Source organism: Ochlerotatus camptorhynchus, unplaced genomic scaffold (genome assembly GCF_037179485.1).
Source record: "Ochlerotatus camptorhynchus isolate MF236.1 unplaced genomic scaffold, CSIRO-AGI_Acam_v1.1 ptg000458l, whole genome shotgun sequence".
Lineage (NCBI taxonomy): Eukaryota > Metazoa > Arthropoda > Insecta > Diptera > Culicidae > Ochlerotatus > Ochlerotatus camptorhynchus.
In genome coordinates, this window is record NW_027040944.1 from 82,348 (window position 1) to 154,436 (window position 72,089).

General features: G+C 38.3%; 3 protein-coding genes across 3 annotated transcripts; all 3 read right to left on the reverse strand.

Annotated features, from left to right (window-relative positions):
- Positions 1 to 2,460: 2,460 nt before the first annotated feature.
- LOC135712137 (cytochrome P450 4c21-like) lies at positions 2,461 to 13,066 on the reverse strand. The gene is made up of 5 exons (XM_065235106.1): positions 12,726 to 13,066; positions 12,400 to 12,655; positions 3,393 to 3,519; positions 3,148 to 3,324; positions 2,461 to 3,081 (listed from the first exon to the last, which is right to left on the reverse strand). The coding sequence occupies exons 1-5, from the start codon at positions 13,057 to 13,059 to the stop codon at positions 2,461 to 2,463; spliced, it is 1,515 nt and encodes a 504-aa protein (XP_065091178.1). The 5' UTR covers positions 13,060 to 13,066.
- A 21,224-nt stretch (positions 13,067 to 34,290) lies between these two features.
- On the reverse strand, positions 34,291 to 41,256 carry LOC135712135 (cytochrome P450 4c21-like). The gene is made up of 5 exons (XM_065235104.1): positions 40,804 to 41,256; positions 40,483 to 40,738; positions 35,421 to 35,547; positions 35,176 to 35,352; positions 34,291 to 35,116 (listed from the first exon to the last, which is right to left on the reverse strand). Exons 1-5 carry the CDS (start codon positions 41,135 to 41,137, stop codon positions 34,493 to 34,495), a joined length of 1,518 nt encoding a protein of 505 aa, XP_065091176.1. The 5' UTR covers positions 41,138 to 41,256; the 3' UTR covers positions 34,291 to 34,492.
- Positions 41,257 to 50,456: 9,200 nt separating this feature from the next.
- LOC135712133 (cytochrome P450 4c21-like) lies at positions 50,457 to 57,418 on the reverse strand. The gene is made up of 6 exons (XM_065235103.1): positions 57,295 to 57,418; positions 54,024 to 54,358; positions 53,684 to 53,948; positions 51,414 to 51,540; positions 51,169 to 51,345; positions 50,457 to 51,101 (listed from the first exon to the last, which is right to left on the reverse strand). Exons 1-6 carry the CDS (start codon positions 57,348 to 57,350, stop codon positions 50,484 to 50,486), a joined length of 1,578 nt encoding a protein of 525 aa, XP_065091175.1. The 5' UTR covers positions 57,351 to 57,418; the 3' UTR covers positions 50,457 to 50,483.
- Positions 57,419 to 72,089: the final 14,671 nt, after the last annotated feature.

Genomic DNA, 72,089 nt, shown 5'->3' on the forward strand with positions numbered 1-72,089 from the left:
TTAAAATCACTGGTACTTGATATCTTTTTCAAATATAGGATCATAGAAATTTGTCTCTCATCCCACTGTTCTGTTTACAGATTTGTATTTGACAAAGCTGCTGTGTTTTAAAAAAGGTCCTGCATTTGGCTTCTAGTTACGGCATAACCTAGTTTTGCAATAAATTATCCTAAGTTCAATATAATGGAGGTTAATTGAATTTTCAACTTTATGCCTAGTGCTGCTTTATATGTTGCAATTGTGGAATACTGAAAACATAGCTTTCTGACTGTCAAATTTTCACGCTTATTGTACATTAAAAAAAAGAAATGTTTCTATATCAGGCTTATGTTCATAGTATATTCTTTTATATTTCAAGTGCCAGTAAAGGTAGGAGATTTACAGAAAGCCAGCATTAATGATTTTAGCAATAAAGGGTGATACGGTCAAAATTTGGTCAATATCAACATGACGTATTTCTTTCAATTTTGCATTTAAAAAACCTGAACACCCCTCATTTTGAATGTGTGTGTGTAGAATGTTGCTCCTATTTTGATTTTGGAATTCACTCTTCAGTTGTCAAAATGCCGTCCAAGCAAGAAGAGCAGCGTACAAAATTTTGCTCGCGCATCGCGAAAATCCGAGCTACTCGCACGCAAAGTTGGCAAAATCGCTAAAAGTTGCCAAATCAACCGTTACAAATGTAATTAAAGTGTTTGGGGAACGTTTGTCGACAGCCAGGAAGTCTGGATCGGGGGGGAAATCGAAAACCGGAAGCCGCTGAGACGACAAAGAGAGTTGCCGGTAGTTTCAAGCGAAACCCTAACCTCTCTCTCCGAGATGCCGCAAATAAGCTGGGTGTATCGTCTACAACCGTGCATCGAGCCAAAAAACGACTTACAAGAAGGTAGTGACTCCAAATCACGATGATAAACAAAATACGACGGCCAAAGCGCGATCCCGGAGGCTGTACACGACGATGCTGACGAAGTTTGACTGCGTGGTAATGGACGACGAAACCTACGTCAAAGCCTACTACAAGCAGCTTCCGGGACAGGAGTTTTATACGGCAAAAGGAAGGGGAAAGGTAGCAGATGTTTTCAAGCACATGAAACTGTCAAAGTTCACAAAGAAATATCTGGTTTGGCAAGCCATCTGTACCTGTGGTTTGAAAAGCAGAATTTTCATAGCTTCCGGGACTGTCAACCAAGAAATTTACGTGAAAGAGTGTTTGAATAAACGTCTGCTGCCTTTCCTGAAGAAACACGGTTGTTCCGTACTGTTTTGGCCGGATTTGGCATCTTGCCATTACGGTAAAAAGGCCATGGAGTGGTACGCCGCCAACAACGTGCAGGTGGTTCCCAAGGACAAGAACCCTCCCAACACGCCAGAGCTCCGCCCAATTGAGAAATACTGGGCTATTGTCAAGCGGAACCTAAAGAAGACCAAAAAAAAACTGCTAAGGGCGAGCAGCAGTTCAAGGCAAACTGGCTTTCTGCGGCGAAGAAGGTGGACAAGGTGGCTGTACAAAATCTGATGGCAGGGGTCAAGCGTAAGGCCAGGCAATTCGGATTTGGAAAAGCGGAAGCCTAACTGAATATTTTTCCTGAATTTTATACTAATTGAACTTGAAAAAGAAATTTAATTTGATTTTTTAAATAAACGATTTCACCGATTTACACGCGTTTTCCCTTGACCAAATTTTGACCGTATCACCCTTTAGCTACATTTCAACGCTGATACTTCTCTTTCATGATTCTCTCTTAAAGTGCCCATTTTATAGCCACATCAATTGTTTATAATAACTCAATGGCTCTTATTATGTTGATGATATCGCAACGATTCCATGAGCTATAAAACGTGAAAATTAAACGGGATCGAATGGTACCGAATCTAAACACAGACACAATTTCAGATGAAAGCCATATTTAACGATTGTTTGAAAGAAGAAAGAAAACAAGGTCATTCTGCAGGTTCATGAAAGGAATAATTAATGGGCCGTTAGATACTGGCAGCACAACAAATCATTTAAATTCAGGGAGATCAAATGTACTTGAATTGTTTATTTATAGAAGTGTTTATGGAAGACCGGTAAAGCTAAACGTCTTGCCTCTCGTCATTTTCACTTCAGTATGCATCAAGTCAGGGAAACAACAGATACCTAAATAATTATGTAAAAGTGGGTGAACGTGGAAATCCTCTATCGTGTCATCGATGAAATCAAAAGTTTATTTAAACACAGATAAACAGACATTAAACGTTGAGTATTTGTCCTTGCTACATTAAATGGAAATGTAACGGCATTCATGAACGATGAACAGTACTCCGTGTGATAAGTCTGTTTTCCTGTATTTAAATGGTATCATTGCAATGTAAATACCTTTTGTTTAACTGGTAAATGCTTAAAATAATACTAATTGGCTGAATTTTATGTAATATTGATCAAATTTGCATAATTCTCCACAGGTCAAACTTAAAGCTCTACGCCGAGACTCCAGCTCCTACTCGTTCCTCTTCGTATAGATTCCTTTTCTCTAGTTGCATCGTATATGGCATTTTGAGCTTCAACGTGATTTGAAATTTGAACTTTAAATCTTTTCGAGTCAATTTGGTGCTCAATCGATACTGTTGTAATAACCGGATTAGAAAGACCTTGAGCGAAATCATAGCATACCGGTTGCCAATACAGACTCTAGGGCCGGCACTGAGCGGAATGAAGGCGTATGGATGTCGGTTCGCGACTCGCTCGGGTAGAAAGTTTTCTGGATTGAATTCAAGCGGATTCGCTCCCCATTGGTCCTTGCGCCGGTGTACTGCACCAATGTTGACGACAAAAGACGTTCCTTTTGGGATATTTACTCCATCCAATTCGAGAGAACTGCTGCTTTGCCGCGCAATTATCGGTACCACCGGATAGAGCCGCATAGTTTCGTTTATTGTCATGTCCAGATATGGAAGATCTTTGAGTGCTTCCGGTGTGACTGCAGAGTCTGGCAGTGGAAATACCGTCTTGATCTCATGGACGACTTTTTCCTGTATCTCCGGATGCATCGCTAACATCATACAAATATTCGTCAGTTGCAAAGCTGTTGTTTCGTAACCCTGAAACGGAACGCAAAGTGTTGTAGTAAATAGTCTAAAATAAATCACTAATAAATCGTATCTCACAGCAACCAACATCGTGTAAGCATGATTGATAATTTCCTCGTCAGTGAAGCTACGCCCTTTATGCTGAATGGTGAGCAATCGTTCGACAAAAGCTTTCGACTTTGATGGGTCCTCTCTGTCGGCTGCGGCGGGTGCACTCTGCTCGCTGAGGATATTCATTCGCATTTGCATGATGCCCTAGAAAACAGATACCAAGCGTAATTGATCTTTCTGGGTCACTGCTGCTTGTCACTTTTGTGCCTTACATCATTCACCGTTTCGTAGCATATCTTTCTGGAGCGCCATTCTTCTCGGTACATTGCACTCATTTTGTACAAAGTTTTCAGAGCGTACACGCCATTCATGATTCGTTTTCCCAACGCATCCAGAATGCTAGAACAAAGCAGTTTAAAAATTCAAACTCAGCCAAACATGTCATTGCACACTGAACTCGGAGGTTTGAAATTCCCCCTCCCCTCCACCACCACTCAATTGAGTATCTACGTGATTTATGGACAGGTTTCTGTGACCTGGAGCAAAGTTAATGTAATCAAAGAAATGCTAAGTTGCTTTTGTGTGTCGGATGATTTTTCAGGCTCACGTGTGTGCCTGAAAACAAGGGTGGAAAGAAGACTCACAATATAAAAAGAACTATTGTGATTCCATAAAATAGCAATAAAATGCAATACAGTAGTAGTATTCACTATGCGCATCGTAAACATACACCCAACCCTTTTTTACGCGGGAATATGTTTTCAATTTTCTTTTTCGGTGGTAAAGTTATAAATTATTTGTAGGTACCATATTTTACTTTGCCGGCGCCGGTGGTATAGTGGTAATCGTGACTGCTTTCTAACACCCCAATGGGTCTGGGTTCAATCCCAGCCGAGGTCGGTGGGATTTTTCTGAGGCTTAAAAATCTGTGGTCACGTCTTCCTTCGGAAGGGAAGTAAAGCCTTTGATCCTGGCCCATGTGTGTTGAATGGGTGAGATATCCTACGCAGGTGTGGAAGCTGCCTTCCTGCACATTTGATTGCCGTCAGTGGATGGCAATCGATGTCCGTCGGTGATTGGCACTAGATTGCGGAACAGAGACCGACGTTAAATAAAGGAATGAAGAAGATATTTTACTTTGATTTTTTGGAACCAGATGCATCAAGCTAGGTAGGGTAGGTGTTCCAGTAATAGTGGTGTACCTATAGTTGCGGTATGGAGGTTGTGCCGGAATAGTGAGGAGCATCCGGATAAGATTATTTTTCATCGGTAGCTATCCTAAAAAAAGCATATTTGCATATTTCAAACTTAAAATTAGCCCAAAAATTACGAAAAATCATTAATTTTCCTTAAGATTTTCACTCCTTTGCACCTATAGTTGCGGTAGTATTCCTATAATAGTGGAACCCATAAGAAACCAACGCATTCCACTATTATAGGAACCAAAGTTAGCAATTACCACAACTACTGGAACAGTGTTCCTATTAATGGAGGATGAGTGTTCTCAAATTGATCAAATCAATTTGATATCCAACATGGCGGCTTCCGGTTAGAGAAAAACTGGGAACCACTGCCAACTACTCCACAATATGGATAATTTTGAAATCGGGGTGCCGTGTATGAACCGAAATTCAATGGCTGACGCTACTTTGAAATCCAAGATAGTGGCTTTCGGTTAGACAAAACCAGGTCCAGATCTATATCCGTTTTCGTTACAAAAATACAGCTCTGTACAAATGTCGCTTGACTAAAAATCACCCCAATGCACTCGGCAGGTTAATGGAAACCTTAATAATAATATTTAATTTATTTATTTGATAAGGCTCAGTCGGATTAAATTTACAGAGCCGAGGATTCTTGTTCATTATACAAAACATCTTTAACTTATTGTCAAAAGATACAACACAATAAACACTTCATCTTGCGCTATCCAATAAGCCCATTCCATCGCAACGGGATCCGCTTGCAGTGGATTTATTGTATGGCAGTATCGCAATAAACGCAAAACGTGGTCATCACTCACACATTTATCATGAAACGGTTGCTTTCCAAAGTTGACGACGCATCAATGGTTGCTGCCGAGTAAGCAGACAATCGCGTGATACACATCGAGAGTGGCCTGCTTCTGTCGATATTTAGTAGAAGTATTTTAGTGAAAATGATAGGTACATTGAAAAGTAAGTACGCAGTTGGTACACTACTTTCCGCAAACAAACACAGATACAAATTCTGAATTTTAATTGTGATGTAACCATTCATCCACGTAAACTTGTATTTCATTTCACACAACTGACCAACTTGTAAACAATGTTGTTTACAAAGATGGGCTTTTGTATACAATATTTGATACATTGCATGAAATGTCCCAGAACTTTATATGATTTATAATGTAAATTTATATTATTACATCACAATTAAAATTCAGAATTTTTATGTGTGTATATGCATTCCAAAAGCCTTTAGAAATTTACCTTATTAGAGATTTGTATCGATTGTTTTCCTTTAGTGTACTTTGATTTTTTAGTTAGGTAGGTTGTGATTCTACGCATTGTAGCAAACTTGAAAAAAAATTATATTGATGCTCAGAATATATGACAGCAATGGTTTTTAATGTCAAATTTTCAAACAAATGTTATCTTTTATTTTGCAGTTACTTATCAGGATCACATATTATGATGTGACTCGTTTATCGTATGTCATTTTTACATTGTAATGAGAGTCCGCGTTGAGAAGCGTCCGAGAACGGTTGTGTGTTTTTGCTCCGCTGCGTGCTTTTTTTTAGAGCTCGGGCTATCTTTGTGCTGCCGTGTAGTTTTTCGGTGCTCGCATTTGAATAGTTTTATGTCCCGGACGCGATAATTCTATTTAGAATGATTTGTGCTGATGTTTTTCCCCTGTTGCTTTGGTGCCTGGTGTGCTCTCGCTCCCTTTGTTGACAGTGTGACTCGACCGCGCTGATCTATTATTAGGTTTTTGCGGTGTGCATTGCTTTTGTGCACAGAGTGACATGAAGAAGAAAAGTGATATTTAGTTATTGTGTGTTTGGATTCGCTGGAGGAGGAATTGTTTAAAAATGACTAGAGAAAATTAAGCATCGAGAATGCGCTCCCGGATGTATTGATTTGGTGAGTACGTTCCAGTTGAAGATTGTTCTCTCTAAATATCCCTTTTTTGAATACGTTTCATCAATCAAACATTATTATATGTTGGGTTTGGGGGGGGGGGCAGCCTAAGGGTTTCAATGGATTTGTAGACTGGACAAGTGTTCGTGGATTTGCCAGTCCCTTGTCACGTGTTGATAGACGTACATCTTGTCGTTTGTCTTCCAAAGGTCTTCAATGAAGTTGATTCACCCAGCTGCAACAAACCATCAGGCAGAACTTTACAACCAGTGAAGTATCTGCAGTCATATGTAATCCTTGCACTGATGGTGGGTTCTATTCACATCACATGTTCCCCTATAAAAATGTGAATTTGTGTCGCATATATTATAATCTCATCTGATTCTGGATTTTACAGTCAGCTTCACAGGTGTCAACCTCCTGCCCAGGAATAAGGAAAACTTCGTTAAAGTCTCTTATTGTGTTTCCCTTCCGACTGGGGGACTTGTAGACTTCGGGGCAAACTTTCTTTGACGGTGGTGGATTATTCCCTTCGTTCGCCTCCGTATCCGAAACTGGCTACATCTGTTCCAATTCTGCTTCAGCCTCCAAGCGAGTCTTGAACTCTCTTTTTTTTCACTCAATTGATACGTTCCCACATTGGGTTTGGCATGGAGAACTCGTCTTGAGAGAGTTTCGCTACCGCGTTTTTTTTTCCGGCCAGTGTAGGATTCCAGCTTCTTTCCAACCAGAAAGAATTACGGTTAGGCATGTTTCGCATCTTTCAATTGTTTGTACCACTTTAAATGGCATTTTTTCCGCACTTGAACTTGGACGACACTAGCTGACTCCCTTCCGAAACATTTTGAACTGTCACTTTTCTCCAGGCAACTTTGTCATCATAAAACTGAACGGTACCAAGTCAAGTCAAAATGGATAATAAATAAACAATAAGGTATTCAAATTTACTTTATAAATGCTATAATAAACCATTGTGCAGCGATGATCGAGACGTTTCCGTCGGATAAGATTATTTTGCGGCCGAGTGTCTAGGAAGCTATGGAAACCGAAATGGCTCTTGATTTTGTTTTATGCCCTTATAGTATAAACCACCATCGCACTTTGTGAGTTGCCCCAATAGAACCCTTGCTTTTGGTTTGAATCAGTACAAATTCGTTCTATTATATAAAAAAAAAAGAAGTATACATATTCATTTTCTTCCGAACTAAATAAACCACCATCACACTTTGTGAGTGGCCCCAACAGTATCCTTGCCGTTGGTCTAAATCGGGTCAAATCGGTTCTAATAATTATTTTATATTCAATCAAGTAAACCACCATCACACTTTGTGAGTGGCCCCAACAGCATCCTTGCTGTTGGTTTAAATCGGTTCAAACCGCTTATAATTAATTATTTTGGTCATTGATAAAATAAAATAAACCATCATCACACTTTGTGAGGGGCCCCAACAGTATCCTTATTGTTGGTTTAAATCGGTATACACACATCTAATAATGATCTACATCTCTAGACAGCCGGCTGTTTAGAGCATAAATCGAAAACACTTATAAATAACTACACAAAACAAAAGATCGCATCACTTATCAAGGTGAATCCTGATCCAACGAACCTAACCCACTAACAAAACCTCCTTCCTGTGACTTTTGTGGGATGCAGAGGTAAACACGGTCCCAAAACAACAAAAGTCACACACTAACATTCCTTCCCTCTCCCACCTGATTGCAAGGACGTGGCCGGTGACGTTATTGATCTTTAAAGGTAGGAGTCACTGGAACATGTACACTGAGAATGGCAGGTTACTACCAAGCCCCATTCAGTTGATTCTTTGTACAATTTCACTGGTTCAGATCAATCACGGAGTGCAACTATCGATACGTGCAGTCAGACTAAGCTAAGCTAAGCTAAGCTAAGCTAAGCTGTCATTTTTACATTGTAATGATATTGTGTTTTCTCTCATAGGGAAAAAAGTAAGCAATCGAGGACTGTATAGAAAATGAGCTGTAAACATTTTTTTACAAATAAAAAAAATATTCTTCAATTATTTATGTCATGTCCTTCTTTAGAAGGAAGCTCCTTAAAAAAACTATTATTTTAAGCAATTTTATGATCATAGATTATGGTTTTTCACAAACTTTTGACAGTGTGACAAAACAGGCTAAACTGGCTTTAACATCCGTGGAAAAGGTTGTGAAGAAAACAAAACAATTTACAATTGTTTTGGCCTAATTTGACATAATTATGAACGTCATTCTTGCAGAAAATGAAAAAATAGAAATCCTGATTTTCGTCTAGAGTGTCCCAATTCTGTGCCCGGCAATTCGGCCGAATGCCGTTTGGCAAAATGCTGTTCAGCCAAATGGGTCGTTTGGCCGAATACTTTAAAATTTTTTTGCAATTTTTGATCACTACTAGATTCCTAAATGGCAGCCCGGTGGATCATTTTTACTTTCCACAATTCTGGTTTTTGATATTATAAATAAATATTTTTTTGTTTAATTCTATATTGTTTAAAACTGAAATTTTATAGTATCGATGCATATATTAATCTATCAAAGATGAGCTTTTCGTAGTGTAATAGGTGTTTTTTTAGCCACCTTTTTTAATATGAGCAGTTCTTTGGAGTTTTGTTGTTCTAGTTATTTTTGCACAGTAAACACAGCTTTTCATAAAATTAAGACAAATCAACAGACAAAAATATGAGATTTTTCGTTCATTTATGAGCACTTCTCTAAAGTTTTGTTGTTCGGCATTCGGCCAAACGGCATTCAGTCAAATGATCCGAAACCCCCAATTCAACTTGTTCGCAATTAAAACCTATTGAATGACGATTGCTGATGCTAAATGGCAATTATTAAGAGCATCTTCAAAAGGATTTTAAGAGTTCTAAGCGATTAGTTAAAAAACAAGAAAATGTTCTGTCCGAAACCTCATAAGAGGAATAAAATCTAACATGATACCAGTTTTGTTTGCTTTTCTTTGTTATGTTTCAAAGAAAGCCATGACACACATAATCTAAGTTTTTTATTTTTTTTTATTTCAAAAGTATTTTGTACGGAATTGGACAGTCCTTATCATAGCTACTGTACCAGTGTTGCTATTAATGGAGAACGAGTTTTGCAAACAAACAAAAAACATTAGGGGAAATGGATGTAATGTCGGACTTAATGGCCCTAATTTGGGCCCATACATAAATTCAACTATCGACTAAATTGTCAAAAGCAACCAAAAATATCCATTAGTACCGTCCCAATGACACGTTCATCTTGATAAAATTGATAAATAGCAGATTTTTAGCGATATGCCCAATCTTAGATCCATAGGCCAACATTAGAGCCATATCCCCTATTTCAAAATTGAAGTGTTGGGGGTGACCCCGGCGTAGTGGTTAGCATCCATACCTCTCACGCTAAAGTCACGAGTTCAAATTTCATCCCCGGACAAGTCACGAATGACCCAACAGCGTTAAAGTGGCTATAATAATAAAAATAAAAAATAAAAAAAATTGAAGAGTAAAGCTATGAGGAATAAGAATAAAATGTCTTAGTTGTCCACAATGGGTTCACTTACACAAGTATGTTCCTTTTCATCACAAATTTAAAAAAAAAAAACAAAGTTTAATCTCCGAGTTTTTCTTTAAATACTATAATATTCAATTGATTTGATGCGCATTGCTAGTTCATCATAATTGACGATACAACCATTTTTGACATTTTTGAGCGACTAGAGTTTCTAGGCAAATTTAGCCAGAACATCTTAAAATTTAAAATTCCAAAACCTACGGAGCCTTCATAGCTTACAAATCATTCATATCAGAGATCAGGGTACTTTTGGGATACTCTGAAGGGATTTGGAAGCATTGTAGTCTTTAATGTCTAAAATTCTTGGAGTCCCGGCAGTTTCAGATGTTGCGGGTATGGCAGACAGATTATAGTATAAATAAGTGTACTACAGTGGAGTTTCTCTGGAGATTTTACACACTATAAATAATCCCAAGAATGAATGTTTATAAGTTCCTCTGGTCTCTAGGTTTCGGAAGTTCCGGTAGCCCTGGGATATTTATGAGTTCTCAAAAAGTAAGATGGGTGAATCTTCCATTCAACTTTTAATAAACGTTGGAACAAGCAAAAAGTAGTCACACCAAATTAAGTGTAGAAAAATAATGTTAATAAATTGATCATATATTTTATTTTTGGCAGCTTACTCTCACATGAATCCCTGATATTGTTTAATTCACTCAATGCTTTGCGAAATACGAATTCATGAACTTCACGGTTGACCCCTTCCATTTAGTTTTGCACTACATTTGATACTGTATGCCATTTTGTTTTAATTTTTTTCACGTAGCAACTTGCTCTGGATCCTTCTTAAGGTTTCTCTTGATGATTGTTAAATATTTTAAAAATGGCCGAAGTATAATGAAATGGGCGGGTTCAAGTTTTTGGCTTCAACTGCAACATTGTTGGCCAAGGGTATCAATGGTTTCTATTAAAAGGCAATACATAGTTTTCCAAACATTCACTCACGTAAATATTATGGATGATGCTGTCTACTATCAGCCTTCACAAAGAGTGATTTGAATTTAACGAATGCGTGTTCAGAATTTCAAAATGCTGGTTCTATTGTTTGGTAGCCATCTTAAAAACAGAATGCAAAATTCAAAAGTCAAAAATGGCATGAGATTTCGTAGACACACTTTCGAAAATCAACGATTGTTATTTTTAAAGTGCATGCTAAACAGAAATGCATTATATTTGAGTTGACTACTTTTTGTCCGTTCCACTCTTTCAAGTTCAATTAATTAATCCTGCAACCAATTCTCTTTCTTAAATCAGCGGAGTAAGTTAGGTGAGATCTGTTCTTATATCGAGAAATAAAAATCTACTAAATTCATTTTGAAACATTTCTAAACATTAACTTCTACTTAATTCACAATATCAATCAGAATTTTGCTGAATGACAAACTTTAATAGTTGGTATGACCACATAAAATGATAAATTGATAGTTGAAAAATCCAATCATAACAATATTTTAATTTTCCTGATAACTTCACTTTCCGCAAAATACGTGCCACAGATTTAATAAAACGAGCGAAATCCACGCCAATTGCTAATTTCGTCCGATCTGCAAAAACCCTGAAGTTATAAACGAAAGAGGAAGTCCATGAAGGTAATTGTTCAATGCAGAGAGGCCCTAAGGGGATGTTCATAATATACGTAGACCGTTATCGGGAGATTTTAGACAGTCCTCTACCATCCCTCACGAAGACAGTAGTCCACACAAATTTGTGGAAATTTGTATGGATCATAGACTTCCGCCAAACTCCTCCTTCATCCCGAAAGTATCTTCGTGGTTCATAATCTGCCCCTAATTAATTGTGCATCAAGATTGAAATGCTGCACAGTGTGAAATTACTTTTCACTGTGCTGTCAAAGCGTTACCATCTTCATAGATTCATTGATTAATGACACAATATGTTAGTCTTTTGATAAGCAATACCAGAGTAGCATACTTTCATCACAATAAGTTATAGTAACTTGTTTATGACTGAAATAAGTCGTACATAAGTTCCTACAATTGATTTTTGACAAGCGTTGTTCTACGGTAATGTATTAAGTTGACGTTATTAATATTAAACATGGTTTCATGTTTTCAAATTCAAATTTCATAAAAAAAAAGTGGGATCTATAATAATAGGGGCCCTGGGGCCATTGCCACTTTCTTCTCTCTCTCTCTCTGTTGAATCCGAGCCTGAATTCAAGATAGGCCCTTCTGACAGACTTCTCCTGAATTGAACAAGTAGCAAATATGAATGTAGTACTACTGTAGGAGATTTGTTTTGTAGTGTGAGGGACATGCACCTTGATTGGTTATTTGTTTTAGGCGTTTTCGTCGCTACGCCAAAATAATAAGTGGTTTCTGATATACGAAAATGCACGATATTATGAAATCCAAAATGGCGGGATTCTGGTAATATTTTAAATCCATATTACCAAAATTCCGCCATTTTGGATTTAATAATATCCTTCATTTTCGTATTTGCACGTAAATCGCAAAACGCATAAAACCTCCTTGCAGTAAGGCTAATCTAAGATGGCGAATTAAGTCAATAAATTTTGATTAACCACACAAAGCGCTGCCTCATGACGTAAACTTACATCTCCAAATTCGTAATCAGCGAGCTATAGATTTCCTCCGGCACATGTTCAATGTTCACCATCGTACCATGAACCATCTGGGCACTGCAGTGACTGGTATACTTTAACAGATCAACATCTCGTCCATCGGATACTTGTTCTAGCCGCTTCACAATCTCGGTGGTTGCTCTTTCGAATACAGGAATGAAGCTGTTTAGTATTCTGGAGTTGAAAAGTGGACTTAACGTTTTCCGATGCTCTCGCCATACGCTGCTGTCTAGTAAAACAAAACAATAGGTACATAACAAAACTGCACTGATTGATAACGTCACGTTCGCTGCACTCACATCGTTGAGCTATTAATCCCGTGCCCAGTTCCATAAAATCGTACGCGAATGGTTTATCGAGACATTCGGTCAACACTTTCTGCACCAGCTCCGGATGCTGCACGTTGATGAGCGGCACGGGGCCCAACCATATTTTCGACACGCGATGCTCGGTTCGATATATTTTCATGAAAGAATTCCCTTTCTTCAAAAACAGCGGTATATTTCCAAGGAAGGGATAATCGGGCTCGACACCGGGAATGGCCCTGATGCTCCTGTATTTCCATTTATGAGCAAGATACGCAATCACTACTAAACCCACTACAGTCCACGAAAGCACTTGGGTGATCTCCATTCTGGAACACTCAGTTCAGAACTGATTGAGAATCGCGTCGATATTCCCTGGGTTACAATTTAACTACGGTTAGAGGTCGTGACGTCTGTTTGCGACAGATTTTACATTTTTCCCCAAAAACTGGTTCTCGAATTAAAAAAATATATGTGGATACCACGCATGCAATAGCGGTATGCTAATTGAAAATGTTCTGAGTCGAAAACCAGTTCTAAATGATCATAAAATGACTAAAGTGTTTTCCACTCGGAACCGGCGTATTCTTATTTTAATTCTACGGCACAGTTTTGGTATCTATTTTTAAACTTTTAGTTTTTAAATTGAATTTTAATTCGCAGTGGCGACCACAGCCTGAGGGTTCGTTGATATTGGAATTAGATATTCGGTTGAAAGTATTATTTTTGCGCGCCAATATATTTTTTATATTTGAGCGGTTCACAGCGCTATCGAGCAAGACACAAAAAGCAGCAATTAATTAGTACAGATGTGTGATATTAAGAACATGGTTCACGGGAGCCTTTTCTTCTACTACTAGTTTCATAATTTTGCATTTTCGTGGGCACTCAATCCATGATTTACATTCTGTCCCATGCTTAAAACACTACTCAGTATTTGCTGTAAAAAAGCAAACAGCCACTTGCATTTTCATATTTGGGTGGCTTCTGGATGATGAGGTTTGTGCTCCTGAAAGCAAGGAATGGCTCGGAGTGTGAGGCTTTGCTGAACTTTATCCTTAACCGTTGTCTTTTGAAGCAACTATACATAACAGAAGAATGAGATGATAAGCAAGGTTGCGAACGTTCGTCAAACCAACAAGAGTTATGCAGTGTTGTCCTTCGTAGAATGAAAAATATTGAAATATTTTTAAAACTCCGCACACGATGCTTCCGGAAAGTGTGCAACAGCAAGTTTGTAATGACGTAGATTGGGCCCATCTCTAAACATCTGCTTTTTATCAATTTTATCTAGATGAACGCATAATTGGGACGGTATTTGCTGTAAAAAAGCAAACAGCCACTTGCATTTTCATATTTGGGTGGCTTCTGGATGATGAGGTTTGTGCTCCTGAAAGCAAGGAATGGCTCGGAGTGTGAGGCTTTGCTGAACTTTATCCTTAACCGTTGTCTTTTGAAGCAACTATACATAACAGAAGAATGAGATGATAAGCAAGGTTGCGAACGTTCGTCAAACCAACAAGAGTTATGCAGTGTTGTCCTTCGTAGAATGAAAAATATTGAAATATTTTTAAAACTCCGCACACGATGCTTCCGGAAAGTGTGCAACAGCAAGTTTGTAATGACGTAGATTGGGCCCATCTCTAAACATCTGCTTTTTATCAATTTTATCTAGATGAACGCATAATTGGGACGGTACTAATGGATATTTGTGGTCGCTATTGAAATTTAGTCGATTGCTGAATTTATGTATGTGCCCAAATTAGGAGCATTTTAACCGACATTGCATTCATTTCCCCTACCACTTAAATTAATAAAGTTTCAAGATTAAGATCTATAATTTTGATTAATGAACACAAATGTTAGCCAAAATACAGTCAGGTTGCCAGAATATGAACCCTGGAGATAACGGAACGGACCTCGGGAAGATGCGGAACATCCGTAAAGGAACTGTGATATAAGTTAAAATTTGGGGTCTTGACATAAACATGGACCTGGTTGGCCGTGGGATCGTACTTTGGAAGATACAGATCATCCCCAAAAACACTTGGAACTGTGATATTAGAAAGAATTTGGGTCCATAAGATCCTGAGCATCCGTAAAAGTGGTCAGTCCCTGAAACTGATTCTAGAACTCCGTGGTTTTTTTTTCTAAAACGTCTGTAACCAGGCAGGAAAAAAAATTTACATTCATTTCGTACATGCATTTACACACTTAGAAATACCCAATCCTACACGTGACGAAATCCATCTTTGGCGTTTGTTTGAGATGAATTTCACGTCTATTATGACTCAATTTTATTCCCTGACCTTGTCTACCAAGGGCGCATGCCATTTCAAATTTTACATATTTTACATTTGTCTCTGATTATTTTTTTCAGGGGCGTTAACCATTCCATATTTAACATATTTTTATTAACTTTTTCACTAACTACCAGGGCGCTAGCCATTTGACTTTCTTTCTTCTTTGAACGTGTATTTCGATTTCGATCACTTTTCCGCTGTAGATGTTTACCGAGCGCAAGCCATTTAAAATTTTACCCATTTTAAATTTTTCCAGGGATGCTAGCCATTTAAAATTTAAAAAACTTCTATTAATTTTCCCTGAACATGTATCCGCTTCAAATTAAACGATTTCAATCATGTTTTACCTGAACATGTTTACCAGGGGTATAGCTATTTAAAATATAACATTTTTTTTTTTTTCCCGAACGTGTTTACAGGAGCGCAAGCCATTTAAAATAGAATATATTTTTTAAGTTTCTTCTGAACGTGTATATAAGGGGCGCGTGCCATTTAAAATTTTAAGATTTTGATCAATTTTTCCCTTATCATGTTTACTAGGGGCACAACATTTTTTTCAATTTGTTCGAGAACTTGTCTAACAGCCATTGCAATTTTTTCCCTGATCAAGTTCACCAGAGGCGCAAGCCACTTCAAATTTTACGATTTTGATCAACTTTTACCCGAACATGTTTACCAGAGACGCAAGCCATTTTCAATTTAATTTTTTTTCCCTGATTTAAGATTTTTATCAATTTTAACCTGATTTTGTCTACCAGTGTTGCTAGCCATTTTGAATGCAACATTTTTTTTAATGTTTCCCTGATCATGTCTACCAAGGGTGCATGCCATTTCAAATTAAGCATTTTTTACATTTTTCCGTGACCGTAGATAAGGGGGTGAAAACCATTTTAAATATTCATTTTTTTATGATTTTTTATCAATTCCAACCTGAAAAGGTTTACCAGAAGCGTAATTAGTTTTTAAATTAAATATTTTTTCAATTTTTTCCTGTGCTGGTCATTTAAATTTTTGTTTAATTTTTCCTTGATTTTGTTTGCCAGGGTCGCAAACTATTTTATTCTATTTTTCCCCCAATTCGTCAGCTTGAATTTCTACATTTCTTTTCAGTATTCTCAGAACTGGTCTGCCAGGAGCGCAAGCCATTTCATACATAACTTTTTTTTTATTTTTTTGTTCCAGAACGTGTTTATCAGGGGCGCAAGTCATTTCAAATTGAATTTAATATTTAATATGATAATTTTTCACCTGAATATGTTTATAGGGGCGCAAGCCATCTCATTTTTATTTTGCAATTTATCCCTGATTTTCTCTACCATGGGCGCTAGCCATTTGAAATTTAACGATTTTTCTCTCATTTAAACGTGTATAAATCATTTTTTCCCATATTGGATTGCTGTATTTTACCTATTTTGGAAACATTTATTTCGGTTTGGAGCTAAGTAGTCGTCGACTACCCGCGACTACCCACAACCCCAGCACTGGTCATCAAGGTATTTTATCTTTATCTTATCTTATCTTTCTTTATTAAAGAGACTTTCAGGGGCCATTCAGGTCAATGTTTGTGTCACGACCCTAAATGTATTCTTATTTCACAGTTCCTAATGTTTTTGAAAAAAAAAAACTGCTGTGCTCTTGAATCAGTTTCATGGACTGACCACTTTTAAGGATGATCCGGAGCTTCCAGAAGACGTTTGCATGGAAATTCGGGTCCATGTTTATGTCGTGATCCTAAATTCATTATAGGTATTTAAAAAAACACGGAGTTCTATGAGTTTTAAGATTGACCACTTTTACGAATAATCCGGATCTTCCGGAGGTCGGTCACATGCCCATGCAAGCCATGTTTTTGTCACGATCGCAAATTGTTTGTTTTTATATCACAGTTCTAAGTGTTTTCGAAAAAAAAAAACGCGGAGCTCTAGAATCAGTTTCGTGGATTGACCACTTTTACGGATCTTCTGGACTTTCACGACCCAAAATTCTTTGGAATATCACAGTTCCTAATGCTAAAAAAGTAAGAGGTTGTATCCAAGACACGACTGTAACATTGACGGAATACGTGCTCGAATATTCGGCGATTTTGTTAAGGAAACCACATTTTCCCGTCACGGAAACGCCTAGTTATCTGATGACAAAATTACGCATTTTCGTGCACAAAAATTCAATAGATATCAAAACAGCGAAAATTGATTGAAGGAATTTCTTGCTAAAATTTTAGAATCGTGAGATATTCGCACTCAATCATATAAATTCAAGATTTTGACGTAGGACTACGTCTGTGATATCTATATGGGGGTACACTGGAAAAATGGAACATGTAACGAAATTATGAAAGATTTTGAACGTTAATTATTCAGCTTACCCTGGACCAATTTCAATAATTTTATCACCAATCGATCAGAAATATTTCTGCGCATCGATAACAATGCTTTCAGCTGTTGATTTTTTTTAAACAAGAAACTGTTTAAAAAGTGGTAAATGTCAAGCATTGTCCAAAAGCGTTTAATTAACTAACAAATCCACCAATTACATGCATATGCTTCCCCAACACTGCCATCAGAGAGTCGTTAGTAGACGAAACAAGTCAAAATGGCATTCGCCTCCGATCTTTGGGCGTGTGCGAATAGGGAGGATGCAATTGTGTAACATTTTGGACACTCATCGCCATATTCAGATCCACACGCCCCCAACGACCACACAAAATGCTCCGCTCTGTTGTTATCTTGTAACCAAACATGGAAGCAGAGGTGCAAGTGATTTTGATCGATTCTCTTCATCGACTTTCTGTTTTGTTAATAACTCGACGGCAAACACATTCATTGATACGTTTGTTGTTCTGGATGATAGAAGGACATAGCAGAAATAGTGCAAAATAGGTTAGTGAAGCCATGGTCACCAAAAGAGAGAATCGACATTTTCGAAGGTCCACCAAAAAACGCTATTTTCTACCCGAGCAGGATAAAATAACTTATTAATACCAAATTCAGGTATGAAAATAGCATAACTGGCAACCTAAATATGGTATTAGTGAGGCTAATATAAGAGGTAAAATACCAAAAAAATCTACCAAAAAAAATTCTACGAATAACAAACTAATAAATAATTTAGTTATTACAATAACAAACAGACAATAGACGCTTTTTTCGATGCCAAATACCATATTTTGATATTTTGAAGGTTTTCTAATACCGATTCAATAAATCTTTTAGGTGTTATTGTCTTAAAACTCACAGATCACAATTTGTTTTTTTTTGCTTTATTATAGAGACTTTCAGCCTTTAGCTGGTTCGTCTCTTAACACATTTTGTTATTTTGGTATTCATTTGATATTTAACACCTTATCTTATCTTATCTTTCTTTATTAAAGCGACTTTCAGCCATCGGCTGGTTCATATCTAAAATATTTTTCAAAATATTTCGATAACTGAATACTATCAAAACAAGGTTTTATACCACGATTAGCTATCGGTTCCTGCTCGGGTAGGGATGCCTAAAAGTCCAATTATTCCATTAACGATTAATCGTAAAGATTTTTCCAGCTATTCGATTAAATTTTATCGATTTTTCAATTATTCGAGCGTTTTACCAACTTGTTGAGAAAAAGAGTTTAAAGAGAAAAGTTTTAAAGGGAGGAGCTTTAGCTGGATGGACACTAGGGTAATTGATGATGGTTGGACCTATCCAAAAACTGATGATGGTTGGACCTATTTTTTCAATCGCTAGTTTAGTGAATCTTCGCTAAGTTTTTATTTTCAAAGATCACTTCACCATCATAAAAACTCTTTTTCTTCAATTTGCATCGGTGTTTTATTGAAAAAAAAAACTTCAAAACAATTGAGTTTCAATGTGTTTTCAAAACAGTTCACTTTTCACGCATTAGATCGTCATGCCTTACTTTCAAACATACAAAAAGGGAATATTTTTCACATTTTTCATGCAGTAAAATACTGCTTTAAGGTGTAAACAACACGTTAGTACGCCATTTATCCATTGATTTCACTAAAATGTTTGAATAATTGACGAAATTCGAATAGATAAATATGATCATGGTTGGACCTACGCATGATGATGGTTGGACCTATGTGTTTCCTAAGACGGCCGCTAGGTGCGCTTCGGTTTGTCTACATCCTTCATGCGCAGCTGATTTGAAATTCGATTTCGTTTTTTCCGAGTGATCAGTTTCTTCGATTGGAAAAATGGCTAAAGAAAAGAGTTATACGGTCGAAAATCTTCAAGAGGCTTTTCTTTTAGTAAGAAATAAATCACTTACCACGTATCAGGCACAAAAAAGGTACAATATTCCGAAAACGACGCAAAAATTAAGGGAAGCCACGGCAAGAAATGTGGAAAGGAAATAGTGTTGAGTGTTGATTTGGAGAACCAGTTAGCGGATTGGGTTTGTATGTGCGCTGATTCTGGCAGTCCCAAGACGGCCAAAAAGATCTTGGAAGCTGCTAAAGACCTTGCGTCACTAGTTGGGCGTAAATTTAAAGGAGTAATTCCATCGTCAGGTTGGTTGAAAGAGTAACCACCGATATCCGAACTACCACGGAAGCGCCGAAAGAATCTATTAATATGAATTTACATTAAGCATTTCACATACACCTTCTGTGTGTGAATTAACTTGAAATAAAATGTTAACAAACTAAAAATTGCTAACTGAAACTTATTTCCGAAAAAAAAACTATAAAACCGGAATTAAGTTCTGATATTATGTCATTTTAAGCCCCTAAATTCCCCGGGGGCACCCAGAACAGGCTCGGAAGTGGCCAATGTGGTCCAAGGCACTCAATTTTGTTATTGATCTTGTTATCGAATTTGGAAGTAATGTAAAGTGTCGCATGAAAGGTTTTATTCCTACCATTTCAAAATTAGGTCCATGTTCCATATACCCTGGAATTTGTTCCGGCCATATCTCTGGAACCAGTTGACCGATTCCAAAAATATTCAATAGCTTACAATGGGACCACAATACCTATAGTTTGACGTTTCCAAATCGGGTCAATGATTCCCGAGAAAATGAGCCCTGATGAATAGCTAATGCGTGGAAAGTGAACTTTTTTTTAAAAACGAAGTTAAACTCAAATTTCTTGATTTTTTTAAATAGCAAATTCATAAAAACTGTATAAAAAGAGTTTTTTCATGATACCAATAAGCTCTAAACATCATCATTTTTTAGGTCCAACCAAGATCAGTATAGGTCCAACCAACATCATAATTCTGTGCTGAATAAAAACGTTTTATAAAATCAATTGTTCATAATATTTAACTTTTTATGTTATTATTAGAAACAAGAAAGGTAGATCTTTCCCCTAATCACGCATTTTTCATAATTATATGTTGAATTCATAAAAAAATACGACATGAATATTGACGTCGTGTGAAACCGGCCTAAATAGGTCCAACCATCATCAGTTACCCTAATATTCTGTGCACACTTGCAACCTGTCGGAGACTGAGATTGGGCGGTCTTTGGTAAAAGATCGATATTGGAGGGCGCAACTAGAATCGATCCATCGATTTAATCGGTACAACATAATCGATCTTTGCAGGATCGACCTTTTCATCATAATGCTGATTAACCGTAATTCACCGAATACCGAACGCCCGGTAAACCCGGACATTTAAATAATAAATAAATATTACGTCAACTCTGCAAGATAATTAATATGTATGTTTCAGATCGAGACTAAAAGTACGTTCAGACTGCAGAGTTATAACATGTTAAGCGCTATCTTGATGGTGGTTTCTGTGTTGCAATTATTTGACAACCGTTATAACATGTTATAACTCTCCAGTCTGAACAAGGCATAAAACACTATGATAAAACTTGGGTGCTTTTTTGAGCATAGTAGGCAGTGATAATAAACGTTGAAATCAGCTTGGTGTACAATCATATAGATTAATCAAAATTTTATTTTCGTTATTCAAACTATAGTAAAGTGCCTGGGAAGGCAGAGTTACAGACTCTCAACAAACCGTCTCCCGTCACAACGAAAACAACATGTGACGAGAGAGAAAGAGACACGCGAGAATAAGATACGAGCGAGAAACAAATGCGACACCCAAAAATCCTGGCGTGCGCGAGGCTCGCGCTGATCTCATGTGCCTCATCTCATGTGCTACGATTAATGCTAGAACACAAGAGCTCTAAGTTCTGGAAGGTGTAGGTAAACGAAATACAGGCTGTTGAAACTTGGTTGCTTTGACCGACATTTCATATGCGTTATCACAAACCATTCCTATTTTAGAGGAAAGATAGCATATAATTGCAGTGCTTGAATTCTTGAAATCCTCTAACAGCCAAAGACATTAATTTGCCGGTCAATTAGAATATTCTTTGTTTATTTTTTCGGGTTCAACACTTAAATGCACTTGCATGACTAACATCTTTTGACACGTTATTTTCAAAATATGTAATGGACAAAAATTCTACAAAAAGTGTATCGGTATTGTTTAGTACGGGGATTTGACCGTGGCAAGACGTTCACAAATTTTCAACGTAATTTAACCATTCATCGGCAACACAACTAGTATGCATTGTTAGAAGGGATGTTACGTATTTTGAATAGATTATATCGGAATGCTACGAATGCAGCAATGTAATGATAAGTCAATGGGTCGAAGAATTTTATGCAGAACAGCCATCGCTACAACCTGCATTAAATAAACCAATCAAATCCAAGGGGGGGGGGGGAGGTGGCTGTCAAATACGAACAATCGTCGCTTACCTCGCATAACTGATTCCAAACGTAAACAAGCCATAAGAAACCTACAGGGTTTATTTACGTTTGGAACCAATTTCATACAAGAATGATCAGTTAGTTGATTTGACAACACGTCTCCCCCCAGATCAAATCACCATGTTTCCACCAGCATCGGCGCAGCACCGGAATATGATTCAAAATCTCGTCGCATCCGCTCGCTGGATTTCCAGATTGTATGGTTAAATTTGGAAAATACCGTGTTGAAAGTTGATTTATCCATTTCAAACAATATGATATTCAAAAACTTAAGCACATTCTTAAGTCATCCTTTTTTGAGCAACTCTCTAATTCAGATCAGAAGAATATCAGCCAATGCTGGTATTTTTATACTTCCTGGCTGTCTAGAGAGCATATCTGAAAGAATATCTTGTTACTTATGCATCAATAAAACAGCAAAAAAAAAAGTACTCATCCCATAGGTAAAAAAGTCAAGATCACAGGTATAACTTTTTTACCTATGGGATGAGTACTTAAGGGATTAGATTTTGATAAGTTCTTTAGTGGGAATGACACTGATGAAGACTACACATTGTAGTCGAAATACGTATCTGTCATTGATACCAAAATTAATTAAGTGGAATTAAATGGAAGGATAACCTTTTTTTTTGCTGTTTTATTTAAGCATTCCGCTAACAACCCTATTTCATTACTTCATTACTTATGCATCGTTTCCTGAACATCTACAAAATTTCCATAGGTTTTAGAAAATTTACTAAAATTTCAAAGTTCCTTGAAATAAAACAATGGTCCATAATCTTCATCTTCAGGAAAACTTCATCAAAGTTTGCTGCACGTCTACGTTTTTCGTTGATTTTCCGCAAAGTTCGACGCACGAAATTTCCTGAATTTGTGCGAAATTCTCTGAACTATTTCAAGTCCATGAGATTTCATCAAAGTGCTCCGAAGTTATAAAAAAGTCTCTGAAAAATAAAGAGGTTCCCTGACATTAAACAATTAACTTCAACGGAGATCCCTAAACTAGCAGAAAGTTCCCACTTCTACGAAGTTTTCTGAACTTTTCCATGACCTCAGAACTTCAAATAATTTCACTAAATTTTGCTACAGCTTGAAAGGCTGAAATAACAGCTGAATGAAGTCACACACAAGTCAATTTCAACAGCGAAGACATTTTTTTAAAGGGCTTTCTGAACTATTGGTTCTCTTCCAGCGGGAAAGTACCTATTATATTATGATGGTTTCAATTTGATCAACCAAGCTCAATTGGTTCCAAATCAGGCTGATCAATCTCCCAAAAATTGAGCTGATTTGATGGCGAACTCATTCTGCACTGGCTTATATGGGAATTGCTATAAGAAGTGTACTTTTGTCCTCATCGTTCTAGCCCTACACCATAATGATTTACGTAAAAAGTTGTCCATCGGAACCCCCCCCCCCACCCTTCCATACGTGAAATTTTCCCAGCAACCACTTTGTTGAAAACCACGATTTAATTGAATGTCTAGAAAATTAGTTATTAATTTATTTCTAAGTTGATAACTTTCTGGTAGGATTAATCATCTGCTTTCAGGGCAACACTGCATGTTGCCCTTATGACATAATAGCCTGGATTGTTTTTCCTATTATTCCAACTTGTCTGCTGAGAAGTAAATGGAGCATGTCAGAAGTACATCATCTTCCTAATCAATTAATAACTAATTATCCTAACGTTCTATTTTTCAATTCCCACATAAACTTTAAAGGGCCAAGTGCAGTATGAGCTCACATCCTAATGAGAATAAATTTGATGAGAATGAATAGGAGCTGATTTTAAATCGTTTGAACTTGGTCGAGCAAAATCATGAACCATGAAAATTCCATGCGCATGGATCGGTAACAAATAACCCCGCCGGTAATTGATTTGTAATCGTTTAACTCATCTTCCGCTTGAAATACTTCTATAAAACCACAATCTCTCAAAGCTCAAAAACTGAATACCATCTGGTTCAAATCAATCAGCTGTACCAGCAACACTAGAGTGTGACAGGACTACTCGATCAACAGTTCTCCGTTGTTTTCTTTATCACCAACCAGCCACTTTTAGCATGCACGCAGGACGTAGGTACGCTGCCGATCTCCCTGGAGCTCGCCGAGCTTAGCTCATGAGACACAGCACATGTGACACGAATGAGGCACGTAGGAATAAAAAAAAGACGCGAAATAATTCGTCTCGAAATGTACCAGGCACCTACGATCTGATTGAAAGCGTGTCTCTATCACGCGGGATGGATGCACGTGTACATTAACTCTGTGGGAAGGTTTCCTAGTTATCTAAGAAAATTATGTTTATAATATTTTTCTCCAGCTTCTGAAGCAAAGTGTAGATTACATTAACCAGTTGATTTATTTTAATGGTGCTGTAAACCTAAGTTCCATAAATATTAGTAAAAACATGTTTTTAAAAATGTTCACAGGTAAACAAAACTTTGAACACACACACTATAATATAAATAGATGAGGATTACAAGCGATCTGTAGCCATACATACGGAGTATATTGAGATCATAGCCAAGTGTTCTCCCAATAGCTACGTTACATTTACATATTTTAAGATATTTTACCCAAATTTATGTGTTGGAACAATGTCACCCCTTATGAGGAATAATATTGGTCTATTTTTTTTTTAATTTAATTTCGGTAAAACGAGATATCAATTTTAATCAACCATTTCTATGACAGTCGTAAATATACCATTGATTAATATATTCAAATTCTTGAAATTGTTTTCCTTGCTAGCATATGAAGAGTGGTACAATGCATCGTTTATTGGGGGAACTATTTCAAAAGTACTATTTTCAACTACTCAATGAAATACTGACCAAATTATCTTATTAAAAAAATCATGGAAAAGGATTGTTAAGAAACGAAAATTGAACGATGCAGTGACCGACTTCACCCCGTTAATGTCAATGACAGCCGACGATTTTTTTTTATTTATCCTTAACCCTCCGTTACACGCGCTGTTGTACTTTGTACAACACACATGAGTTTTCCATTGCCATTTTGTTACTGAGTTATCAATCGATCTGAAACCAACGAGTATTCCTCAAAAAACTTGTTTTGATCTAAACAAGCTAAACTTTATTTTTACAGTAAACACCTAAAAAATGCGGATAATAGGGAAAAAGTAAATGGAAACCGCGAAAACCGTGACCATACTACGTGGGATTTGACTTAATTGATTACAACATGGAATATATCGAGATCCTGACCAGATAGAAAGTTACTGTCTCTGACAAAGTTGTTCAGGAGATCATAGCTTTGTCGCTGGCGGACAGTAGTTCAGAATTTTCTCACTACGTAGCGCTAGTATACATGTGGAATTTTCACATGTGATATATCTCGAGATCCTGACCAGACAGATAGTTCTTGTCTTTCACAAAGTTTTTCAGGAGATCAAAGCCTATTGCTTGGTGATCAATAGTTCAGAATTTGCTCACTACGCGATGCTAGTATACACGTGAAATTCTCATATAAAATATCTCGAGTTCCCAACTAGATAGAAAGGTACCGTCTTCGACATAGTTGTTCAAGAGGTCAAGGCTTTTTCGCAGGTGGACAGTAGTTCAGAGTTTTCTCAGTTTGCGGTGCTACTATAGATGTGAAACTCTTGCATATAAAATATCTCTAGATCCTGACCAGATTGAAAGTAAATGTATTCGGCAAAGTTTTTCAGGAAGTCAAGATCATTTTTTTGGGTGACAATAGTTCAGAATTTTTTCACTATGCGGTGCTAGTATATACGTGTCTTTCAATAGCTCGAGATCTTGATCAGCTAAAAAGTTGCTGTCTTCGGCAAAGTTGTTTAAGGGGTCAAGACTTTTTGACTGGTAAACAGTAGTTAAGAATTTCCTCACCACGTCGCGTTAGTATACATGTACATTTCTCGCATATGCTATACCTCGAGATCCTGATCAGATAGAAAATTACTGTCCACCAGCCAAAAATACTTGACCCCCTGAACAAGTTTGCCGTAGACAGTAACTTTCTATCTGCTCAGGATCTCGAGCTATTGTATATGCGAAAATTGCACGTATATACTGGCGCCACGTAGTGAGAATTTTCTGAACTACTCCACCGACGAAAAGATCTTGACTTCCTGAAAAACTTTGCCGAAGACAGTAACTTCTTATATGGTAAGGATCAAGAGATATTTTATATATGCGAGAATTTTACATATATCCTAGCGCCGCGAAGTGAGAAACTCTAAACTACTGTCCATCAACGAAAAGGCCTCGACCTTCTGAACAGCTTTGTCGGCGACAATAACTTTCTATCTGGTCATGATCTCGAGATATATCACATGCGATAATTTCACATGTATTCTAGCGCTACGTAGTGGAAAAATTCTGAACTACTCTCCACCAGCGAAAAGATTATGATCTCTAGAACAACTTTGCCGAAGACAGTAACTTTCTATCTGGTCAGGATCTCGAGATTATCCATGTTGTAACCAATTAAGTCAAATCCCACGTAGTACGGACACCGTTTACGCGGTTTCCATTCACATTTTCTCAATTATCCGCATTTTTTGGGGGTTAATTGTGATAAAAATTTAGCTTGTTTAGTTAAAAACAAGTTTTTCAAACAAGTTGGTTTCATATCGATTGGTAGCTCGGCTGCAAAATTGCAATGGAAAACTCACGCTGTTGTACAAAGTACAACGCGCGAGTACTCGTGTTACAAAAGTGGGCGCGAGTAACGGAGGGTTAAAAACAATCCACTGTTTCTAATTCTACTAACCTACTAACTTGATGAAACCCCTTCCAACCCCTTGAACAAAATATCTGTTTCCGTTTGCTTTACTATTCACCAGGCTCCTCCTCCATGTCGTTCATTTATATATAAAAAAACATAATGCTCTAGCCCCTTGGAGCAACGAGGAGCAAGCCGGGACCCATGCATTTGAAAAGTAGAGATGATTTCCCATAGAATCTATAGCATGTAATCTTTTCGAACTGTTTCAGCAGATTGTACAGTATACATTTACGTAAAGAATTATGGTTTTTCGTACCACTAATCATGCATTATAAACATTTCTTCATAGTTTAGAGCAATTTAGACAAATTTATCCAAATCCAAAAATATGTGCATCCTTATTCCCCTTCAAAATGCAACCTGTTGTGCTCAAATTTGTTCATAATTTGATGCGTAACGGGCATTTTAAGTGGGCCTTAAATTGTTGGATTTCGAACATATAGATCCACAAAATCAGCTGGCTAAGCAGCGTTCAAAGTTCTGTCAAAATCTAAATCTTATCAAAAAATCAAGACATTTTGAGATAAATTTAGGGACTGTTCATAAACTACGTTGACAGTTTAGGGGGGGGGGTTGACAATTATCCACGGCACATACAAATTTTAAAAACTTTGAATGGACAATTGTCTGCGCAGGGGGGAGGGGTGTCAATCCCAAAAAACTGTCTACTTAGTTAATGAACAGCGCTGTATTTACTGTTTCGGAAATACAATGTACATTAATAATATTTCTTACGATTAAACTTAGTAGAACGGAGGTCGGTGCACATAAATGGAGCGTCACATATCATATAAGTTTACATTTTATATCATGTAAAATTCTGAGACATTTCATGCAGTGTAGCAAATATTGTAGACAAAAGCCCATTGTTGTAAACAACATTGTTTACAAGTTGATCGGTTGCGCGAAATGAAATAGAAGTTTACGTGAATGAATGTTTACATCACAATTAAAATTCAGAATTTTTATTTGTGTATTGTTCCCAAGCAAATTGATTAAAGTACCCCATTCTAGTCAAAAATCTAGTACTACACAATGTTGATTTGGATTGATTGAAAGTTTGACAGATAAAATGAGGAGTTAGTTGATTTTCCTATGTTTCGAGGGGTGAATCGATTAGCTTGGGACCTAAGATAGTACCAGAGCTGAGCCAAAAAGTTGAGCACGACCTACTAGTCTTAGAGTTACCTCTATGGTTTAACTGCTAGATAACTGTTAAAATGAAGCATATTCTAATCATTATACCCTGTAAATCTCCAGAACCGGAAGTCAGATCGGTATGATTTTTTTTCCTCACATGTGGATATAGATGAGGTCTACTGTTAAAAAAAATCATGTTGATGAAGTGTACCGTTGATTTAAAAAAAATCATTAACTTAAATCATTCTGCCCTATATATCTCCGGAACCGGAAGTAAGATCGAGAAAAAAGAGAGATATCAACCATATTGATCGGATAAGCCATCTCAAAAAAAGCTTGCGTAGATGAAACGCGTCCACAGACGCACATACAGACATCAGCAAATTTCATCTTGCCGGGTCGATTTTTCATGTTCAATTTGATTCTACGATGTCGCAATCAAACTTTCGAGCCAGATCGAGCCGAGCTATATCGATTGGGAATGTTTTATACAGGTGAGATAGCTTGTGTGGATGGCTAAATCGTGTGAAAATCGATTCTAATACCTATGTTACGGTACTAACAAAAGTAAAACAGTTTTGGAAAGTCAGAGCTTTTGATATTAATACACATGTTTTTTTTTTATTAAAATTGATTTTTATAAAAAAAAAAAGTTCAGGGTTGTGCCCAAAGCACGACAACATTGTTGACGTAGAACTTCGAGATTATTTTGCTATTCCATTCAATAATATATAAATGACAAAATAAATGGTTTTGAAATTTAATTGAAAATTCGATACCCTTGATATTTTTCACGGATGTCCCTTGGAACTTTTATTAGAATTCTCTTGAAATTATCAATACACAGTTCAGCTTCGAACCTGTTCGGATACGGTTGTGTATAAGTTTATTTCTGTTTTGTGCGTGCGTTCGCTGATTTTGCCAGATTAGCGCTGGCACTCTGCCTCCCGGACGGTTATACGTGTGTGATTGGTGGTTTTCTCGCATTCCGAGAAGTTTTGGAATCGAAAAAGAAAACGTGATGCATCATGTTTGCAGGCATCAGAAGAAATGTCGCTATCTGCGTTGTTTGTTTTTTTCTTCGCTTGTGCTCCCGGTACAGAAATTTGTGGCGTCGCGTTTTTGATTTCAGTTTGTTTACGCGTTGTATGATTTTGTGAGCGGTCGCTTCGTGTTCGCGTCATGGAGCAATCGACTACATTCGACCAGAGGATTGATCCCCGTAGGGCGGGTCTATGATCGGAGCTACTACACCAAGCGTGACATAGCTGCTTGCAAGGGATTCAGTTGGACTGATTTGGTGAGATTGTTCCATTTTTCTACTTTTGTCTATGTGTGGAGGCGAACCAGCCTAAGGCTGAAAGCCTCCTAAATAAAGCTAAATAATAATAATAATACTTTTGTCTATTTAAACTTAATTTCTATGAATGCGTATCGTTTGGAATCATTTGATTCGGATGAGACTCTTAACTTTTATTTGTTTACATTGTGTTTCAATTGGTATTCTTAAGAACTTCACAAAATAAGGTTTCAATATTTAAATTGAGCACCTCGATTAGCCAGGTGGCTGCCGCTTTTGCTTACTGAGTAGAAGACCGTCGGGGATCCACATTGTAAAGATTCCCTATTTTCAGCTTTTTTACAGGCTGGAGTTGTTGTTTGAACCATTTAGTTTATCAATTTAATTTATCTGTATAACAATTATTCACAAGCATTCTTCCAGGTCAATTCAAGAATAGTTTGATGATGATAAATCTTCCTAATATTCACAATACAGTTATGACCCGATCCTGTCAATCTCTCCGCGCATCAGACTGTTATTTTTCAATAATTCCACATAATTGTAATTTCATACCTTCCTCCTTCAAGATGAATGTTTAAGATACACATACTTTGCTAGCTGACAAAATGGGGTCATTGCTGTATAATTATTCTCTTTTTGCAGCCTTCATTCAGACTGGATCTATTGATTTAAATTATTTAAGTTTTCTTCCAGCTCTTTGATGACGGAACATCACTAAATTTATACTGTAATGATTCACTCTTACAGCTTTCAACCTGGTTTTGTCTGTTGATTTGATTTGTTTGAATTGGTTTTCAGCTCTTTGGTGTTGGCAGTCACGGGCGATCAATTTTGCTCATGCTCATGCTCTAAGTTCATTTTCAGCATTTCGATGATGGAACGTCTTCAGATTTATATTATAATGGGGCTTATTACGGTTGTCACATCACGGTGAAAAGTTGTCACTTGTCGTCACGGTGAAGTGATTTCCATTTGATTTGTACGGTAATCACGGCTCTTATTCTGAGTATCACTTTCTTATCACCGTGTAGTGACACCCGTAATAAGGCCCAATGATACACCATTTGGCATATGATTTATCGCGTATTTCTGTTGTTCATTACATACCAGGTGAGGGCTTAATCATGTTTTGCCATCTAGTGTTTTGGTTTTGAGATGCTCGATAACCTTAGAGGGACCGGTTTTGCTTAATGAGCAGAACATCATGAGTTTAATCCCAAGCTCTCCCACAACATAACACAACACAAACATATCAAGTATCATTCTAGCTAAAAATATTTATTTGCATAATATAACCTGGAAATTTCAGGGTTACATCTTCCTTATTGGGAGCTGAGGAGACATAGAGCTGCATCATATTGTATGTAAAATAATTATTATTTTCATTGCGGAATACCAGTTTTTTTTATCCATATAAATGTATTTTCATTATTACGTATTTTAATGTTCTGATATATTTCATTTCTCCATTACATATGTTTACTATATATATAAATAAATACTGGGTTGGGAGGGAGCATCAGGGTATCATTTGACATGGAACTGGACGATTGGAGTGGTATGACAACCGGAGTCTAGGAGGGAATAAACACTATCATTTTCTTTATCCTACCGATTCGATTGTGATGGTGTGAATTCTACTCCAACAGTTTCATGGAGATTGACGCGCCCTTCTTAACAAACCATCCTGTAGGAAGCTTAATAAGTATTGCGAATTGCGTTATTCGATTTGTTGGATCGTATCGTTGGAAGGAGATTCTTAAATTCCCGTGGATTTCGCGTAAGTGTCTCTGCTTACGGGTCCACCCCACCGTTTTTGGCCCTTCATACAGCGATATTGTGAATTCAGATCGGTAGCTCAAATTGATCTTGCTATTAAGTGGAGCTGCATACAAGACAAGATCTTCGAAGGGATGGTGGCTACCTTACATACATACATACATACATACATTCTCTTGAAATTATCAATACACTCGGAATTTCTTTGAAAGTCGCATAAGAACTCTCTTTACATTCTTCTCGGAATTTATTTAGAATATTCATTAGAAATTAACCTGTAATCCTCGTAACAATCGTCAAGTAATTGCACACAGAACCAGGGCTCTACATTTTCGAAGCTCTAAAATGAACTCGAGATTTGTTTCTCTCATACAAACGTGTTCATTTCTATAACGTCTAGCTAGACTATCAGCAAGAAATGATAATGAAAAAGAAGCACGCTTAGAAGGAAACGCTGGCTGTGGATCTTCTCGTCGTTGCTTTGCTCATCGGTTTCAATGTGAGTAACGTCGATTTTCTAGTTAAACGAAACCTCATTATGGCTTTCAATCCCCTTTCACGAACACTCTATCACCGCTCTTTCAATTTGTTTAAAATGCGTTATGTCCCGTTTTCGTTAATTTTTTTTTTTAGATAAATATGTGGATGGAAGATAAATTAAACATATTACGTGTAATCTTCAAGTATTTTCACGTGAGAAATGCTTTAAATATGTAATTTCATTTTCCGTCATATACGTCATAATACTTCTGTTGATGTGTTTCATGAAAGAGAAAACTATCACAATCGAGCGCTTTTTCGCTCATCCGGTTCACCGAACCTTGAAAGGAAGACCAATGGAGAGACGGGAGAAAGGGATACAAGCGATTGAATATTTGTTTGTGCACGCCGACTGAGGTTCTAGATGCTGCGAAGCTGTTCGACTTTAACAAAAAAAGAAAGCCAGCAGTCTCTTCGTCGCATCGATTTGGTCGATTGAAGCTGATATTGTGACGCACAGAACCACCTAATAATTCCACTTTGATCTTAAGCAATTGACTTGGCGTTGTCGTCAAAAATCATAACGTAACAGGTATAACTGTAAGGGAAAAAATATTTTTTTTTTATTTAATTGTAGCTTGTTTAAAAATTATTTCCGAGAAAAAAATTAACGACAATGTCCCTGACTAATTTATTTAGGATTCCGTTCACTTTTTTGACCTGAATTTGCACCGAAAGCAAATTATTACCACTTCTATATAGCGGCGCCGGTGGTGTAGTGGTAAGCGTGATTACCTCTCACCCCAGCAGGCCTGGGTTCAATCCCAGTCGGCGTCGCCGAGATGTTCTGAGGCATAACATCTCTGATCACGCCTTCCTTCGGAAGGAAAGTAAAGCCGTTGGTCCCCGGTTCATGAGTTGATGGGTCGACAGGTAGAGTCCAGGTGTGGAAGCTGCCTTCCTGGCGTCGGTAGCATTGGTGCTCAGCACGGAAAACAAGATCGACGGAAAACAAACCAAAGGAAAAAAAAAATCTATATGGAGATTTTTATCGCTTCCTACCAGAGGATCAGCGCCATCTCTGTGGAAAAGGCCAGTTGAAATGATTAATTAGTTTTCTTGCATACTTTCTGCTTCCGAGTTGTTAGTGCATTCACTTTTGTTACCCAATTAAAACCTCGATCGCACAAGATCTGCGGTTCAGTTGGCTGATATGTGTTTAAGGGAAAAAAATCGGCGAGGCTCGGCAGTTTGATACACGGGTTGAGAGTGCCAGTCACGCAAAATTGGTTGAGAAATTGGTTAGTGTTCGATGTAATTGTGACTTGCAATTAATAGCGCGCAGTGGTAGGAGTTGATCCCTTGTAGTAAGGCCGGCACTGTTTTCCCACTGACAGGCACTGTGGTAATAAAAGTAAATTACTGTGGAGTGAGGGAGGAGACGGTGTTGTATGTACGCTTGTATACATATGGTATTCTGAAATAGAGCTACTTTTGTGAGTTTCGGTTGGTGGCGATATGCTACCAAATAGCATTTAGGGAAAGTTTTGTGGTTGGTATGATGTGGCGTGATTATTCGGGCCTTTATCGGGTCGTGTCTATGGGTTAATGGTGAGAGGGAAGCGTGGTGCATGGTATTGGTGAAACAGCAATAAAATAGATCCGAAAACATGAAATGGCAGGCTTGTTGCAGATCATTTAAGGGAGACCATTCCTTTTTTTAATTTAATTATATTTCCATTAGTTTTCATATGAGCTTTACCTTAATCTGTATTGCCGAACAAAGTTTCCTCATCATATTCCCTGCCCCTTCCTTAGTTGATGTTGTTCTAATTTCCCTGCGATTGTAGATAGGTTCCCAGGTGTATAATACGATGCATGATTTGATTTGTTGTTATGCGAGGAAATATCACTGATCCCAAGTGATACTAAGCGGCAAGACACTTGATTATCTGCTTAATGTATTTGATGACCATTAGAGTAATGTAGGGCAAACATTGTAGTGGGGAGAAAGTTCATTTTGAGGTTTTCGACGCCTGTGCAACATAAAACTCATTGTTTTGGTACTTGTTTGGAAGGTATATTAGAGCCAGACTTTTCCCCAAAAAAACAACAAAAATTGGAGACGTTTTCGAAGAATTATAGGCAAACGTGTGCTTCGGGATGATACATTATACATTTTTACCAAATTGCGAACTTACTGTATTAATTGTGAAAAAAAAACACTATCACCAAGTACTGGCAATATCTGCGCACAAACATGTGGTTTCTTTATATCCTTCACACCATCATGGGGTATTTAAAGATTTGTAGTGCAAACTTCTCTAAAACTGTCGTTAAGTTTGCGAACTTTTACTTCATTGCAATGCGGTCCGAAACATCCATTTAGTGAAAAATAGTTATTTACTCCGTTTCCTTTAATTTTACATGGTTAGTGTTACGTATCGCATAACTTGCTGCCTTTTGTAAAAACTTAAGCTGATACTTGATCTAGAAGTCTTTCTTACGCAACTTTTGTTAAACAAAAAACTTAGAATCAAAAAAAAAACTTGTGTTACTCCATGCGTGAAGTTAACGACTTACTTAGTTGAACATGCTTAACGTCAAATATCAGACTTAAAGTTGTCATTTTATACGATAGCAGAGGAGATGAAGGTATAGAGTAAATAGTGCTGTTAGAAAACGGCAGTGCGAAGATTGTATATAGAGAGTAGAAAGCGAGCAAAGACCAATTTTGAGGAAGGCACAAATCAGAGAAAACATTATTTTTTTTAGATACACCCTCATAAAAACCGAAAAGTGATCAAATCAGGCACTAGACATATGGTTTATGAGCAAATTTGCTTGAAATTTTTTTTTAGTTCGTTTTGAACACTCTTCCGAAAAAAATCGTTCTAGCTACGAATGTACTAAAAACTCGTCAACATGTTGCAAGAGAAAGTTGTAAACCATGAAATGCGATTAGTTTGATTTCAAATGCTTGGAGTTTTGAGAAATTTAATTGTTTCAACTAAGGTTGAACATTTCCGAACCTAATATTAACAGTCATAATCGATTATGAAATCCATGCCATGTGATAGATCTCTTTGACTAACTTTCAATGGTTCATTTCAATGCAAATAATTGGAATAAAAAAATGCAGTGGTGAAAACAAACCCTATTAAGCTGAATTTTATGTCTGTTTTATTGCCAAATTTGCTAAATCCTCCAACAGCTTAAATGACAATCATATCAAAATAACGCCGAGGCTCCAGCTCCTGCTCGTTCCTCGTATAGATTCCTACTCTCTATTTGTATCGTATACGGTATTTTGAGCTTCAAAGTGACTTGAAATTTGAACTTTAAATCTTTTCGAGTCAATTTGGTGCTCAATCGATACTGTTGTAATAGGCGGATTAGAACGACCTTCAGCGAAATCATAGCGTACCGGTAGCCAAGACAGCTTCTAGGACCGGCACTGAGCGGAATGAAGGCGTACGGATGTCGGTTCACGGCTCGCTCGGGTAGAAAGTTTTCTGGATTGAATTCAAGCGGATTCGCTCCCCAGACCTCCTTCCGCCTGTGAATTGCACCAATGTTCACGATGAAGCACGTTCCCTTGGGAATATGCACTCCATCCAATTCGAGAGAACTGGAGCTTTGTCGTGCAATTAGCGGTACCACCGGATAGAGCCGCATAGTTTCATTTATTGTCATGTCCAGATATGGAAGATCTTTGAGCGCTTCCGGTGTGACTGCAGAGTCTGGTTTTGGAAACACCGTCTTGATCTCATGGACGATTTTTTCCTGTATTTCCGGATGCATCGCTAACATCATACAGGTATTCGCCAGTTGCAAAGCTGATGTTTCGTAACCCTGAAACGGAACACAGTGGTAAAAAGTTGAAACTAAATCACTAATCAATCGTATCTCACAGCAACCAACATCGTGTAAGCATGATTGATAATTTCCTCGTCAGTGAAGCTACGCCCTTTATGCTGAATGGTGAGCAATCGTTCGACGAAGGCTTTCGACTTTGATGGGTCCTCTCTGTCAGCTGCAGCGGGTGCACTCTGCTCGCTGAGGATATTCATTCGGATTTGCATGATGCCCTAGAAAACAGATACCGAGCGTAATTGATCTTTCTGGGTCACTGCTGCTTGTCACTTTGGTGCCTTACATCATTCACCGTTTCGTAGCATATCTTTCTGGAGCGCCATTCTTCTCGGTATAGTGCACTCATTTTGTACAAAGTTTTCAGAGCATACACACCATTCATGATTCGTTTCCCCACCGCACCCAGAATGCTGGAACAAAGCAGTTTACAAAATTACGCACTTATTAAATGGAAATCGTTGATTTGGTATCCAAAAACTTCTTTTCCATGGCATTACAAATAATGTCTGACTTTTAGTAGTTTGATTTTGTTATAAAACCAAAACCGGAAGATCTAAATCAACCACAACAGTTCATAGGGAAAGTTAACCCTCCGTTACTCGCGCCAACTTTTGTAACACGAGTTCTCGCGCGTTGTACTTTGTACTACAGTGTGAGTTTTCCACTGCCATTTTGCAGCCGAGCTACCAATTGATTTGAAGCCAACGGGTATTCCTTAAAAAACTTGTTTTTAACTAAACATGTTAAACTTTTACCACAGTTAACCAACAAAAAATGCGGATAATCGAGAAAATGTGAATGGAAACCGCGTAAACGGTGTCCGTACTACGTGGGATTTGACTTGGAAAATCTCGAGATCCTGACCAGATAGAAAGTTACTGTCTTCGGCAAAGTTGTTCTAGAGATCATAACCTTTTTGCTGGTGGAGAGTTGTTCAAAAAATTCTCACTACGTGGCGCTAGTATATACGTGCAATTTACGCATATACAATAGCTCGAGATCCTGAGCAGATAGAAAGTTACTGTCTTCGGCAAACTTGTTCAGGTAGTCAAGACTTTTTGGCTGGTGGACAGTAGTTCAGAATTTTCTCACTACGTGGCGGTAGTTTACACGTGAAATTCTCATATTTAATATCTCTATCCTGACCAGATAGAAAATTACTGTCTTCGGCAAAGCTGTTCAGAAGATCATAAACTTTTCGCTGGTGAACAGTATTTCAGAATCTTCTCACTAGGTAGCGCTTGTATACATGTTAAGTTCTCGCATGTGATACATAACTAGATCCTGACCGAATAGAGAGTAAATGTCTTTGGCAAAGTTGTTCAGGAAGTCAAGATCTTTTCGTTCGTAGGCAGTTGTTTAGAATTTTCTCACTACGCGGTGCTAGTATACACATACAATTCTCGCATATACAATAGCTCGATATCCTGAGCAGATAGAAAGTTACTGTTTTCCGGCAAACTTGTTCAGGGGGTCAAGACTTTCCGCTGGTGGACAGTAGCCCAGAATTTTCTCACCACGTGGCGATAGTAAACGTGTACAATTCTCGCGTATTTATGCTGTAGCTCGAGATCCTGAACAGGTAGAAAATTACTGTCTTCGAAAAAGTTGTTCATGAGGTCAATGCCTATTGCTTGGTGCACAATAGTTCAGAATTTTCACACTACGTGGCTTTAGTATACACGCGAAATGCTCGCATGTAAAATATCTCGAGATTCTGCTCAGATAAAAAGTTACTGTCGTCGACAAAGTTGTTCAAGAGGTCATAACTTTTTCGCTAGTGAAAAGTAGTTCAAAATTTTCTCACTATGTAGCTCTAGTATACACGTGAAATTCTCACATGTGGTTTGTTTCGAGATCCTGACCAGGTAGAAAGTTACTGTCTTGGGAAAAGTTGTTCAGGGAGCCAAGGCCTTTTGCCTGGTGGACAGAAATTCATTTTTTTTCACATCATTCCGCTTGTATACACGTGCAATTCTAACATTAGATATATTTCGAGACCTGCTAAACAGTCATCGGCAAAGTTGTTCAGCAGATCAAAACTTTTTCGTTGGTCGACAGTACAGAATTTTCTCACTACGCGGCGCTAGGATATACGTGAAATCTTCGCATAAATAATATGTCGAGATCCTGAACAGCTAGATATTTACTGTTTTTGGCAAAGCTGTTAAGGAGATAAAGATCTTTTGGCTGATGAAAAGTAGTTCAGAAATTTCTCAAAACTTGGTGGGCAATTCTCGCATATCAAATACCATAAAATAAAAATACAATTTTCATCAGCCTTAGTGGGATAAGACAAATGTATTCTGGATTTCTTTTACTGGTGATGATTTTCATGCAGATTTGTGGATACATAAATTGGGGTGAGTCGTTCCACTTGTATACCTCTTATAAATTAGTGGTAACACGTATCTCAGATGGAAAACATTATCTTAAAAGATCAATATCGCTGAAACTTCCACCAAATGAATGTTTAGAGTCTCCCTTTCATTTTAGGCTAATTTCAAAATGTCTTATCGAGGGGTCTAGAACAAAAAAAAAATCCCTGTATTTACGTGTGCAGGGAAAACGAGACTAACTCAGAGAGTGAGGCACTTTTGCTCAGTTGAATGGAGAAATCGATAAAACCGTACACTCCCGATTATAAGTTTAAGGACACCCCAAAAACATGCAAATGTGTTATGTTATGTTATGTACCATTCATACCATTCAAATAACCTAAGGAGATCAAAAATTGGACCTAAAATGAGAGAGCTTGAACAAAACACATTTGCATGTATTTTGGGGATGTATTTAAGCTTATGATCGGGAGTGTAGGTTACTCAGCGCTGAATGATCTACGCTTTTGGAAATTTCTCCAGACAACTGAGTAAAGCAATCTCACGACTGAGATAGTTCTATGACTCGACTGGCTAACTCGTGTGTATATATTTTATACATTTTACATTACATTACACATTTTAGACGAACTGAGTAGATTCTTCTCGTTTAGATTTAGGATAAGTTGTATGTAACCATAAATTCGACGTCACACTCCTAGCTGCGTAGGAATAGCGGTATAATGAAAGGGATGATAATTTCATATTATCAGGCCTTTTTGTTTATGACTTTGGATGTACCTACACACTTAGATTTTTTTTGCCGAGATGGGCACCACCAAGCAGGTCGGAATTTTATTTTGCTGGATCTCAGCGAAAAAATTGCCACGTGGTGAGAAAATTCTTAACTACTGTCTACACGCCAAAAAGTCTTGACCCCCTAAACAACTTTGCCGAAGACAGCAACTTTCTAGCTGATCAAGATCTCGAGCTGAATATGCGAGAAAGGCACGTATATACTAGCGCCGCATAGTGAGCAAATTCTGAACTATTGTCACCCAACAGAAAGATCTTGACTTCCTGAAGAACTTTGCCCAATACATTTACTTTCTATCTGGTTAGGATCTAGATATATTTTATATGCGAGAACTTTACATGTATAGTAGCGCCATGAAGTAAGAAAACTCTGAAATACTGTCCACCTGCGAAAAGGCCTTGACCTCCTGAACAACTATGAAAAAAGAGAGTACCTTTCTATCTGGTCGGGAACTCGTGATATTTTATGAGAATTTCACGTGTAGACTAGCGTCGCGTAGTGAGCAAATTCTGAACTATTGAGCACCAAGCAATAGGCTTTGACCTCCTGAAAAACTTTGTGAAAGACAGTATCTTTCTATCTGAATATATCACATGCAAGAATTTCACATGTATACTAGCGCTACGTAGTGGAACAATTATGAACTACTGTCCACCAGCGACGTGGCTATGATCTCCTGAACAACTTTGTTGGAGACAGTAACTTTCTATCTGGTCAGGATCTCGATACATTCCATGTTGTAATAAATTAAGTCAAATCCCACGTAGTATGGTCACAGTTTACGCGGTTTCCATTTACATTTTCCCTATTATCCGCATTTTTAGGTGTTTACTGTAATCAAAGTTTAGCTTGTTTAGATCAAAATCAGTTTTTTGAGGAATACTCGTTGGTTTCAGATCGATTAGTAGCTCAGCAACAAAATGGCAATGGAAAACTCATGTGTGTTGTACAAAGTACAACAGCGCGAGTAACGGAGGGTTAAACTACCTGAGCTTGTCTATTCCAAACATAAGCTCAGATTTGTGATAGTTGTTTTCAGAAAAGGAACCTTAGATCTGGGTAGATAAAGAAGAAGAGGAGTTCAACCGTGGACGGAGTAAGATAGCCACCTTAAGCCTTAAGTACAATTCAACCAAATCCATACAAAATTGCAGCAATAGGTATAATATATCAATATTGATCTTTAGAGCGTTCCATTATTATACTGAACTTAGGAATATTTAATTTTAATAAGATAATATTTTATGATGAAACAAAATAAGTACAAGCTAATCAAGTGGTAAGATGATCACATGGAATATGTCATGCTTTTGGCCACAAAGAATGTAACTGTCTTCGGCAAAGTTGTACAGTGGGTAAACAGCAGTTCAGAATTTCTCACCACGGTGTTAATGTGCTAGTCAGTTTCCTGTATAATCTATATCTTAAAATCTTGATCACATAGGAAGTTTCCGTCTTCGCGATAGTTATTCAGCTACCCAAGACCTTCTAAATGGTGTGCTCGTGAACCACGTGTATGAGCTAAATATTGATATCTTGATAATCTATAAAGTTGCTGTCTTGTGAAAAGTAGTTCAGGTGATTGAAACCTTCCGATCACAATTTTGGCACTGCATGGTACTAGTATGTCTATCTTTGGGAAACCGTTAGAGTCCTGAACAACTTTGCCTACTACGGAAGCTTTTTAGAAGGCCAGGTTAGCGAGCAGCCTATTTGATATGCCCCATCACCATTCTTGTGAGAAAGATGATTGTGGCCACTGGATCCGGTATCCGGAACATCCATCCTAAGTGAGTTATTGATTTTACTATTTTGATGCATTTTGACCCATTTCCTAACTTACGATATTTGATAAGCGACCAACATATCGCAGCTGTGGCCAATACTGACTTAATTTTGCATCGATGCCTAGTCGTTAATTGTATTAAAATCGGTTATACTTACCAGAAAGTCAATATCAGACTCTGGCAAACTATTTCAATATAAAAAAAAAAAACTTATAGGTTTGATTACGAAAGATTTGTCCAAATTCAGTCTAAATTATGGGTCAATATGACCCTTTAACACCTTATTCGCCACACAATATTAACGCGTAAAGAAGGTTAAGACCTCACATAAGTGCAATAGATAAGGTAATTTAAGAAGAAAAAGGGTGTTGGAAATACAAGACTTCACATAACATACCTAAATTCCTAAAATTGACAACTTACATCTCCAAATTCCTAGTCACCGAGTGATATTTCTCCTCCGACACATCTTCATTCTTCACCATCGTGCCGTATACCATCTGGGCAGTGCAGTAACTGGTATACTCTAACACATCAAAATCTCTTCCATCAGATACCTTTTCCAGCCGCTTCAGAATGTCGTTGGTCGCCCTTTCAAATACGGGGATGAAGCTGTTTAGAATTTTGGAGTTAAAAAGAGGACTTAACGTTTTCCGATGCTCCCGCCATACGTTGCTATCTAAAAATAATAAAGCAACACAATAATAAATTGTTGAATAAAAAAATACCGATCGTTTCACTCACTTCGTTGAGATAGCAATCCAAATTTGAGCTCCAGAAAATCGTACGGGAATGGTTTATCGAGACATTCGGTCAACACTTTCTGCACCAGCTCTGGGTGTTGCACGTTGATGAGCGGCACGGGGCCCAACCATATTTTTGACATGCGATACTCGGTTTGGAAAATTTTCTGGTAGGCATTCTCCTTCTTCCATAGCAGCGGTATATTTCCCAGCAAAGGATAATCGGGCTCGGCACCGGGAATGGCTCTGATGTTTCTGTATTTCCATTTATGAGCAAGATACACAACCACAGTCAAACCAACTACTATGCACGAAAGCACCTGGGTGATCTCCATTCTGGAAAAGTCACTTAAGAACCGATTGAGAATTGAGTTGAAATCCACAATATTAGGGTTACAATTCAGTTACTGAGCTGACGTCTGCTTGCGAAAGATTTATAATTTTCCCCACATTATCTGTTTCTCGCACAAGAAACGACGATGCGTAAGTAGTATTGTTAATGAGATTTGTCAATGGACCAACAAGTGGTTATTTAAGGAAATAACTATCAACCAAATCGTTTATTAACACTAAAATATAGATTTTTCTCAACTTAAGTAAACCCATACAGCCAATATGCACTTGAAAACGTTACTGTAAACTGCACTGACAAAATGACGACTACAGTTTTTACCGGATATTGATGAGTAGGACACATTTCGATCACATCGTGAACATTAAAATTCAATTATACATATTTCAATGGTGAAGACTTGATTACTATCTGCAAGAAATCAGCCACCGCTGTTATTACGAGGAATACTGAAGCACCACTTACCTCCGAGAACGCTGATGGTCAAAAATCGGAATGCAATCGCGGTTCTCATGATCCATGCGTTTCCAGTGTAAAAATTATACTCACAGTGTCATTAAGGCCTTAACGGGGCGATTTCACCCACCTCTCGACACATGCAACTCACACAATAATCAAACGAATTTCAAAACATACAGTCGTTTAGTTCGCTGAAGAAAAGCAATAGCAAAACATAATGCGTCAGCTTCTCAGCGAAACCTATATACAGTAGCCCCTCCATACATGTGCATACATACACCACCCAGGTGACGTCCACCCTCCGCTTTTTCTCGGCTGTCCTTCAAATAATCACGCTGATTAGTATCAACCATAAACTAGTTATCTACAGAAAATCAGCTCAATTGGTTCAAAACAGTCGATAAAATCGGTGGGTGGACGGTACCACCCACCACATATATGGAAGGGTTACTGTAGTTCATTCTGCCACCACAGCAATCTTTAACTACACACGCTGGCTGGTACGCTAGCTACGGTGGTATCAATGAGCAAATAGAGTACAGAACTACTTCGGCATAAGTGCCCATTTTGGGCCTATCAAGCAGAAAACATCAAATAAATCAATTTCGGTGTTAACAGGTAAATTTTGCGTTTGGTACAATACTTTAGTTCAAATGCAACCGAACGAAGTCAATAAGAACGCGTGATATGAATTTTTGCACCCAATATTCTCAAATACAAATGAAGCGCTCTAACCAAATCAATCTTTATCTTCATCCGATCGGCCGAAGTGAATTCATGGCACACCGGGGCAGGAATGCAATCTAGCGGTATCTTCGGCAAAGCTCCTCATCATAATAAGAACCATCTATTGTATGAATGGGGCTTGGGACTAGCAATCCATTCTCAGTGTACAAAATCCGGAGAATCCATATTTTTGATGTCAATAACGGCGCCGGACACGTCCTTATGGTCATCGGGGCAAGGGAAACGATAGTTATTTCAACAACCGTTGCTACTAGAGACCGAGTAAACCTCTGCATCTCCACAGTTGTCACGGGAAGGACGGTTTTGTTAGTGAGAAGGGTAAATTAGATCTCGATTCACATTGGGAAGTGATGCGATCTTTTAAAGGCTGTTAAGCAAATGACGCGACCCTATCAACTCAGTAACTTAAAGGAGCTTGGATTCTAACTCGCGATCTTCTGCTCCACTGTGCCCCTTACATTACAACAAGCTACGACCGACGATCGTTCAATATCGGTTACAAGAAGCCATTACAATGAAATTAAATCCTCCAAAGTAGTTAACAATGTCTTCCGAACCGAATCAGGCGTACATCGCATTGGTCTAAATATACTTATTATTCTTCTGAATCGTTCCTCGAATTTCTGTTATTAACAATTTTCTACAATAGTGGCCTGGATGATAGATTAACTCAGTAATGTAATGAGACTTGGGTTTTAACCCATGATCTTTTACTCAATAAGCAAAAATGGTTGCTCTATAGCCACCGTGTCCCTTACATTACCACAATCTACGAGCGACTTAACAAAAAGCTATTCAAATGAATCGACGTCTCTGAAAACAGCTAACAATGTCTTCCAAACTAGATCACGCATACACCTTTTCCGAAACTCATAGTTTAAACAATTCAACTATTGGTTATTAACTGCGCTTTATACTCTCGGAATCCAACGCTGGTGGTTTATTCTGTTGTGGAAGAGCTTGGGATTAAACCCATGAAATTCTGCTCATTATGCTCATTCCTCTAGTGTTTTTTTTTTTTTTTTCCTTTGGTTTGTTTACCGTCGATCTTGTTTTCCGTGCTGAGCACCAATGCTACCGACGCGCCAGGAAGGCAGCTCCCACACCTGGACCCTACCTATCGACCCATCAACTCATGAACCGGGGACCAACGGCTTTACTTCCCTTCCGAAGGAAGGCGTGATCAGAGATGTTATGCCTCAGAACATCCCGGCGGCGCCGACTGGGATTGAACCCAGGCCTGCTGGGGTGAGAAGTAATCACGCTTACCACTACACCACCGGCGCCGTTGTTCCTCTAGGGTTATCGAGCATCTCAAAATCTCAACACTACACGGCAACATATGATTAAGTTTACATTTGGTATGTAATGAATAACTAACAAAATATACTAACGGTACTGCCTACGGCGACTACGACAGCGCCTACGACGGTGCCTACGACGACGATAGCAGCGAATTTGTAACTTACCATTTGTATAGGATATAACACATTTGCCCGGCACCTCCACTTGAGCTTCCTGTCTGCTATCTGTCACTGTTTGCAAAAATATCTAATAGCAATTACCTTTTTTGTAATAATTCCTTCAACGAAAACAAGTTTTCTTGCATTGCCATCTGGTCATCTGGGAAGAGGTTCGCGTCTAGTGCTTTTCCCAGGAACCGTTCACGGCCACCAGCTACCGCCCGTTTAGTCTTGGGCGTATCCAGCGAGGCATCCTTTAGTTTGCTCACAATCTTCGACACTTGCAAGAGACTAGCAGACGAGCACTTTTTCAAGCCGTAAACTTGCTGATTCACGGCGACGTCGGCCACCATACCACCACCAAAACTCGCGACGGACATATTTTTTCAGCAAAAAGTCATTTGCGTATTTCCTTAGATACAGCATTTTGAAGCAAAAAATGCAAAAATTTATGAGAAACACTATTCTTTTCAATAGTATTTCCGCCTGCTCTTCTAAGTAGAAAACCTAATTTTTCTCGCCAACTGTTTCAAATATTTTTTGAAGCAAGAAAACATCCAGAAGATCGTAACCTGACATTTTTAGCAAAAAATAAACAATACTCTAAAAACAAATTTTCAAAATTTGAGAGAAGTACACTTCGGTGTTTTTGAGATTTCTTCATTTTAGTGGAATATGTTTTTTTTCTAAAGTTTTTTTAATGCATTGAAATGGCGTTTTGAAGACTTGACGTCTTTGGCAAGGTTTTTATCTTGATAAAATACAACAACTCTTTTAAAGACGTCAAAACTCCACAGCCTACTGTTTCCGACTTAAATAGAATTTAAGAAAAAAAATGTTGTGGAAATGTCGGCCGTTGGCCTATAGATCTAAGATTGGGCCCATCGCCCATTTTATCTAGATGAACGCGTCATTGGGGTACTAATGCATATTTTTGGTCGCTATTGAAATATTTGTCGATTGCTGAATTTATGTATGGGCCCGAATTAGAGGCATTTAGGCCGACATTATATCCATTTCCCCTATATGTTGAGTTGAAATGCACGAAAAATTAGCAGCAGCCTCCCTAACTTGCATGAAGTATGCCATGAAAATCAATGCATAATGATGTAGGTTGTTCAATTTTGTAATATTTTATAATTTAAACATTTTGACGCATATGAATAACTATAGAAAATCTTTCAGAACGTGCGATCTTTTGTCGGGAGTTTGTCGATCTGACTTTAGACGGAAAAAAACGTGGGTCAAACGTTAATTGCTTTAAAACAGAAGTTCCGAAGCGAAGGCGATAACAAAGATATTCCTCCAGTACTCAGAACTCTTGCCAATGACATTGAAAGGAAATCGTTATTCTTCAAAAATTTTCGACGTGGATCAACTCTCGCATAACATTTAAAATATCATCAAATCAATCGACACCCTTTGGCCGTCCCAAGGAGAAGTTTGAAGATACGGAAATGTTTCATTTCGGAGTTATTAATTTTGCTCCGCTAGATTGCATCCCTGGCCCAGTGTGCATTCAACCTGGTATATACAAGGTGTGGAATTGTAGGCCTAAATGTATTGGTGCACTTCGTTTTTCACTCGGCTTTCATTTCGTTTCGCACGATTCGTTTCTATCGTTCACTCATTCACCCTTGTAGTGACGTCGTAACGTTTGTTGCGATCGGCGCTTGCATAAGAAATTTAATATGGATTATAGAAGTTATGTATGGTACCAAAATTTTTGAATGGTTTGCCCTAAAGGTAGATTTAATTTATTGATTATTGAATTATCACACTGTATACCATGAAAAGCAGCCTGTTTGTGAGTTTTTGCCTCTTTTCAAGTAAGGAGTTATCATAAAAATATAAATCGCCAGCTGATATTTCCCGGCGACTTCCCAAGGAATACAATCAAGCAAAATCATCATGCAAAAATAACTAGGATTTGTTTTACTTCTTAATTCGCAAATTTTCACCATCGTCTCCCGCAAAGTTTACATTTTTCCCCCTTCCAACACAAACGTCAGGGAAAGATCTCCACACCTTGTATAGACCAGGTTGGTGTGCATTGGCGTTTCAATGGCATTTCAATGCGTTAGGCCGAGTTTAGAATCCGTAGGGCGAGTTTGGCGTCAAGAAGCAGTGTTACAATTTTAACAATATCTCAACGATTGGTTTGTCTTTATCAAATCTTACGTACGTTCGGACAGGTAAATAAATTTGGAAGCCATCACAATAACATTCTGTTTGGTGCTAAACTGCGCTAGATTAAGAAAGCCTAAGTGCGGGTTGGGCTTAGTAGGCCGGAAATGGGATAGTTAACCCTATCTACATAACATTGATTTTAGTCGATAACTTATCACGCTTTCTTCGGATGGGAAGTAAAGCCGTTGGTCCCCGGTTCATGAGTTGATGGGTCGATAGGTAGGGTCCAGGTGTGCGAGCTGCCTCTCTGGCGTCGCTAGCATTGGTGCTTAACACGGAAAACAAGATCGACGGAAAACAAATCAAGGAAAAAAAGTTTATCGATAACTCAGATGCACCTTAATCTAAAATTATTCCGGAGTTGGCAACTGACAGATTAAAAACATACAGTTTAACCGGTCAGCACTCATGTTTTTTCAGTTACCGTGGGAAAGTAATTTTTGATTAACCCAGTCACTTTCAAGTTGTTATTTGTTCATTATTTATGAACGGCCCTTCTATTTTAAAAGATGTTTCACATTCATCTAGTGGTGTCCGATTTTTATTCGAATAATCGATTAATCGATTAACGAACAGAAAAATCAACTGTTTTTAATCGGTTACATGAGCGTGACTGACAACCCGAATTGCCAGATTAGTTGTAATTACACAGAGAACTTATAGACGGTGCTTGGAACTAGCATTCATCCTAAATGTGTAAAGTGGTGATTTAAAATTAGGCAATACAAGCGCAGGCCATGTCCAAATGCTAGTCAAGAAGGGAATGGGTATGAAAATGTTGACGTAATAATCGCTTTAATGAAAGCCGAGAACACCTCTGCACTTCCACGAGAAATCACTGGAATGTTGGATAAAAGGATTGGGATTGCAGCAGGATTCGTTTTGGTAAACGATATGCTGAATTAATGTCCTAAAGATTCCATAGCATCACAGAACAGAACAAATGCAAATAAATCTGTGGATCAAAAAGTGGTGCGTTTTTCTTCTTTTCACGGGCTTTCTATGCGCACTCACACTATCATAGCTTGCTGCCTGTCTTAACTGCAGGCATAAGATGCCTTCTACCGCTAGGTGCACTAGTGTTCGCCAATGAATAGTGGAGCCACTTTCTGATTTGAAGTTCCACTTCTATTCTGTGATAGCATAGTATCATTGGTACTCAGTACGGAAAACAAGATCGACGGAAAACAAACCAAGTAAAAAAAACTAACTTAAATTTGAATGGGTGGTGTAAAAATCAACTGTGGTAGGAAAACCGGAGGAGGATGATCGAGTACAGATGGGTGGTGACCGACGAAAAAGTGAGTTAGAAATTGGAAGTTAAGATTGAAGTAAATCTATTGTAGAACTTAAAACAGTGTACCAATTTGGATTTCTACTATACAAATTCATTCAGGACCTTTTATAAAGGGTGTACCTTTTAATATCCGCACACACTCAAATTGCTCTAACTTTTGATCCGTTGGGTAAAATTAATTGACATTTTGCGTAGACATAATTTAATGTGTATTGTTTACACTCTGTGAGTTGATTTCATCAGGTGCGTAAAATTTTTCAAAATGGCGACGAAAGAACAGTGCGTGCGTGAAAAAGTTTTGCACGAGTACTTTGAGAAAAAGGATCTGTCGCATCTTGCCATCGGCAAAAAGCTGGGAATCGTGAATTCCACGGTATCTGGTATCATAAAACGGTTCGAAATACGTCTGACTGTTGATTGGAAGTGAAGATCTGAAAAAGAATCCGTCAGTGGTTGGGGCCTTTAAACGGAAACCGAATGCCTCAGTTCGCGATGTGGCTAAAAAGTTACATGTGAGCAAGACGTTCGCGCAGAACACCAAAACTCTAGTTGTACTACGTACGTTTAAGGTTCAAAAGTTCCCAAACCGTGACGAGAAACAGAATACGGTCGCAAAAAGCCGTATCTGGAAGTTGTACGACCAGAAGTTAACGAAACCACACTGCTGCGTAATGGATGACGAGACATATGTGAGGCGACTTTAACCAGATTCCAGGAAACCTATATGTTACTGCCAAGGATAAGTGTGATGTTCCCGAGAACTTCCGGACGCAGAAGATATCGAAGTTCACCAAGAAGTTCTTAATTTGGCAAGTGATTTGTACTCGCGGAAAGCGGAGTACGCCTTTCGTTACCGCAAGCACCATGAATGGACAGGTGTATTTGGAAGAGTGTCTCCAAAATCGGTTTCTCCCTCTCCTGAAGGCTCACGACGGTCCGACGATCTTCTGGTCGGATTTGGCATCGAATCGTCGAAGGACGTGCTAGAGTGGTGTAAGGCGAATGATGTCGATTTCGTGCCGAAAGATCGGAACCCCCAAACACTCCGGAACAGCGCAATAGAAAAATACTGGGCTATTATGAAGGAGCACCTAAAGTGGTGAAGAATGTAAATGAAATGAAGAAAGCATGGGTTAGTATGCAAAAAAAACTGTTGATTCTGAGGTTGTGCAGAGCCTTATGGCTGGGGTTAGTGCCAAGATTTGTGCATTTGGATATAAAGGCGAAGTAAATTAAATTAATGATGTCAAAACTAACTTTAAGTGTTTCCCTGAAAATTTGGTGATAATCGGATAAAAACACGAATTTTGATTTGGTGTATGGGAATTTTAATCGGTACACCCTTTACTTCTGTACTTTTGAGCATGTTGTGCCTTTGTGCTCAATTCGCACTTCCACGCGAGTCGGTTTAAATTGGGAAACTGGTTTAAGACACAGTCAAGGACATCATCTCTAATCACCATTCAAAGACCTTTTTGGGCAGGGTTACCGCGGGCATTGGACCCTAAGGAGTGATGCACATATTATGTCACGTTCTAAGGGGGAGGGAGGGTGTATAATTTTGTGACAAGCAATACATTAGGTATAACCGCCAAAGAGGATCCTTCTCGGCGTGGCCAATACGGTGTCGTTAGTGGTCCTTTGCGTCAAACAAGGGCGACGCCGATAGCTAAAGCTACGATCAATCTAGTGGCTGAATCGCAGTCGAAACGTCATTCCACGTGCCCCAACAACCAGTAATCCGCCATTGTGCCGTCGCGATTGTCAAGATAACCGAACCGCCACGCGGTCATTACCATACGCGAGCACTTGCCGTCGTTCGACACCGAATCTAAGGAACTCCGCAATTTCCGCCCATCTTGCTCCACGTGCCCCTCCGAATGACCCAGTAGCATACCAGCCCTGTGACTCAGTTCAGTAGTCTCGCACTACTGGGTGCCTTGCTTGAGTCAAAGTAAGTCTCTTTTAGTCTCAGTATGTGTTTGACATATAAAACCTGTCAATTTGGTTGTCAAAAAGTCACAGTTCGGCTGATTTGTTGTGGACATTATGCAAAGCAGTTAATCAACACGAGTCTAAGCAAATAATTCACTGGACTTCAAAACAGGGTTGGTATTAAAAGGTAATCTGGGTTGTAGCTGATTGCCAATACAGATCAGGTCTGTTCCCGAATCTACTTTTTTGCTCTTGTTGTTGGTTGCTGCAGTTTGTTAAAAGTTCCTAGGCCTCATAGCCTAGTCAGTAAAGGCACGGTATTACCAAGCCGAAGGCGGCGGGTTTGATTCTCGGTCCGGTCGAGGGAATCTTTCGGGTTGGAAATTTTCTCGACTTCCCTGGGCATAGAGTATCATTGTGCTTGACACACAATATACAAATTCATGCATTGGTATTGGCATCGAAAGCTCTCAATTAATAACTGTGGAAGTGCACTAAGTTGAGAGCACGCAATAAGCTAATATGCGCTAAGCAATAAGCTTGAAATGCGAATAAGAAGAAGAAAGAAGAAAATCATTTGCTACAGAAAGTACGGGAACTTGCTTTTAGGTTTTTTTTAACAGAATCTAACAAAAATGCAAGTACGGTAACAGACCCATTGTTTCTTCTAGACCAATGCGACAAGTTGTCAACACTAGGGTCATTAATCACACAAGTTCGTAATATAAATGGCTCATTGGTTTATTTATCTTTAACATTAGCTAAACATCGTTCTTCGAATCATTTTCATTCCAGTTTTCATCAAGTCAAGAAGACAACTTCAGAATCCTATATAGTTTATATCAGTGAGTGAACGGAGCAATCCTTTAACGTGTCATCGATGGAATTGACAGCTGGTTCAATCACAAACAAAAACACTTAACTTAATTTTATTTAAATGTTCATGCCAGCAGGCCTGGGTTCAATTCTAGTCGGCGCTGCCAGAATGTTCTAAGGCATAACATCTCTGATCACGCCTTCCTTTGGAAGGGAAGTAAAGCCGTTGGTCCCCGGTTCATAAGTCGATGGGTCGATAGGTAGGGTCCAGGTGTGGGAGCTGCCTCCCTGGCGTCGGTAGCATTTGTGCTCAGCACGGAAAACAAGTTCGACGGAAAACAAATCAAGGAAAAAAGTCATCACTAAAAGTAATAGTTTGAATTTCATGTTTTATTGATTAAATATGCGTGGTTCTCAGAAGCTCATATGTTTAATCCAGCTCCTGCTCGCTCCTCATATAGATTCCGCTTTTCTATTTGCACCGTATATGGTATTTTGAGCTTCAAAGTGACTTGAAATTTGAACTTCAAATCTTTTCGAGTTAATTTGGTGCTCAATCGATACTGCTGCAATAACCGGATCAGAAAGATCTTGAGTGAAATCATAGCATAACGGTAGCCGATACAGTTTCTGGGACCAGCACTGAGCGGAATGAAGGCGTACGGATGTCGGTTCGCGACTCGCTCGGGTAGAAAATTTTCTGGGTTGAATTCAAGCGGATCCGCTCCCCAGACATCCTTCCGCCGGTGAACTTCACCAATGTTCACGATGAAGCACGTTCCCTTGGGAATATTCACTCCATCCAATTCGAGAGAACTGGAGCTTTGCCGCGCAATAAGCGTTGCTACTGGATAGAGCCGCATAGTTTCGTTTATTGTCATGTCCAGATATGGAAGATCTTTGAGCGTTTCAGGTGTGACTGCAGAGTCTGGCGTTGGAAATACCGCCTTTATCTCATGGACAATTTTTTCTTGTATCTCCGGATGCATTGCTAGCATCATACAGATATTCGTCAGCTGCAAAGCTGATGTTTCATAGCCCTGAAATGGAACACAATTTGTTGTACTTAAACAGTCGAAAATAAATCACTTTTAAATCGTATCTCACAGCAACCAACATCGTGTAAGCATGATTGATAATTTCCTCGTCAGTGAAGCTACGCCCTTTATGTTGAATGGTAAGCAATCGTTCGACAAAGGCTTTCGACTTCGATTGGTCGTTTGTGTCGGCTGCATCGGGTGCGCTCGGCTTGTTGAGTATATTCATTCGCATTATCATGATGGCCTAGAAAATAGATACCGAGCATAATTGATCTTTTTGGGACACTATTGCTTGTCATTTTGGTGTCTTACATAATTCACCGTATCGTAGCATATCGCTCTGGCGCGCCATTCCTCTCGGTAAATTGCACTCATTTGATACAAAATTTTCAGAGCGTACACACCATTCATGATTCGTTTTGCTATAGAATGAAGAATGCTGGAATAAAGCAGTATCTTCTTATTATTAGATTTAACAAGACATTAACCCCTCTTAATAATTATGGGATTTTTTTCTTATGATCATACCACAAAATGCTTAATTTTTACCAATATTACATTATACCGATCTCAAGATTGAGCTGATATCTTGTTTCCGATTTCTAAATTGACCACTCTTCCCAATTAGCACAATTATGTCCCAAAAAGTTGCAGCAACTTGTTTATAACTGAAATAAGTCGTATATAAGTTTCCAAGACCAATTTATAACAAGGGTGCTACTAGGGTTCACTTCCGCCATGATTGTAAGTTTTTTCTTCATATATACTTAGTTGAATGGCATTCAGCTTTAATTTCTACCATCTTTATCTACCTATTTATTTAACGTCCGAAAGCTGGTTTAATTGGCTCATCTCAATTGGATAGCAGTTTAAAATTAGCATTCAACCAGTATGTATCATTTGTAGATCATCTTTTAAGAAGCTTCCGAAAAGTATTCCTGCAGTGCATGGCGAATTTTGCACCATACTTGACTCTTGCGCTAATAATAATCCCTTAGAGTTTTTATCGCAAAGGCCTGTAAAAATAGAAAATGCCCATGACTGTATTAAAACGCTTCATTTAACAATAGAATATTAAACCGACATATCTATGGTAATTGAACTTTTAAAATTAATGCACACTTAGAAATTACTATTTTAACACGAGACGTAATTCATCTTTGACGTAAATCATGGAACGTAAACAAACATGGCATGTAAAATTAAGTGTCCTGAAACTGAAACATATGTAACTCGACGAAAAGTGCGTTTGATTGAATTTATTTTCTCGTCCTTTTCAACTGATTCTTATGTCAAAAGGGCCGCTTGCATGTGTCGGTCTCAGGGTACTGAAATTTACATGTCCTTTTCGTAGTGTGTGGTTACTATTTTTTCTGGCCTTAACGAAACAAAAATTAGAGGGATAATTTTTCGCTGAGAAAACTAATACGGTCTGAAATGCATAAAAGTGATAATATCGATATTACCAGGTCAATATTATCGATGAGATCTTTGATAGGTACAACAACGGACAAAAGTATATCATTTCGCATTTTTCTCTCTTTTAAAAAGTTCAAAGAGCAGTTACTCTGCTGGATATACACCAAGTTTTATTTTATCTTGATTGCTGGTTTTTTTAAGTATCAAAAAATTATAATATTGACAGAATTTGCATAAAGTTGAAGCAATTTTAGTAAAACGCCTCGTTTTGGTATATCCTTTATGATGCTGAAATGTCTTGAAGTACAGTAAATTAAATGAGCTTACATCACAGTCATAACATGGATGTTATTAATTTTCGTAAAATCTATTCAGCACGGAATAAGTTACATGCTTTTAATTTGATTCATCATCTGAAAAATGGCATGATCCGCAAAGTGAAAAGGCAGGTCAAGTAACACAGAATCATATAATTATGTTGCTATACAACCACAAATAGTCATACAAAAAGAAAATAAAACAGATGTCACTTATTCGTGCTGAATTTAACCAACAAAAATCGAAAGCATATACAATATCCATACTTTGAACACAATTGAGCAAAATTATTACTAATTTGATTTATTGTACGTTAAGAAATTCTAAATTTAAAAGGATATACGAAAAATAACCTTTTTTGGAGAGCAAAAATAAATTGTGTGGTGCTATAATTATGTTCTGTATCAATATCTGCCATTGAATTCAAAAGAAAATAAACTGTTATCTGCTTTCCAATCCTCATACCTAGTTTTTAACGATGCATCATTTAAAGTGATATGGTCCAAAGTCCAAAATCATCGGCAGAATGGCTGACTTGCACTGCCACTTCGAATTTGCTAGAGAGTCAATCTCGCTCACTATTACGATTTAAGGCATGACATTTGCTTCTCCATATTTGCTGCATTGCAAATGCAGTTTTGTTATTGTTTGATTTCCAATAGCTGATAATTATACTCCGAAAAATACGAAGTGAAATTAGGGCAAGAGTCTCCAGATCAAATCACGTTAAGATTAAATAAAACCGTTTTCTTTGCATTTGTCCTGCTTTTTTTACTTTAAAAGCTGGAAATAGCTCCATTTATAGAAAATATCTCAAATAACAAATTTGATAAGCAACAACTTACATCTCCAAATTCGCAATTAACTCATATATGATGTGCTGGACTTCCTCCGAATCATGTTCAATGTTCACCATTGTACCATAAACCATCTGGGCAATGCAATGACTGGTATACTTAAACATATCGATATCTCTTCTATCAGATACCTTTTCCAGCCTCTCCATAATGTCGTTGGTCGCTCTTTCAAATACAGGGATGAAGCTGTTCAGAATTTTTAAGTTGAAAAGAGGACTTAACGTTTTCCGATGCTCTCGCCATACGCTGCTACCTAAAAGTAATAAATTAACAAAACAATAACACAATAAGAAAATGTTGAATCAAACAATAAGATAGCAGCACTCACGTCGTTGCGATAACAATCCAAATTTGAGCTCCATAAAATCGTACGGGAATGGTTTATCCAGACATTCGGTCAACACTTTCTGCACCAGCTCAGGATGTTGCACGTTGATGACCGGCACTGGGCCCAACCATATTTTCGACATGCGGTATTCGGTTCGGAAAATGTTCTTGTAGACATTCTTTTTTTTCCATAACAACGGTATATTTCCCAGCAAGAGGTAATCGGGCTTGGCACCGGGAATAACCCTGATGCTCCTGTATTTCCATTTATGAGCAAGATACGCGACCACAGCCAAACCAACTACTATCCACAAAAGCAGTAGGGTGATCTCCATTCTGGAACAGTCAGTACAAAATCAGTTGAGAATCGAGTTAAACTCCCCAATATTAGGAATTAAATTCACTAAATGTGAGAGGTCGCGAGGTCGTTTTCCCCAACATCTAGATCTCGAACAAAAAATGAGGATACATTACGTAAGTAGCATGCAAGTTGGATTTATGAATGGACCATCAATGTGGAATGTACCAAGTGAACATAAAAAAAAGTCAACCAAATCGTTTGATATGTTTTAAATCTGGGTATTTCCTTCGGCCAACGATCTATTTACTGATTTTATAATTTTCCACAAGAAATACCAAAAAAATATAATAATGTGTTTTAACAATAATCATACACACTATCCGGATCTCTGCACTGACTTAGCAGAATAATCTGACAACACAGAACTTAATGAATGTTCTCAACACTATATGTAAGGTTCTTCTATTCACCACCAGAGGCTGATTCGATTGCTCAGCTACAACTATGCGTAATTGTGTGTTATGGGTAATGTTCACATTTTTACTAAAACTCGGTACTGAATTAGTATCTTATAAAATTTGCATAATGTCGTCCTTGAAATTAAAAAAAAATAAAATGTACAATGTTCAAAACCATTGGACAGTTTACAACTGACAAAAATTGTACAACAAAATATTAACGTTTATCTTAAACCTAGTCGCCATAATCTAGTACCATTTGGTTGCACATCGTTGTTTTTTAACCTGTTAAAGGGCTGTCCATAAACTACGTAGACAGTTTAGGGGGGGGGGGGGGTTTGGCAATTATCCACGGCCTATACAAATTTTAATAATTTTGTATGGACAATTGTCTACGCAGGGGGAGGGGGGGGGTCAAGAATCCCAAAAAAAACTGTCTACGTAGTTTATGAACAGGCCCTTACACTTTTTTTTAATTTTAGATTTTAAGCCTGTATTAGCTGTTTTGCTGCTTAAATTCAGTGTAAGATATACCTGTGATATCAAATGACGATCAGATTACTTGTGTAGGGCCAAACACGGAGGAATGCAATTGTCAGTAGATACATTTACACAAAACTCGTGGGAACAAATAATCTCCTTCCACCTGCAACATCTTGTCATGTGGCATAATATTTATCAATATTGGTATACCTCGATGTAACGTAACTGTCACTTTTGGCTTCCATTGCCGATATCTCTAAATTGGCAATTCAATCATACAAATCACTATTATCAATAGATGAAGGATTGTCTCATCTGGCCGATGTTGTTATTCTTTTGCTTGATTGAAAGATCGATTGCGAGAAATCGGCGATGGAAGTAAAAAATGACAGTTACGTTATATTGAGGTATACCTGTACCAGGCTTGAAAATGATCATTACAGCTAAAATGTTACTTTTTGAAATTAAGGATCTATGAGATATTATAATAATATTTTTTTTTATATTTATGATGCAAAAAAAGGAGGTGAAGTTTGTGAATAACACATAAAACCTGTTAATTTTGCTTTTAGATGGTAACAATTAGCTAGTTTTACTGTAACGAGTAATCGCGATGAGTGAGTACTATTCGTTATAGCTAATCGCTAATTGTGACACTCTGGAAGCGAAATTGACAGGTTTTATGTAGCATATACAAACTTTACTTCTTCTTCAAATTATTATTATAATATCACACAATTTCATGATTTCTTAGAGTAGCATTTTAGCTGTAAGGAGCATGTACAAGCCTGATCAATACACATTTTGATTTCTATCTGATATAGCTGAAGATGCTAATTTCAAATAACAGACTGTAGTGGTAATTTTTATACGATAGATGGAGTAGATGAAAGCATAGAGTTGATAGTTCCGGAACTATCAACTCTATGCTTTCATCTACTCCATCTATCGTATAAAAATTACCACTACAGTCTGTTATTTGAAATTAGCATCTTCAACTATGTAAATCGTTGACTTCACGTAGAAGTAATACTAAAACATATAGTCAAAGTTCTATCTGATAGTTTTTTAAAGAATGGAAACTGTACGGAATTATCAAACCTCACTTTCAAGATGTTAATGTTAATTCATATTGTGAACAGCGATTTTGTCACTTGTGACAAATTTCCACAAGATAATTTCCTCCATGCTTCAATCCTGCTTATTTTTAGAGAAAAAAAAAACACTCATATCGAGATATCCATACACAAAAGTTAAAGTCCACGTAAGTAAGCTCTCTGAAATGTTAAATTTGTATTATTGGCTTCATTGCGCATTGATTTATTTTAATTGTTAAATATTAGAGCCATTTGCTCACACCATACGACATGCATATTGCCAATTCAGAAAACATTTGCATTTGACGTCAGATTATCAGCTTTAACAGCATGCTGTGGCTGTCAGTTGCGTCGAATGATTTTCCCTGAAACAAGTACACCATATTCACTGCCACGACACCATGATTCTAATGCCACGGAATATGAAAACCCACATTCTTTTGACAAATATTAATCATAATTAATCAATCAACTCGTTGAAAACTCTGTTCAGTTGGATTGATTAAGAACTATAACTTTCAATTTGCGCGCATTTTTCCGCGCGCTCACACATTAGTACCATTTCTGATCACACTATCATTGGAAAATTTTGCCAAATTTATCTAATAGCAAAATTGTGTATTATCGAGGTTGGAACCAATTCCAACGCAGTATTACACCAAGTTTTTTGTCAGTGCGAACTCCAACCTGAGGTAGGTTTAAACATCAAACGATCAAACTGATTTTTGTCAGAAAACAAAAAGAGCCGATCTTGATACCCGATCCAGGTTGGAAGTGAATAATGTACAAATTCGCTATAAGTCCGAACCGTAAACACAAGGTTCGCTACCTGTCAAGCACTTAGACATTGTTTGCGTAGACTTGAAGATAACTATTAGAAAGGAATCAAATCACCGTTGCTGATACAATAAGGAATACTGAACCACCTCTTACCTCGAAGAACGCTGATGGCCGAAAAGCGGAATGCAATGGGCGTTTGGATGGTCCATGATTTTTCTATGTAGAGCTATCACTCACACTCTCATTATGCCCTTTACCGGGCGATTTCATTCGGTTTGCAACACACGCAATAATCAAACGTATTACATTGTTTACTTTACGTAAGAAAAACAGCAGCAAAATCTAAACACGTCAGCATTGTAGCGCGACTTACCTACTTTAATCTGCCTCCACAGCACTCTTCAACTGCATATAGTATGTTGGTATGCTGAAAATGAGTTAACTACGGTGGCATCAATAAGCAAATGCCACCAATAAGCATTGTTTGTAGTCGATAGTAGTTGTCACTTGAAATCCTGAATGTATCCACCTCTGGTGAGATATCACCCTTCTTACTTAAATAAATACCGACAAAATCGGTCAAGTCCGCACGTAGGGAAGAGTAATAAGATAATTTCTGAATGATAGGGTAGAGCGCTACTTCATCGTAATCGTCTATTTCCGTTCTATCGAGCAGAAAACATCAGTATAATCAATGATTTGACCGTGCACAAATTTGTAATACGTTTGTGTTGATGCGTTAGTTCACAAGCTACAACACAAAACCTATTAGAGCGCATTGGGTGAATATTTACACTCATTGTTCTCAAAACAAAGGAAGCGCTCCAAACAAATTCGCTTTTTCTCCCCTCATCCGTAGGACGAAGAAAATCCACTGCACAGTGGTCCAGAAGGGTGTTTTTCAGGTAAAAACTAAAAAAGTGCATAAAGATGCAGTTTAATCAAGTTGGTGTCTTCAGACAAGTTTAGATTTGAAAAAAAGGCGCATCTGATAAAGGGGTCGTCCATAATTTAAATCCCTTAGGACAAAAAATAAAATTTCTAACTTTTCTTTTATGCGGTTAAGAAAAATAAAATGTTCCACAAAGTTTTAGATCTTATCATTTCCACAAACTTTGCTGAACACATCAATGGTTTAAATCGTCGTTTTCATTGATATATCAAGTATTTTTTAAGGAAGGTCCCTTCAAATCGTTTTTTCAACCATAACTTTTTTATTTGATTTTTGCATGGCATACTATGTTTGAAAGAGTTTTTTTTTCTTTACCAACACAAGCAACTTTCTAGAATACTTCAACACGCTACCTCACAAACGCAACATGTTAAGAGCGTTTATGTGTTCAAAACATACGATATTCTGGTGGATATTTTACAAATTGGGGCAACCAGTTTTTTAAACTAATTACGTTATAAAATTAAACATGCTTTAATGAATATTTTCATGTAATAATATTAGGGGGGAAGTTATTTTTCATTACAGGACAGCTAATTTAAAATAATGGTTTTTACCTCAATTTTACCTAAAATTGGCTCTTTTATGAACTCACTTCTTTTATTTCAAAGTTTAATCATCTCTTTCGTTAAAAATGTAATTTTTGTAGAAAGCCACACAGCTTGAAAGATAAATATCACCCTTCAATATTATGATTCTGCTAATTTTAAGAGATGTGTGCCATATTATGTTATTGACATTATCGAAGTCATTAAAAAAATATAGGGTTTGTGTACAGCGCAAAACTGCTTTATTGACGTAGGACTACACGATTATTGTTGTTGTTCCATTCAATTATATTCACTAGATTAATAACACATAAACTTAATTCCCAAATCAACAATTTTTCAATTTTTTTTGTTAATTACTTTATTTGTACAGGCTCATTCGAATAAACTTTACAGAGCCAAGTTATCATTTTCTTTATACATTATAAATGTCTTAAATCTAAAATTAAAGGATTGGAACCGATTACTCGCGGTCTTCTCGAGGTTAGTGGATGACAATTGTTTGGATCGGGAGAGGGAAAAGGAGATTTGGAATATGATTTATGATTCAAAAATTTCACTATTTCTAAAACAAATACTTAATCCTATCGACGTTATATCAACTCTGTAATTATACAATTATTACAGAAACAAATCTACAAAAAAAAATACACACACACATACAAAACACAAACTAAACACAAGGTTAATCAAACTTACAATCTATGGTTAATATTCTTCAAGAAAACATATATGAGTTGCATAAACTCCAGATCGCGTCTAGCCAAAATATCCCGAACTGGAACATTAGGTTGTCTACCTCGAGCCCGAAGGGAATCGTACAACTCGGATCTGACTCCACGGTGCTCAGCACATGACCAAATAATGTAATCTGCGTCCTGGTAACCTTGTCCACATTCACAGAGATTGCTGTCCCCCAGCCCAACACGGAACAAGTGAGTGCTTAGTGAATAGTGATTGGACATGAGGCGAGACATCACACGAATGAAGTCTCGACCCACCTCCAAACCTTTGAACCAAGGACACTTCGACACCTTAGGGATAATTGAATACAACCATCGTCCCAAACTCCCTTCACTCCATTTATTTTGCCAGCTGGCGAGTGACTGTTGACGATAAATGAAGAAAAATTCGTCGTAGGCGATTTGTCGATCGTAAATATCGCCTTCCATAGCGCCCACCTTTGCAAGCGAGTCCGCCTTCTCATTGCCCGCAATCGAGCAATGAGATGGGACCCATGCAAAGGTGATGACAAAAGATCTTAAAGATAAAGCACTTAGAAGCTCTCGTATTTTCATGAGAAAATACGAGGAGTGCTTTACCGGCCTCATGGAGCGAATAGCCTCGACAGAACTGAGACTATCCGTAAAAATAAAATAATGATCTGGTGCAAGTGAGGCGATCGTTTCTATCGTATAATGTATTGCCGCCAGTTCAGCAACATATACGGAACAAGGAGCATGAAGCATTCGAGAGGCGCTATGAAATTCGTTATAAATACCAAAACCAGCGGACGCCTCTATTAGTGATCCATCTGTGAAGAACGATCTTGCGGAATCAACTTGGCCAAACCTTGCAGCGAAAATTGACGGAGCAATCATGGAACGATGATGCTCTGGGATTCCGCGAATCTCTTGCGTCATTGATAAATCGAAATGAACAGAACTGTCGAAGTCGGAGAAGCAAACACGATAGGGATTATGCTGCGAAGGGCTGACATCCTGTGTTATGTACACGTAGTACAATGACATAAAACGAGTTTGAGGGTTTAGCTCAAGAAGCTTCTTAAAGTTTGCAATCACCAGTGGGTTCATAATTTCACAACGGGTGAGGAGCCTGAGGGATAATTCCGAAAACCGATCAGAGAGTGGCAACATGCCCGCTAACACTTCGAGACTCATCGTATGAGTCGAGTGCATGCATCCTAACGCGATACGAAGACAGCGATACTGGATCCGTTCCAGTTTGATGATGTGCGTTTTAGCCGCCAACTGGAAGCAAAAACTACCGTATTCTAAAACCGATAAAATCGTTGTCCGGTACAACGTTAGAAGATCTTGCGGATGGGCTCCCCACCACGTTCCGGTAATTGTTCGGAGAAAATTGATCCTTTGTTGGCATTTCCGCTTCAGATACTCAATGTGGGATCTCCAGGTGCATTTTGAATCGAACCAGACCCCAAGATATTTGAAGGACATAGAATGAGTGATCGGTTTACCCAAAAGTTGAAGCTTTGGTTGTGCTGGGCTATGCTTCCTAGAAAAAACGACCAACTCAGTTTTCTCCGTGGAGAATTCGATACCTAGCTGGATAGCCCAAGTAGACAAATTGTCTAAGGTATCCTGTAAGGGTCCTTGCAGGTCGGCCTCTCTGGGTCCTGTCATAGACACTACTCCGTCATCTGCAAGTTGTCTCAACGTGCAGTTGTCCCTTAGACAATTGTCAATTTCTCTGACGTAGAAAGTTACAGAAGGGGGCTTAAACATGAGCCCTGGGGGAGACCCATGTAGCTAAATCGTGAAGCTGTAGAGTTTCCATGAGAAAAGCTCATATGTTTCTCTGACAGCAAATTGTACAAAAAGTTATTAATTAATGGAGAAAGGCCACAAGCGTGGAGTTTGTCTGAAAGGACTTCAACCGATACTGAATCAAAAGCCCCCTTAATATCCAAGAAGACAGAAGCCATTTGCTCTTTATTAGCAAAAGCCAACTGAATTTCAGTGGAAAGCAACGCGAGACAGTCGTTCGTTCCCTTGCCCCTACGGAAACCAAATTGAGTATCTGAGAGTAGGTGGTTCAACTCAACCCATTTGTCCAGGCGAAAAAGGATCATTTTCTCCAACAATTTTCGAATACACGATAGCATCGCAATGGGACGATACGAGTTGTGATCTGACGCGGGTTTTCCAGGCTTTTTAATGGCTATAACTCTCACCCGCCTCCAATCATCCGGAACAATATTAAGCTCCAGGAACTGACCAAACAAGTTCAACATGCGCCTCTTAGCGACGTCTGGGAGGTTCTTCAACAAGTTGAACTTGATTCTATCAGCCCCCGGAGCCGAATTGCCACACGAAAGGAGCGCGAGTGAGAGCTCCAGCATTGAAAAAGGCTGGCTGATCTCGTCTACCGAATTCGTCGTTTCGCGAGGAATCATCTGTGCCGGCACAGAATCAGGACATACTTTTCGCGCGAACTTGAGAATCCAACTATCGGAGTACTCCTCGCTCTCGTTGTTTGAAGACCGGTTACGCATCCTTCGCGCCGCATTCCAAAGCGTATTCATCGACGTTTCGCGCGATAATCCGTCCACGAATTGCCGCCAGTATCCGCGTTTCTTGGCTTTGATGAGGCTCTTGAGTTCGCGTTCAAGAGCCGAGTACGCTTCGAAATGTACGGGTGTTCCACGTTTCCGGAAAAGCTTAAACGCGTCGGACTTTTTACGATAAACCTCAGTGCATTGCTGGTCCCACCACGGGGAAGGAGGTTTCCTACGGAAAGACGTTCCTGGAACCGGCCGAGTTTGAGCTTGAAGCGCGCTGTTCAAGATCAGATTGGAGAGGAAGTTATATTCCTCCAACGGTGGAAGACCTTCTACCGACGTTAGGGCATCTTCTATCACATTCTTGAACTTTGTCCAATCGCGGGTTCCGACGGATTGAACCCACTGGCAACTGAAACTTTGATCGGCAAGTGATCACTACCGTGGGGATCTTGGATCACATTCCACGTGCAATCCAACGATAATGAGTTAGAGCAAAGTGTGAGGTCTAATCTACTTCCATTCGAGGATGGGCCAGCCAAACGTGTTACTTCTCCATTGTTAAGAATTGTCATATTAAAGCTGTCGCAGAGGTCAAAGTAGAACGGTTGTCATCATGCAGTTCCCCCCAGCCTGTACCGTGGGAATTCAAATCTCCCATAATCAACCGTGGAGCAGGAAGTACCGAACAGATATCTGAAAGTTGTTTGCGATTAACTACGGCTCTAGGAGGAATATAAACAGAAGCAATACAAAGGCTCTTACCTTTAATAATAGCCTGACATGCAACAACTTCAATACCTGGAAATTGTGGAAGATTCACTCTATAGAAGGAATGGCACTTTTTGATCCCCAAAAGTACCCCTCCTCCACGCGAATCCTCACGATCCAGTCGAATAATGTTAAAATCATAAAAAGGAAGATCGATATCTGAAGAGAGCCAAGTTTCACAAACAGCAAATGCATCACAATCATTATTGTGAATTAAAAACTTAAAAGAATCTAATTTAGGAATGAGACTTCGACAATTCCACTGTAGAACAGTGATCAAATCCCCGACCTCGTTTGGAAAATTATCCATCGAAGGAAATGATTGCTGCAATGAGGGGCCACTTCAATGTCAATTGCTTCAAGAGGGTCTTCATAGAAGGAAGCATTGCCAGAACAATGCTTTTGAGAGGATCAGAAATATTGAGGTACTTGAGAATATCGTCCACAATTTTATCAAATGAGAACAACCCGGATGAAGAAGGGGCTTCTGTTCTTAAAAAATGGGCCATCAGGGGTTTTTGATGTCCCCGGGAGAGATGGAAAGTTCTGGTTATAGTCAGTTCTGCGGAAACCAGGAGGAGTTGAAACTTCCTTTTTTCCATCACTCCTTGATTTGGGCAAGCTGATTTGGGGTTCCTTATCTGCAACTTTCCGCGAACGGATGCGTTTTCGTTTCCGTGCAGAACCTTCCGGAAAACTGAAAGAAACTCCCTCCTCAGCCAAGTCAGAGTCAGACTCGTCATCAGACAAAACAGCAAAGGGATTTTTGTCGTTGGTTGATGGTGTGGCTGTTTTTAGCATTGCTGCAAAAGACTGCCTGGAACGCTCCTTAAGAGAGCGTTCTAGTTTCTCCCCGCGTTGTTTGTACGCCGGGCACGATGAGAGACCATGAGGAGTTCCCTTACAGTACACGCATTTTGGTGCAGTGACTGTGCAGGCGCCATCCTCATGCTTCTCCCCGCATTTGGAACAGCGTGCCTTGCTGCCACAGTGAGAGGCCGTATGTCCCAACTGTTTGCAGTTTTGGCAGTTCATGACCCGAGGAACAAACAAACGCACAGGTAGCCGAAGTTTTCCCAACTCGATGTAGTGAGGAAGGGCTGAACCAGAAAAGGTCACCCGAAACGAGTCTGTGGGGGTAAAGCTCTTTTTACCCTCGCTGAAAGATACTGAGTTCAGCTTCTGGACTTCCAGTATCTCAACCGTGGGAAGCAAGGGGTTTTTGAAACGGCCAACCGCTTGCTTCGCCAAGATCTCGGGGGTCAGACTCGCTTCGGTGACCACACCTTCGATCTCCACATTACGAGCTGGGATGTACACTCTATACTCGAGTGTAAAGAGCTGGGAGGCAGCAATCTCGTTAGCTTGTTTCAGGTTAGAGACGACAACGCGAAGTTTATTGTACCTCACCTTCGAGATTTCGGTCACGGCCGAGAACCGCTTCGTCAGATCATTAGTAATTTGCATTACATTCAAAGGTTTCTTTTTGGGCTGAAAGTAAACAACCCATGGGCCAGTCGAGTCTTCTGGGTAGGCTCGCGATCGGGGGCTTATCTGTCCCTGCCCATTACCAGACTGAGATGACGAACCAGGGATGACATCATCTGATTTCTGGGATGACAGACGTTTTCGACCCTTCTTGCTATCGCGTGGCAAAGTGGTGTCATCTTCCGACAAAACGTCCATTTCGTCTTCCGACAAAATGTCCATTTTGCCGTACTAGTGGGAGCGAAAAACGCTCTACCACTGCAACGATAATCAAAATTACTCGGACACAATACACGAGAAAAAAAAAATACAAACACAGAAACACAAACTTAAAATTTAACTGATGGGAGAAAGAAAGAAACAAGAACAAAAACTTATCTGATAATCCTATACTACTACCACCGAGCGTTTACACAGCAGCAGCGGAGCGACGCGCAGCTTTGATGATCTTCGATCCGCGTGTGCGGGCGGTCTTCGTTGGTGTGTGCTTGTATGAAGCTCGGCACTCAGCTGAACACACGAGATGGATGAGCGGTTTGAATGTGGAGGCAGATGCTGACACTCGATGACGATGATCCGTGTGCACAGGTATGCGTGACCACGCACCGATGGTGCGCAAAATGGTTGGCGAATTGGCAATCGCAAAAACAATTTTCCTTCCGATGATGCCGAAAACACACTTTCTTCTCAGAAAAAAACTCACTTTTTGATAAATTTATCGGGAATTATGCCAGGAATCACTAAGCGAGAAAAAACTGATTATTTACGTCAGATAATAGCGAGAAAACTTCCAAATTAACGGAGCGCGAAACAAGTCGACCGTTCTTCTTGCTAGGACGCAGTGAGATGAATTTTTCAATTAATTATTAAAATTTTTCAAATTAGGTGACACTCAATATCCTAAAATGAAGACTATATTTTTAGCACTCAATATTTAGTTCCTATCCCATATGAGATAAGGTTCCAAACATGGACACTAAACGTTCTGTAACTGAATAATAATTAAAACTTATCGTTAGCGACGCCAGTGATGTAGTGGTAAGCGTGATTGCCTCTCACCCCAAAAGGCTTGGGTTCAATTCCAGTCGGCGACGCCCGATTTTCTGAGGCATAATATCCATGATCACGGCTTCCTTCGGAAGGAAAGTAAAGCCGCTGGTCCCCGGTCCATGAGTTAATAGGTTGATAGGTAGGTTCCAGGTGTAGGAGCTACCTTGCTGGTGTCGGTAGCATTGGTACTGAGTACGGATAACAAGATCGACGGAAAACAAATAATATTAAAAAAAAATCAATCGTAAGTTAAAATGGATTTCATATAACATTCCAGTTTATAATACATTGCAGTGCATCTGACATCATATAAAATTTTTATATTGCATCTAATAGGTGTTGTCCACCTGCACAACTTTTCCGAAGACACCAACCTTCTATCAAATCGGGATGTCATGTTAAACAAGTAATTAGAGATCAAATGGCACACGAGTTATGAACTGAGCATTCCACCATCCAATACGCTTTATCCATCTGAACAACTTTGACCAAGACATCAACCTTCTGTTTAGTTAACACGGAAAAAAAATTGGCATATTAATTAATTTTAAGTAAGTTTTTACTATATTGTTGGTGCAGCTTTTACCTATTTTTGAATTCTCCTTGTTTACTCCGAAAATAATTCATTCAAATAATTTTAAACGGGTTTGTAAAAACTATAAGCCAAATCTCAATGAACATTTTAAAAGGCTCGATCTCTTTTGATCGATTCGCTTCACTGACTTTCTCTTGCATTAATACATCCGCAGATGAACTAACACAAAAAATTACACGTGCGCTCTTTTTTAACCTCACTATCGGTTATCTGCCTGATAATCATAGCAAAAGCGAGAGAAGCGAGCACTGAATGGTTGATTAAGGTAAAAATGTTTGATCAATTTTCAATAGTTTACTATTGATAAACAACTATAATATTTGCACCAAACAAATCTTACATCAAATTATAATCAAGTGGTGTAATAAGATTCGAAATCCATCAATAATTGGTCAAGCTATCAGCGATGCCAGTCAAAACCTGACACTATTTCGTCACACTATTTTTTTCGATTTGCACCCCAGTTTATTCCACAAAGACATAGCTCATACGTCAATATTAACCATCGGCATGATCTACCTCTCACAATATTTGAACAAAGTTATCTATGCATTTGGATTTAGTTGGTTCGGAGAGTATCAAAACTAACATTATGATCAGAACTATTCATACCTTCAATACTGCGGATCGTTAACCGAAAATAATCTGACGAAGCGAATTTCAATCGAAGATCTAGTATTCAGCCTTGTAGTATCGAAAGGAATTCTTCAAAACGGCGCAGATATGTATCCAGCGTATGGCAAAATTCTCGAAGCAAATGAAATGAATTATAAATCTGGTAAATTTTGAAAGCGACTATAGGATGAACTTAAACTGTAATTACACTTATGGCTTATACAGGAATAGCGATTTCGCAATCCGTGGCAGTAGTTAGGCTTCAAGAACTTCTGGACCACACTACGACCCACTTAATAAGCACTCAGGTTCCTGTAGAAATACTGCAACAGTTCTATAGTAGCTATGAACTAAGCGTTATCTACAAGTGGGTATGTGATGGCAGCAGTAATCACGCCAAATATAAACAAGGTTTTAGTGACGAGCTCAAAGACGGTGCTCTGGAGGCGTCATTACCGGGACAATACCAAAATGCGTGATCGATGTCATCATAACCGGTTCTGCACCTACATATATTGCTGTCAACGAGGTTTATGCTGTAGAGATGTGCGTCTAGCGAGTAGTGGTTGCACATAAGCATTGACATCACGCGAATTAATACCCGACTTACATCCAGACATTTGAACCACGCTCTCGAAGAATAATTTGAAGTAATGGACTGTAACGACCACCCAAGAGAATTACTAATGGGAAAAATTTATCATGTGAAATTCTTCTATCATAAATCTCACCTTGTTGTGCACCCACCTTTGCGAGAGAGTCTGCCTTCTCATTGCCTGGGATTGAGCAATGTGAGGGGACCCATACAAAGGTAATCATATATAATCTTTCGACCAGCAAGCTCATCTGCTCCCTTAACTTTGAAAAGAAATAAGATGAGCACCTAATTTGTTTCATCGACCGAATAGCCTCAATCAAACTGAGACAATCCGAGAAGATGAAGTAATGGTCTGTGGGCATGTCGGAGATCATCGCCAATGCGAAGTTGATTGCTGCTAGCTCAGCAACATAAACGGAACAAGGTTCCTGGAGTTTCCCGAAGGCGGTTGAGTATTAATTGAAGACACCAAAGCGGATCCATCAATGTGTGATCCATCAGTGAAAAATATTCTATTGCAATTGACTTGTTGGTACTTTCCAGCAAAAATACGGGGAATTGAGATAAGTCGAAGTTGATCTAGAACTTCCGGTTTCATAGAGAGATCATAGTCAATAGGGAAACTGTAGTTTTTTTTCCGTGTTGGGTATATTCATCATTGCGACCATTACTTTGATCTATTGTGATATTCCCCGTTTTTATATTGCTTTATCAGTTATGTCGTATCACTATTTTGTGAAGCGACCGACATAGAATGACCAAAAGCATTTTCCCAGCCAGGTATTACATTTCGAATGAAATGTACTACTTTACTGGGACCTGGATTCCAAATATCAAAGGGTTCTGCCAGCCCCTTATCCAGAAAAATACGCCTTTTATTGAAGATTGCTTGAAGCGTTTTTGACCCGCTCCACTTAACTTTTTCCCCTTTTTCTCCTTCTCTTCCTTTGATGGGGTTTTTGGTTGTTCCAGTAATCTTCCTTGCAACTGTTTCGGTGGTAGTAGTGTTGGTGGTGGTGATGATATCAACGTTACATTAATGCCGTCTTCGTAATCGTCGTCATCATCGTAGTCGTCATCATTACCGTCACCATTCCTTTCTGGAGTGTTTAAGATGGATGAAGAACAGGAAGGTACATCATCGACGGATTTGCTTTGCAGCTGTAACTCCTCTTCCTCCCTTTCTCTATCAATTTCCATCTTCGATCCACTCATGATACCGAGAAAATTTGGTGTTGCTAGAAAACCACGCGAAAAATATGTTGATATTGTATAATATTATATTTTAATAATTTTATACCATGTTTCAAATATTTATATGATAATAATAGTTGTATTTTTATTAATAATACTAATAACTAGAAATAATACTAAAAAATAATTATGTACAAGAAAATAAGTTGGAAAAATATTGAATTATTAATATATTTTACGGCTTCCACCTTGCATGTAATGTAAAGGAAGCCTGAATCCCCCAGTTTCCCCTAATTTCCACATTCTTTAGTGATGATAAACAATCAAACACTTGTGAGTATAGTTGCTTCGCTCACTCATCAAAGCAATTATCCATGAGAAGGACAACAAGTAAAATCAGTTTCAATGTTGATATTGTATAGACTGCCACTATCATACATTTTTTTTTGATGTTATGCAGCATGCATATGCTGATAATTGAATAACATTTTGGCGAAAATGGCCCGTTTAGGTTGCACGACACGGTACACACTGCAATAAGTATGTGGAATTTAATATTATTTATAGTTATCACCACTCAATATTGTTACAAACAACATTTCATCTGTGACCGTAGATATGTCAACAGATTAACCTCGCTATTGAATCCAGCATAAACTTGCATGCAAGGCGGGATTTTGCAATTCAATTGATTGCATACGCCGCATGCCATTATTATTATTTTCTTTTATACTGCGTGATTGATCGCAGATCACTTGGAGTTTAAAACTACTTATTTCACTAAATATTTGCACCTCCTGACCTACTTACGTACAAATAATGATCCTTGGCACTAGAGTACTGTGTGCACTAATCACTCGCAAATAAATTCTCACTTGAACAGCGAAAATAAACGATCAATTTGTGAGCCGTATAGAACCGCACTTGTGTAGTAGGTCAACAGAGTTGCCAGATCGACTGTAGTTAGTAAAGCATATACGAAGGGGGTTATAGCACGGAAGGAAGCCTAAAATCCGATGACATATAATTAAGATAGATTCGCACGAATCTCAACTGGATGCTTAGCATTTCTTCGAAGTTTTCAATCACAAGGTTGTTACTGACACTGAATTTAATCAATATTCTTAATGAGAGCACCCAGAAACGGATCTGCAGGGGTGTGTTGAATGCATACAACCAAGGGCAATACGTAAACAACGATATTGAATACGTTCAAATTTGATTATGTGGTTTTTTCTTACCGAGAGGAACCATTTTTCTTACATTTTTAAGTCAGATGGCATCAAAACAGAAAAACAGATTTACACAAATTCACCAAGTACAAGGAAGTCGATTCTCGAAGAAAAAAACATCGAGTTAAAACCATCGACGTTTCTTGCACTTTTAAAATTTCACAGTGTTAGAAAGTTGATTTTCGACGAATTTTTTTTTTTTTTTTTGTCAACACTAAATCTTGATGTTTTACGCATTTTAAAGTCATTTGATATCAAAACAAAAATAAATATTGTTTTGGGAGATTTTTCTGCTGAAAATAGTCTAAAGTTTAACGATTTTGCACCACCCCAATAAAGCATGTCCGATTGAGCCCATATTTTGCATACGGTATTTTTTTTCGACACAATGAACATTTTGTGTATGGCCGGTTTCAATTTTGTTTTCATTGGCACCCTAACCAAGGTGTACGATAATTCTAAAATTTGAAGAATAATTACCATCAAATGAACGCGGGAGTATTTTAAAATATTATGTTTAGAAAGATCATGGTGGGTGTGTAGGGATGTAATAAAACCAAAGAAGAAGAATGGTGGGTTTGTCATTTTTGATTACTACTTTCTAAAGCTCTTATGATATTGTTAAATAATTTACTGAACCTATCCTGTTCAAACTGAATATAACCTAATTAGATATCCAGTATGAATGATTTTTTTATTTCCTAGCTTGCACCATAAAAAGCACAACCAGAGTGGTAAATCTGCATATCAGAGACGAGACGTAAAAGATGCCATGCATGTTAATGCGTTGATCTTAAAATAGCTCTTTTGAGTGTATAAAAATAACGTTAAATGCGCTCAGATTTGGTTGGTGATGTCACCGGTCGAACGGCATCGTATCCTGTTTTTCGTTGGACTTAAACAGCACTAATTAACATATTTGCGTTGGCTTGTATAAAATGTGCTCGTCATGCACAATTTGCACAATATTTTCTCTATCCCATGGCATTTTTTGTTTTTATTTTTTTGTCTTCTTTATTATAGAGGTTTTCAAACAATGGCTGGTTCGCCTTTTATATTTCAAAGTGATAATGAGCGTATATCTTGATTCGGCACCGTGCGAGCTGATGTTAAAAGCATCAACTGAATTATTTCACGAATCCAAAACTATATCGCAAGCAGCCCAGAACTTATCAAAATTACTTAGGGGCTGTTCATAAATTACGTATACACTTTCATGGTGAGTATCTACGGTTAATACAAATTTCCAAAAATGGGGTCTAAAACCTCTCAAAATCATTCTACGTAGTTTATACACAGCCCCTTACTTGAAAATGTTTCCGCTCCTTTCATTTCTAAGCCATTTGCAATCACAAAATCATCCATACCCTTCACAGAAATATCAGCCAACCAATAAAGCCAACTGATAATAAATTTATGCAGAATTCCGGCGAAATGAGCTTCACATTCAGTTGACACGGAATGCTGGACCACTGACTGAGTTGCTGGTTAGCTATTCGTTTCAATTAAGGGAAACGAAATTTTCAAAATGCGAGTCAAATTTCAAAACAATAGGCAAATTACGGCCTAGTAAACTAATGAAAACAGGCACATTCCTTCACACCTCCACCGGTCGAATATTTAGAGAAGATCGGAACATTTGAAGGGTGATGAGAGTGGAAGGGGAATGGACTACACGATTTAGCACCTCCATGCGACGGTGACGACAATGACGACGAGAGATTCAAGGCAAAAAGCTTTAGGATTGTGACAATCCCACCATCCAGTCCAGTGGCAAGCAGGCTATAGTGTCGCATTCCAGTCGGACACTTTTGGGAAGCTTACGAAATTCAACACCCACCAGGAAAAAGCGGGATGAGATTTTACTTGTGCAAAATTAGATAATAGGGTTCTTGTTTGTAGATAGACGGTTGTCACGATTTGCTACGTTAGGGGGGTTTGTTTGCCCAGATTGCTCTAGACATAGCGGGCTGTTGGCATGATTGGAGTTTGAGTCTCTTTAATGGCCAGTGGAGGGAGGTTAGAACATTTTCAAGTTTTTTCTAGTAGAGTGTGTTGATGGATTTTATCCGAATTGGTAGGAAAATGGAATTGTAAGCACTATAACACTCTTCTTCAATTGTTGATTGCGTAATGAAATAATTGTCCAAATAGTTAGCAATACATGACAATTTTAGCAATTATTATCATGTAACACCTAAACCTAGCCAGCGATGCCACATCTACGGAAAGTTGTGCACGACAAATGTGTGTCCACTAAAAATAATAATGCAATATTTTTAAAACTATTTAGTTCATCAATCCTACCGTCACGAATATCTAAGTTGATTGAGTTATATTGATAAAGTTGAAAGAAGGTGACGTAGAATATAAATATTAATAAATAGAGAAGGGTGAATAGAAAACTGATTCGGCAGTCCGCATCGTACTCTTATGACGTGACGAAGTGTTTTCGATTTGCTGAAGGATGTTTTTAATTTCACCTAAATGTATTTTTCACAATCGACTTTTCAGTATCACTGTGGATCTAAACGCTACGATTCAGCATTTGGAATTGACCTTCTTAAGGGGATCTACAAATTTATTCGAATTTTAAACATCTTACAATTAAAATCATCAATATTACATTGCATCAAAGTGTTT

Coding starts and splice junctions, on each gene's coding strand:
- LOC135712137 (XM_065235106.1), bottom strand. CDS start 13,059: ATGGAGATCACCCAAGTGCTTTCGTGGACTGTAGTGGGTTTAGTAGTG. Junction 3,520..12,399: donor CTGATTACGAATTTGGAGAT/GTAAGTTTACGT, acceptor GCTTTGTTCTAG/CATTCTGGATGCGTTGGGAA. Junction 3,082..3,147: donor CTTACACGATGTTGGTTGCT/GTGAGATACGAT, acceptor GTTCCGTTTCAG/GGTTACGAAACAACAGCTTT.
- LOC135712135 (XM_065235104.1), bottom strand. CDS start 41,137: ATGGAGATCACCCAGGTGCTTTCGTGCATAGTAGTTGGTTTGACTGTG. Junction 35,548..40,482: donor GTGACTAGGAATTTGGAGAT/GTAAGTTGTCAA, acceptor GCTTTGTTCCAG/CATTCTGGGTGCGGTGGGGA. Junction 35,353..35,420: donor GCTACGAAACGGTGAATGAT/GTAAGGCACCAA, acceptor TCTGTTTTCTAG/GGCATCATGCAAATCCGAAT.
- LOC135712133 (XM_065235103.1), bottom strand. CDS start 57,350: ATGGACCATCCAAACGCCCATTGCATTCCGCTTTTCGGCCATCAGCGT. Junction 54,359..57,294: donor GGCCATCAGCGTTCTTCGAG/GTAAGAGGTGGT, acceptor TGACTGTTCCAG/AATGGAGATCACCCTACTGC. Junction 53,949..54,023: donor TGGATTGTTATCGCAACGAC/GTGAGTGCTGCT, acceptor TATTACTTTTAG/GTAGCAGCGTATGGCGAGAG.